Source organism: Thalia democratica, chromosome 5, assembly GCF_965202585.1.
Source record: "Thalia democratica chromosome 5, ktThaDemo2.hap1.1, whole genome shotgun sequence".
NCBI lineage: Eukaryota > Metazoa > Chordata > Thaliacea > Salpida > Salpidae > Thalia > Thalia democratica.
This window is the reverse complement of record NC_139169.1, coordinates 40020379-40092467: the sequence shown is the minus strand read 5'-3', so window position 1 is coordinate 40092467 and position 72089 is coordinate 40020379. Positions and strand designations below refer to the sequence as shown.

The window sequence follows — 72089 nt, the reverse complement described above, 5'->3', positions numbered from 1 at the left end:
AGTTGTTTACAAAATCTTAATTAAATAATAAAATATATACTTAAGATCATTATTTATTCTTTAGTTCGTAAAGTTTGAAATTCTAATGACTTGCAACAAAATATAATAAACTTTTAGTTTCAAGTTTTAAAAAATGACTTAAAATAACAAACTATATATGTAATGTTAATTATTGCAATGTGAATTTGACCAGTTTATTATAACCTCAGTAAACTTAAAATTGTTGCTACAGTAAGTCATTTGATTATAATAGCAAACATTTAAGACATTTTTTTTAATTTTAATAACTTATCATTGATATATAAAATTTATCGTTAAAAACATGTTTCCTCTGAAGACTTTTATAGAAATGAAAGTTTGATAAACTCAAAAAACACAGTACATTTAAAAATTTGATTTAACTTACAATTATGGAAACTTAATCATTAAATCTATAAAATTAAACATTTTCTTAAACAAAACTATTTTTTTACAAAACGGAAAACTGATACTTTTAAAGTTCAAGTATAATATTTACTTATACTAAGACACTTCTGTATACATATTAAGTGCAACAATATACCAATAAGTAGTCTATGATCGCTCAATTGTCGTAAATTTGGTTCTACATTATTTTAAGTTTGTTACCAGATATATTAATGTTCGAAGTTCGTCTCAACTTTTTAAAGCACGTAAATTTGTCAATTAGTAAATTGTTCTTAAAAGTTTATAAACTTCATGTAAGTGTTGTAAACCTATACATACAAGTATTACTAAAACTTTATACTTTTAAGTTATTCTAATTAATTTAAATTTGTAACCAACTTTTATTAGTCTTAAAACTTATACTAATTTCACAGAAAAATAAAGGCACAAAGTTTGAAAGGTTTGTCTAAAAATATTCTGGTATCGATTAAAAGTTGTTTTTTTTAATACAAGTACTAGACTGTGTAAACTACAATGGTTTTTAAAAGTTATAGATATATATTTTTTTTGTTAAAACTTTTAAAGTTCTTTGGTTTTTAAATTAAAAACAAAACTTTACAAACAAAACTTTTGCTTCATAAAAGTTTTAATATACTAGCATATTTTAAAAGTAAAATGAAAAGTAGAAACTGTCTTTTAACCATACTTATCTACTCTAGGTTAGACTAATACAAGAAAAATCCTTTAGGATAAAAAATAATCCCTAGTTAATTATAGATTACAAGAGCGTTTTAAATAGAAATAAACTATTAATAATAAATGAAAAAATGATAGCTAAATTTTAGGTATAACCTTTTTTTTTGCATTTAGATAAACTTATAGAAAACCTTTTAAGATTTTGTATTTAAAAATGCGTGACCTCATTAACATCAAGTAAGTTTTATATTAGTTTAAAATTAGATGTAAACTATACAATAGTTGACCATTTTTTCTATTTTAAATACAAAACGCATTAAGTTATTTTTGAAAACCTCAAAAATTCACAACAAGCTCTCCAAAAAACTATATTGTGCAAGAAATAAACAAGCAATTCAAACTTGACCATTATGAAGTCACAACGAAAGCCGATTACTTAGCGACTATGAATGACGAGAAAGCTCCAAGGTAATTTAGCATCGGTAAAAGGAAAAAAAAAACATCGTTAAATAGCTTGTTAACTGTAATTCGCGAAAAAACAACTTAAAAGAAAACGAAATGACCTGATAGAAATGCTTTTTATTTTTGAACATTTTCCAATGAATAATAAAGCAGTAAGTACAGGTCATTTCAAAGCTATTTAGAATAAAAAGCGTAAGTAATAAGCGCTTGTAAATTATCTATTCGCTTGTCGAAGCAAATGAATTATTCAAGTTGAAATTTTTGATGGGTATCTTGAATTCAACTTGTTTACAGTTGCTACCGTTGAGCATTACTTTTATTAAATCTCTTTTATCTTTTGACAAACTCTTTAAAACTTCACGTGTTAAACTCGTAATGTTTTAAGATTGCTAAATGATTAGTTTGGATGCCCAACAGATAGTTACACTACAGCAATTTGTCATAAAACTTAAAAAGTATAAATATTTTAATAACTTACTAAAGGGCTATAATTTTGTAGGTTGAATAAAGGTTCCAATAATCTTTGTTTTAAAACATTAATCTTACAGACAATGAAAAATTAAAAAAAAAATAATGGATTTTTGTTACATGAAAATTTGCGCTTGCTTATATACAACATTAAATAGAAATTGTTTTAAATTAGAATTTTTATAAGCATAAAACGAAATTAATCTTTTTCTCACCTAAATCTTATATTAGCTTTGTTTTCTTAATCATAACTGTGTATAAATGAATTAATTAAAAGAATATAAGCTTTTTGATATAGTATCACCTTAATTTTTTAATGGAGTTTGTACATAAAGTTATATTTGTTGTCTTTTCACAAATTTTTTTTCAAAAAACTGTTAAAATGAATAAAAACTTATTTTAGGCATTTAAATCACATTGAAAACATCATGCAGCCAATAAAATCTGACACTTAATCATTATCGCTGAAATTAAAGCTTAATAAAACTCTATATAAATCATATTATAACATATACATACAACAATATATTGAAATTAAATCCTCATTAACCTAAGCAACTAGTCATTTTTTAATTATAAAAACGGTTTTAATGTTAAAACGATTCGTCAAAATTCGGATCGAAATAAAAGTATTTGCAATCAAGAAAAGAAAGATAGCAAGAAAAAAAATATAGATTATAAACAAACTTCAAAATTTATATACTGTTTTGGAAAATTCTACTTAAAACTTATAATAAATACAAAATTTACAAATAAAATTTAATATTTAATTACTTAGTTAAATGGTACTTAACTTTTGAAATGAGTTGTATAAAAAAAAGTAAAAGTATAAATATTTTTGAAAAAACTTAAATAAAACATGTACTGTACATCTACATCTCGCGATTCTACGCGCATTATGTCCACAGCAAAAGTGCGTAACTAAAAAAGAGGTAAGTAATATACCTACTATATTTAATTTTTGGCTGTTTTCTTATAATGGATTTGATTAAAACATTTTGTAGACTTTCCCACTGTTTTTGTTTACAAAAATAGTTTTCATTCAAATTGAACATGTATGTGAAAAGTATTTCAATAAAAATTGTTTTTGGTAATGCGAATGTTTTGTTTTACTATGTTCCTTTCCCACCTAAGAATATGCTTGTGTTGCGTGATAGTAGAGAAAAATATGTTTTTTTATACCATGCCAGATAAGATTATTTTTGGCTGGGTAAGGAAAAAATTAGCTAGAAATAAGAGATCTATTAATTTCAAATAAAACTTTGTTCCAAAAGTATTCGGACTAAATTGAAATTTGTGCCTTGTTTGATTTAAATTTTGATAATAAATGGGTGTTAAAACGACTAAAAAATAAAAAAACAAAGCCATAGAGTTCAATAGGTTTATATGATAGGCACAAAATAGAAATGCAAAAATTTTAATTTTATTGAAAACTTATCACCTTCTATACTTATATTAAAAATTATATACAAAAAGTTAAATATATTACTTAGTAAATAGAAACAAAAACAATTCAATATTAAAGATTTTTTAAACCTTTCTTGAGAATTCTAAAACCCGTAACTAAATTGAGTGCGTAACCAAACGAGTGCGTAGATGCGCGAAAAGTGACTGAAGTAGAAAAGAAAAATTGTCAAAAAAATGATCCTCAAAGTTTGTTCAAATTTTAAGGGTTGAAATATCACAGTTGTATTCTAAATATATCATATTTTTGAAAAGCATTGTTACTTAAAACTTACCTTCATTACAGAGTTGATCAACAACTCTAAAATCAACAACACAATTTTAAAAAGTAGTCAATTTTTCAACCACTAACGACGTTTCTCTTAACTTCCAAAATAGGCAATATTGCCCTTTTTATGGCTATACGAGGGAGTTAAATGTGAAGGCGGCAAAAAAGTAAATGGGTATTTAACTAGTAAACGGACGATATTTAATAAATAAGGGGGAATTTTTTTTTTAAGGCTTTTTTTTTATTTTAATGAGTTATTTAGTTTGCACATCATTTTATTATTTGTACTTAATTTTAAAATAAAAACAAAAAAACAATTTCCTTTTGTGATAACTAATAAATTTAGACAATATTGTTCATTACTTTTAAAGTTTTTGGTTTTGTTCAAATCATTTAATTCAAAATGCTAGTTATAACATATTAAAGTCAAATAAGATTTTAATAAAGACTTCAATTGCTTTTAACCTCATTTTATACATGCATGTATAGTTAACACCTGTATATTGCGTACACATACAGAAATATCTCATAAATATAAGTAACACATTTAAATTTACAAAATGGATATTAGAAACTAATTTAGCTGTACATTGCGACATTAGTTTTGCTGCAATTTGTACAGTACATCAATTAAACATTTACTGTTTAACCCTACAAGTGCAACATTAAAAAATTTAAACCCTTACTTTTTAAAACATCTAAAAGAAGTTAGCTACACTAGTTTGAATTTTAAACTCTGTATCAAAGTCCTATAAGTCTTGATTTAAACGGAAAGATGTCCATTTTAATTTTATTTAAAAAACAGTGACGTCAATTCGATAGTGAAGTTATTATATTTTTTAATAGTTTTAGTTTTTAAGTTTAGAATTCATACTTTTTTGACCAAGTTAAAGCTTAAGATTACATAAGAAGACTTTGGTAGTTGAATAACGTATACAAACTTAAAATTGTACTGAAATAAACAGTTCTCTAACGATCAAATACTTAATATTTTAATTAAGTGATATGAAGAAATTACTGACGAATTTTAAACTTTAAAAAATGTTTACTATAAAGCAGAACATTGCACTTTTTTAGTTTTTAGCAACCAATCACATGTCTATAAAATTAACTATATCTTTGAGTATTGTCTAAGACTTAGACAATACTTTAAGCTTATTTGAAATTAGATACCTAGTATCATGCGAAAATAAGTCCTAAGGTATCGAACTTTGACTCTAGATACTAATTTAGTTTTTTTTTTTTCAAGTGTTTATCAGTCAAAATACACAGGTTTCCTTTTTTTTTTTTAAGCAACTTAATTATAATACTAATTGATAACGAAAAACACTTATGAAAAAAAATGTTTTAAAGTTGTAATTTTCAGGAAACGAACTCAAATGACACGTGTGAAATATAATTTCCAAGTAAAATACACGTATTTATTTATTTATCTAATAAAATAAAAACTTAGAGCGTTCTTTTTCAACCTAAATTTGTTTATAATTTTTTGTAAAAATTTTACCTTAGTTGAACAATATATAGAGATCACACAAAATTATAAAAAATCAACACTTTTAAAATTGAAAATTAGGAAAGCCCCTTACATGAAATTTGCGGGTGACAATTGTTTATAATTATCGACATGCTGATCACAGTCACAATTTCCATGGAGACGATCCTTGGTTGTTGGTCTGTAAGTAACAATACCATTTAACAGCTGATATACTCAGGATATTGTGACAATACTGATTTTTTTGTAATTCATAGCAATTAAAAATTATATATTATACTCGTTAACACTTGAGTGCTAATGTATATTAATATTAATTGGTTGATATTTTTTTTCTTTCAGCTAACAGTAAGAAGTTATTTTTAATAATTTAATGCACTTATGTTCTTTTGTATTTAAAAAACAATTCAGCTTATAAAATTACCTGGCAAGTTTTGGTTAGAACTTGTATAAGCAATATTTTTTAGCAGCAATCAAACCTGTTTTTTCGTACACCCCTACGACGCCTTCCTCTTCCTCCGCCTCTGATTTTAGCTCTTCTTCCACTACCAAATATGCCTCTTCCTATTCCTCTGCGTATAGCTCTTCCTCTGCGTCTGACGCTCGCTGTGAACTGTCTTCCTCTGCATCCGCCCGACATCACCGGGTGCTCACTCAACTTTTCAGACATTGCAACAAAGATGACGATTTTTCCGCTGATATGGGCCTGTGGCATATTTATTCTGTACCCGTTCTTATATCTGATATGTTTTTTGTTGTAAGCTATAATTAACATGTTTGTGTTTTTTAAGCTTTTGCTTTATTAAACTGAATGAAACTTTAATTTAGAAAGGATTTCGCTACTATTTTGTTTGATTTGTAAAATAGTTTAGATGAATAAAACTGACGTTGCTGATACAGTTTCAAGAGAGAGATTCATATTTTCTTCGACATCTGCCAATTTTCCTAGGTATGAATCACCGCTTTCGACTTCAACGTAAACCCATTTATCGCAGACTCCTCTCCAAATCTACATTTAAATATTATGTAATTTCAACTACCTATAAAAGCTTCAATTTATTTTTACGATTCGGTTTTCTCAATAACTCATAAACATTATTTAAAGATTTTAAAAGCTAATACTCAAAACACTCTGCATATTAAACACACTTTAAGCTGTAATTCTTTTACAGCAGTAAAGTTTGCACTCTATACTATTAAATAAGCTAAAGCAATACATTCAGTCAACTTTAAACATATATGTTTGCTTTGACTATTTTCTTAAGTAAACGAACTGCATATATTTTAAATGCATGTATTAAATTACTTATTTGAAAATTAAATTATAGCTTGTTGATATTGGTGCAATAAAACGTCGTTAAACTGAATAAATTCAAAAATAATAAATAAAATTTCGATTACAAACTAAAACTATATACACAGTTATTCTAGTTTCAAAAAATTAATTGACAAAGATAAGATAGATGAAGTTATTTTAAAATTTGATACCATTTCAAAATTGCTAAAAGTTATACTCCTGATGTTGTGCAACTAACGATTTTTTTTAGACACGATTCCTAAATAAGCAGCTTGATTTTTACTAGAGCAAAGTGTTAAAAAAATTAACAATAAGTTAGGGTAAGAAATTAAGATTTAAAACTTACGTTAATTGGTAACATATTGGGTGTTCTAGAATCTTCATACAGTTTAAAATGCCAGTTAGATCCCATCTTTGTTATACTAAAGCTATATATATAATTTATTATAAAAAATTGAGTAAATAAAAAATGATAATAATTTTTACTATAAAAAAACAGTAAACTACTTCTAACATTTAGACTATTAAATAACTTTTTATTGCAGAAAAGTTAAATAATTTAATATATCTGAAGTTAAAAGTATATCAACAAAAATAGAGGATACAAGTATTTAATGCTTATATAAATTAATCAAATTTAAACTAAGCTAATGAGGTTAGCAAATAAATTTTCAACTTATTTTACAGTTAAAGTTAAAGGAATGCTACTGCAGTTAAAAGTTTTTGAGAATAGAGTCTACATTAAATTTACTAAAAACACAATAATAAAATGTTTATAAGTTACCATGTTAACTTTAACTTAAAGCTTATACATATAAGTAAAAGCTTATTTTTTCAAAACTACAACTAATTAAATGATAAGTATTGTTAAACAAATAGCTTCAATCGTTATATGGAGTGTATTAAAATACTTTAATTTTTAAAGTATGCCTTAACTTCAAATTTTATGCTTTAAATCAGGGGTTCTCAACCAGGGGTGCTCGCACCCCTTGGGGGTGCGAGGTAGCATTCTAGGGGGTGCGAAATGGCTTTTAATTTTTGAATTATAAATAAGGAGATTTTCACTCTCTGATAAAGTTTATAAAGTTAAAAAGTACTTTTTGTTATTAAAAGAAGTTGGCGCTCATTTTCTGAATAATTAATTTTATTAATACTTCATAGAGCAAGAGCGCTTTTCTAGAAGTAAATTCATTTTACTAATTTCATTTAATAGCTGTTAGTTTAGAATTAACACTTCATTAAAGCTTTCTTAGAGTTTTACACCTGTGAATTTTAATCATCTATTCTTTAAATACTTAAGTTTCTTAAGTGGCCATTAATTGTTTAAAACTGGTTCTAAATTGGTTCTGTTAAGTTTATTACATTTATAATGTAATCGTTTATTAAGCTTCGTTGTGCAGAAAGTGGTGCTTAAAGATTTAACATCAGTAAATTGTAAAGTTCACAGCAATTACTGTATGTTATACCATTTAAGAAAACTTGTTTTTAGCTTTAGTAAAACCAATTTTAATAGATCAGCAAAAGTATTCAATGCATAAACTTTATTTCTATTCATTCCTTTTTTGAACCTAAATAGTTTACCTTTTTCAATCTACTTTTTTTTTATTGATGTTGTAAGCATGCAATTTTTTTTTGTATTTGCTTTTATACATATCTTTTAAATTTTAAAAATCTTAACTCAAACCTTTTTTATTTTGAAAATTCCTAGCTGATAATAGTTTTGAAAATAAAACTTAACATAAGCAAAACTTAGAACAGCTGATGTTTTCTACCTTATAAAAATTAGATAAAACTTGTTCGAATATAGTTTGCTATGTTTTATAAATTTCCAAGTATTTTATTTTTGATAATATAGTACATTATCATAAAAATTAAAATACAAATTATTAATTAATCAAACCAATGATTTTATAATTAAATTATTAATGAATAGTTATAGCATATAGTGTTAGGGGTGCGAAATCAAATTAAGAGACTTTAGGGGTGTGGGCATCAAAAAGGTTGGGAACCACTGCTTTAAATAGATAACATTTAAGATAAGTTAAATTTTAACGTGTTGTTAGAAAACATTGCTTTGCAAATGGTTATGATAAAAACTAAACATTATAACAGACGACATAAGTTTTTAACTGATGTTTCAAGTAATCATTTATTAGTAGTAAATGAATAATAATCAAAAGTTACACACATGACTACTTTTAATTAAATGTGTTAATTTCCATTTTCGTATTTGCTATTGGTCAAACACTGTTCCTAGGAATAAAAACTTACATCACTTTGACTAAAAGACAAACAAAAAAGAGACTAAAATAAAATAAACAAATATTTACTTAAAAAATAAATTTTAAAATATATGCCGAGTTTTATTGTTAAACATAAAAAATTTTTAGATAATTTCTCAAGTGAACTACTTATATCATAAAAAAACTTTTAACAAACTTCATAGCTAAACAGCTAAAATATTCATATAACCAATCAAACCAATCATACTTTTATAATCTAAATTGTTTTTTATTGCGTTAAAAAAAATTGTTTTGGTTATTGATAGACTGTAAAACATGAGTTTGCCAAAATAAGAATAAAAATTATGTTTATAAAACATTTGCATACAGACTACAAAAATTTTTTTATATGTATTAGCAATTTACAATCGTTAAACTTTTAAAATTGAAGTAGTATAAATAGTATAAATTGAAATAGTATATAGAAAATATATAGATTAGTCTAGTTATTTTAGTTAACTACAGCCCGCTGAAAATTTTAAATTGAAAGTTTGGTCGTTTTTCATAAATGGATGTGTAACCCTAGTCTAAAAGAAGTAATGTTTAATTTTTATGAAACCAAGTTTTATGTTTAATAAAAATATCAATTTAATTTTTTTTACTAAAATTCATAGACGTTTTAAATATTTAAATGAATAAACTTTAAACTTGCATTATGTCCTATTAAAATGTCTACCGATTAAAAAGTATTAACAAAATTAATTGTTTATATTACTTAGCAAAAGGTTTATTGTAGAAAGAAAATGGTAACCACAAGTTGGTGCTATTGATAACTAATTTTAAAACGAATGCTGAAAACAATAAAACTTTTACTACGATAGGTAACGTCTAGTTGTGGATAGATAGTTTCAAAAAATTAGTGTTGTAATTATTTTAGCGAACCTTATCATGGTACTACTGTAAACACAACAGCATTATTGTATAAAATACAAGATGTTGTGTAAACCACTGAAATGAAACCTTTTTGTTACTTAAAATATTGTACTTATATGTTTCTAAATAAATCAGTATTCGCTAATAAGCTTGAGTTTCACAAAGAATAGCTTAATAACTGTAATTAAAATTTCATTACCAAATAGCAGATTTTACGTAAGTAAAATAAAATCTTGATTAACAAGTTTTTAACTTGTAAAATGAGTCTAACACTAATATTTTTTTTGTGGTTGCGTGGGTTTTTAAGAAAAAATCAAATGAGCAGAAATTTATTAGGTTGAAAATTTTTATAAGAATTGCGCTTTTTAAATATTCTTATTGTAATCTAAGTGCTTCATAAGTTAAGTTTTGTCAATGGGTTATTACTAAACGATAATTTGCATTGCAGATTTTTATCACTTTACGTAAAAGTAATATTCAAAATCAGTGTTCTTCGGTTGTACTCTTTATATTTTTTGAAAATAAACTCCAGTTAGATTGAGACTCTTATAGAGGTAGACGTCAGCTTACAAAAAATACTCAAGCTTTGTCATCATCTGCTAGTGGGTAAGTGATAAATCGGTTACAATTGATCAGTTTTGATGAAAATAAATGATTTAAGGTCTACCAAAGAAAATGTGGTGCGTTGTTTTACGTGAACGAAATTTGTTAGTTCTAAGGTCAGTTCGCAATTTAACGGTATACCAGGGACGTAGCTAGCTCAAAAAAGTTACGAATCTACAAAAATTTAAACCTATGAAATGACGCGTGATAACGTCCTAGCGGGAACGCAGCTACCTTTAATGTTATTGAATTTAATCTGAAACTCTGCAGTTATGTTAATACATTAAAAATGGAATGTTGAAGTACGAGTGATAAGTGTATACAAAGCAAATTATTTTGCTCCAAACCCCCTATGACTCTTTATGTGTTGCCACTTGTGTAAACCCAGAAAACATTCATTAAAAATAAGTATAAAAAAATCACACAATTTACTCAAAAACGTTTATATTCATTAAATCAAACATTTAACGTAGTCAATAGTAACAACAAGTTATGCAAATTTTTGTAACATAAAATTGTATGTTTTTGATTTTTGAAGCTACAGCTTCCATTAGGATCAATTTTGCATGCAGCTTTTTGTCAAATTAAAAGCTTTAACGCGCTAAATGTTACAATTTTGATGTATTTAATTCATTTAATCTTTAAGACACTAAAAACGTTAGAGAGCACTTACATGTCGAAATTATCTCTCAGGAAGGCATAACTAAGTTTAAATGAATACTTAAAGCTAAGAAAGCAGAGTCTTTTTAAGTTGAAATAAATGCAAGTTTTTTCGCATATAAGTATACGTTTCTGTAGATTTACAGAAACGTACCAAGCCACGTGCCTGCGGTATACTAACAACTCCCACCCGCGCACAATTTCTACCCAAATATTTTTTTTTTGGTTTTATTTGCTTTTGGTTCATTAACTTTTTTCATTTTTTTATTAACTTTTTATAAAAATGTTTTATTACTTTTACCCCTAACCCTTACCCTTGGTTAGTAAACGGTTCTCGGACTTTACCGGGTGGTAATTGTGCGGGTGGGAAGGGATAGTGGGTTGGAACTGAGCGGTTTCTGTAGATATTAATTAGGCCTACGTACACATTTTTTTTTGAAAATATATGTTACTTTTAATGTGGTAAACCGTAATTTTTGTTTATAACTTGAATTGTCCGAATTTGAACAGTGATGCACCCATTTTTGTTTAGTTTTTCACGCTGTTTTAGATATATTTAATATAAAAACAATTGTTTAAAGTTTTTATGTTACTTTTTATACTAGTAATACTATAAAGTTATTTGTCTTAACTAAAAAAAAATGCTCAATTTACTGAAATGTAAAGAGGTTATTCAAATAGAGGTGCGCAAATTATTTTTTTTACAACCCGGTTTCGTTAAACTGCGGTTTACTATTTTATTTTACTTAAAGAGGTGACAATTTTTTAAAATTGAAAAAATTATATATATAACTAGTGATAAAATATTTTACGAATTTAGTTATACATATCCAAAACTAAACTAGTATTTTTTTAGTTTTATTTTTTTGGATGACTTTTTTTTTCTAAAAACACGTAACTTTATACCTTAAAAGAAAGAGGTTTAAATTTTATAACGTAATTATTATTTGAAAATTTTAGTTTTACTTAAATTTTTGATTATATAGGATATGTTTCAATCCCACAACACATCAAATTTAAACACACAGTTATACTTGAAGTGTAAGTTAAATTAAGGTATTCACAAAAAATAAACATATAAACTAAGTTTTAAACAGCGAACAAATAACATTTTTCTACGACTAATATGGTGTAAAAATAAAATAAAAGTCAACTAGAACACAGAAGATTAAATTGATTTCATATCAGCCATATCATCTCTACACCTTTTAAGTTTAAACTAAAGGTTTAGAGAAAACAATACCAATATATCTAGTTGATCTATATTTAAAGTTTAACTTTAAAAGAATAATAAATGTTTTCAAATCTATATTATATTAAGAAATGTTAATAATGTTTATTATAAACCGGTTTTATTTAAACAAAACTAATTGTTTAAAAGTTATTAAATTATCTTAAATCGTTAAAAAGTTATAAACGATCAAATTAAAAGGAATAATTAAATACAGCTATCATGGTTTATTTTAACAAATTTGTTATAAGACATTATAAAATTATTCAAAATTCGGATGGGTATTTTCTGTTTTTATAAAGACAAGTTAAGATTACTAAACACAACTAAAATAACTTAATATTATAAACTTAGAACAAGAGTTTTGTTAAGTATTTAAGTATGATTTATTTAAAAAATAAAAGGTTTTACTAATTCTTTTACAACTAAAATTTTATAACTATTCTACATAAGTTGCAACAACAAGCTAAAACATATCAGTACGGGAGGTCTAACTAAATTTATGATTAAAATAAGGTTTTTTGTTAAAAAGGGCTAAAGTTAGCATGTGGCATAAACAACATTGGTTATGTCAGTTGAAATTTAAAATAACGAAGCAATTAAAGTATTGTTACTTTAAACATCTAAAAAACACATGATTTTCGGTATAGCTGACAAATTAATTGTAAGTATCTAAATTACTTTTAATCGATGTTTTTGAAAGTTTTTATTCTTAAAGACTAACTTAGCTGATAATTCAAATCCAATACTCGTATCTTTTTATATAAAAATCTAAAGCTTGTAAAACTTATGTGTAATTATCTTTAACATAGTTATATAACTACTTTAAACGTCAATAATCAGGTTCAATTTTTTTATAGAAACAGTCAAAGTATAATGCCATATTTAAAGACAACTTTTGTTTAAGAAACTTATATTAAAACAAAACTTATATATGGACAGAAGTTCTATTAGCAATCGTATGACACTCTATTAAATTTGATTTTCATAACGTAAAAAAATTTTACCATAAAAAAAACGTTATAAATTATTTACTTTTTTTTATTACATAACAGTGTAGTAGTAGTATAAAATTCATTAAAATTTCAACCTTCTTGGTTCGAATACAACTGTACTTATATCCCTAGGTATTTAAAGTAGAATTGATACGACATACACAAGGTTAGTTGTATATTTTTAGTAAATTTTTAAATTAACAATTTATAATAGATTAATTATTGCTACTCATAACTTATAATTCATAAAATATTAAACGTACAATTTTTACATGTTTTGATAAATTAACACTTTCAACTTTAGTCAGTAAAATTTATCAATTCTAAAAAAAATTAAAGTTAGAAAAAAAAGTTTTATATAAACTTTTTTTCTAAAAACTTTTACATTATATTGAAAAAAATTCATAAATATTTCAAAGTAATAAACTGGACACATAGTAATGTAAGTAATAATAATGATGACGACAGCTATTTATTACAAAAAATAAAATACTTAACTTAATTTACAATAAATAAGTTCACTACGTTTCTTTTTTTTAATGAATATACTTGTATAGTTACTAAACTTAAATTTTTTTTATAAATATAGCCAAAACAGTGTAATAAGTTACAATTGATTTAATTAAAATCGATTAATTAAGAAAAAGGTAGTTAAGTACATTGTGATTTAGAAAAACAAAACTATAGATAGTTTGCACTAAACGTTTTTGACCAAGTATTAATTTCTCAACATATAAATAAGAAATGATTATGATTGTTGTTAAACTGTTTTATAATGTGAAATTTTTTTCTGTAAATTATATTATTTGTACGAAAAGCCATTATATTTATTAAATAAATCGATTCGACACAGCAGAAAAAATTACAAAGCTCCCATATAAAATGTTTCCCACCAAAATCAAGACATTTACAATTTTGAAAGACTCTAGTATTAAATTAAACAGGGAAAATTGATATTTTCATGGGAAATTACACATACAATTTAGAGTAAGTAAAAAAGTTCGTCTGTATGAAATATTTAATTTATGTTTTTTACTGTACATTCAAACTGTGAAATTGACTTCTAAAATTTTTTGATGTGAAAAAGCGGGACACCTTTCACAGTAATTTCGTGTTTGATTAAAATTAATATATTTTTTCTGTGAACTTCTGAGCTTTAAAGGAACTTTTTAAATTAAGTAAGCTTCTTAGTTTCTAGCAACATTTTAGTTTTATTAAATTTTTTGTTATTTTACTTTTAATAAAAAGTTTCGTATACTATGATTTTTTACAAATTTTTATTAAACGCTCTGTTAAACTATATTTAAGTAACTTAAACGTTTGTATGTTACTAAAAAAACAAATAAGCAATTTAAAATCACTCAATTGACTATTAATTAGCCCTCTTTTTCTTAAAACTTTTATAAACCACTACCATATAAAAAAAAATTGCATATGACAAATCGTAAAACTGTTTGACGTTAAACTTTTTTATTAATAAATTGTAGATTACAGAAGGCGTATCATTATAACAAACACAAAATAAACCATAGTAGATTATGTCAGGAAGTAGCTGTTTTTTTGAAGCAAGCCAGTTCACATTCGTTTATTTTATTTTCTTATTCTACTTAAAACTCGCGTTTCTCACTTATCTACGAACCGCTCACTTGGGCGGTTTAAAAATTTCACCATGTCATTGATTTAGTAAAATACTCAACTTAATAAGTAAACTGTTACCTTTGCGGTTTTTATCATAGTTAGTTATGTTACATTTAATTAATTTTTAAAGTAAGCCGATATATGTGAAATAGTGTAAATAAGCTTATAAAACTCAATTAACTACCATAGTTTTTTAAATTAGCGTTAGTATTTTAGTAAGAAACGACAAACATACATGTCAGTTTTGTAAACTACGTTAGTATTTTGAAGCCGCTTATTTTAACTTATTTTAACTTATAATATCTTGTAATAACCAGACCTTTGAAATAATTTTAATGATTTTTTTTTCTTTATGCCGCTGTCAACTTTTTATACGTATAGCTTTATCTAAAATATTAAATAGTAAACACTTAAGTCAGTTTTAGATAAAGTTTCAAAGCTGTTTCTCTTTTTTGAATAGCTTATAACTTGACTATTTTTTTTATCAATTATACAGTTTTAAAATAAAAGCAGTTTTTGTTTTATCGTTTTTATGTTTTCGTTTTCATTTTTATTATTTAAAACGTTATATAAGTTTTTTTTTCAGTTTTAATTTACTGACTAAATGTATTTTATAGCAATTTTAATGTGTTTTTTTACTTTTGAGTTTGTAGTTAAAAATTTTAAGTTAACAGTTGTACAACGATATTGGTCATGTCGAACGTTAAAGTTATACCGCATATAAAACTAAAATAAAAATATATTTCATCATTCAGTTTTTATCTAAAGCAGGGGTCGGCAAACTGCGGCCCGCGAGCACGTTATTTTTTTGAATGGAATGCGGTCCGCGAAAGAAAGTTTTGCGGCCCGCAAGCATGTAAATGTGGCCCGCTGAGCAAAAATTAATTTTAAGTTAAATTTGCTTGATAAATTTAGTTTTAAGTTCCTGTATAACATTTTAAAACAACTAAAAAACTTAAATGATTTAGCTTAAAAACAAAACAAGTCAGGTTAGCATTCTACCAGGTTTTTTTTTCTCAATTTCATAATAACTTTCTTCTTACAACAGCAAATTATTTTTTGAAAAAAGAGTGTAAAAAGTGCTTTGAGTTAGAAGATAGTTATATAATACCTATTTGGTAAAAACTTAATGCAAATGTTTTCCGTTTAGTACAAAAGTAATGCACAGTAATTAACTAAAATGTCATTTCTTTACAGTTTAGTTTTTTTTTACACGTTTTTTATACGTAAGTTTCTGTCACAGATGTTTTAATTCTTAATGTTATATTCTAGCTTACACAAAAACATTTAAAATAACATAATAACAATAAGAAGAAAAAAGAAGGTTAATTTTATTTTCATTTTGACACCTTTGATTTTTTAGAAGTTTTCTTTGCATTTTAAATTAATTCCTATGCACACCAATGAACAAAGATGCTCATACTTTAATTGATTTTAATTTTTATTTAGTTTATGCATAATTTTATAATGTTATTGTTTCTACATGTAAAATCTAAGTGTTTACAGACACATTTAAAACAATATATTTATATGACATAAATTAAAAAAGCTTTTGTTAGGTATACTTTTTGAATTTTCAAACCATGTTTTTAGGCATTAGTTAATTTTTATGCGTTGCATACTAATATAAATAGTTGCTGTTTTTTCGAACTACTTATTTAATACAAACTATATTGAGAAATGGTAATTTATTAAGTTTGTACATTTCTAAATCAAGTAGTTCAAACTCGATCAAATAAACAGATAAAAGTTGCCACACATTCAGACTGTGACTGTTTAAAGACTTCAAATCTCAGGCCAATTTAGTAATTTTTCAGTTTTTGGCTTGAGTTGCTTTTTGTATGCTAAAATATCAGGCTAGTTTTGGTCACTCGGACTGGCTTTTTTACTTTAAAGAGTGGTAAATTGAATTTATGATGTATTTTTTGTTCAATGTTCTTTGTTGGTTTAAACTAAAATATATTTTTAATCTTAAGTCTTTCAGCTGACATAATTTGAATTATTATTTATACTAATTGTTTACATATAAGTGTGAACAATTAGTGTTGCCAAAGAATCCCGGAAAAGCTTGGAATTTGACAATTTACACTTTAAAAATCTGAAAAAGCCTTGAATTTAAGAATTATCGAAAAAACTAGTAATTTTAAACAACTTTTACATGTAAAGTAATGAAATTTCGATTTGACACAAAAAATCTACCATATAAATATTTTTTTCAAAAACACATTTAAAGTATCCTAACAGTAGTTTTTAAATTTTTCTATATTATTTTGTACAGTTTTACCTTTAACTTAATTATATACTAAAAATAGAAGCAAAACGTTGTACTTTTAAAAACTTTAGTTTAAAAACTAGTGTATTGCAACTTTGCTTTTAAAATGTGATTTCCTTTTGTTGTGCTTTGTACTGGAACTAACCTAGAAGTTCTTCTAAAATGTCAAAATTAGTATAACCACCTGTAATAAAAAGTCTAAAATGAGCAATATTTGTTGTATCAGTTCTCTCTTCTTAACAGATTGATATAAGTCCTAATTTGAATTATGCGACTTTATAATCTCCAGATATTTCTTAAACACGACTTCTTGTTGATATTGAAAAAATGAAAAAATATTTTACTAACCCAAACACAAATTATTTAAATTAGTTTTAAATTCTCAACGGTATCTTTTTTTAGTAATTACTTTTGCTACTTTATAACTTGCTTAAACAATTTTTTCTGGTCAGTCTGAAACATATTATGTGCGTTGTTGAAACTGACTTATGCGTTTTTTTTTTTGTCGTTTTTCGCAATAACTCCAAACTAACATATTAAAGTTCTTATAGCTCGTCTTTTAATTTACATTTGATTATTTTAAATGCAATATTTTTATTGTAGATAAAGAATTGCTATAATGCTCAATAAAAAAATAGGTTTTACTAGTTCATTAATAGTTTAATAATCTTTTATACATTTGTTAAAAATGTTTAAAAACTTAATTGCCCATCCAAGCTGAGTTATAATATTTTTTTATTTATATAACTAACTCACTGTTAATATACTTTGGTATATCTTTTTTTTGTGAAATTTATTTAAACAGGGTTGTCAAACAAACGGGCTAGTTTAAATCTTTTTTAATTTAGACTAGGTTACAGCTGTTTAAGATTTTTTTATAAAACTCAGGTGTATCTGAAACTTTTATCTTAAACTCTTTAAATATATCTTCGAGTTCTCAGAATAGTTTATACGACTGTAGTGTAGTTTACTAATTGTAATTTATTGTCTATTCAAATATTGTGCTTTTTTATAATAATGATATTTTAGTTATGTATTTAAGCTTGATTAACAGAAAGATTTTAGCTATTTTAACTTTTAGTAAACTTTTTATATAATTCAGACATTTTTGCTTTTTTAGTAGCAACCGTGTAAAAGACTAATTAATTACTAATTAAGTATTTTATTAAAGTATTCCAGCATTAATTATGCTAAAAAATTTGATTTAGCTTATCTACAGTATAAATAGGTATTAATTTTATTTAATCAAATAATTACTAAATTTTCTAAAGAGTGTAAACTACTTAAGACGCAAAAACTATTTTATAAAGTTAACTTTTTTTTAAATATGAAAAGGCGGTTCATAGTATAAAAATTGTATAAAAGTGACCTATAAATGTTTTTCAAGCTCGGTTTTTATAGAGAGTTAGGTTGTAAGTCAAATAATATAGGTATTTTATTAAGTTTAAATTATTAAGTATTTAAAAAAGTACATGTTTTATTAAGACTTAAGTATATTAAACAATGTTAATTCTATTACAATAGTAATTTATATATTAAATAGGCATGTTATGTGTAGCTATAAGTCAATTAAAATGATTAAGTGAATAAAAGTAAAACTATCTCTGTGTGACCAAAACTAAAGCCAACAGATTATTCAAATACCACTAAAACTAAAACTGTGGCCCTCGAAGATTTTGAAAACTTGAAATTTGGCCCGCGAGCACCAAATGCCTGCCGACCCCTGATCTAAAGCAACAGTATAATGTGTATAAAAAATACTAAATTGGGAAAATATTTTACATATGAAGCTATCTAAATGTAATATGAAAATTTTTAACAATATCATGATTGAAGTTTGAAATATTTTATTTTTTAAAATTAATAAAAATCTCACAATTTTTCAAGTAAACGTTCTTACTCTAAAGTAGTCTTAGATTTTGAAGATAAAGAAGAATTTTTTGATCCACTAGCCGCATTGTTTGCCACATTTTGTAAGTTCTTTGGCCACTTATTCTCATATAAGCTAGTACTTTTACCATTAGTTGAGTTTTGTTGGGAAGTTTGCCTAGAAAGCACATTTGGTTTCATTTTGACCAAATAAGAACTTTTTTCTTTGACTGCATCGCCATCTCTTTTGCCCAACATCGACTTTTTTCTGATACTGGAGTTTAGCAGTTTAGATGAATTCAATCTTCTTGTAGTTGCATTATTCGGTGGAGATATTTTGCAGTTTGACATTATTTCAGAAAGCTCTTCCATACTGGACGTTCTACTATTAGATTCATTAAAATTTATTTTTGGTTTTGACATTTCTTATAACATTAATCCTAAAAATTGTTTTTCTAAATATTGACTTTAATATTAGTGTTTTTAAGCACAAGGAAACAAAACCTCTGTTTTTATTAAAAAAAATTAATTGATATTATTTTATACTAAATGTTAATTATAAATTTTTTGAATTTAGTACTGTAATATTTTTAGTGTAGCTGCTACCGAATATAATTTTAGTTTATGCTTTATTTGTCGAAGTAATTTCAATTTTACAAAATATCAAATGTTTTAATAAATAATCTTTGAAAACCATTAAAAGCAGTAAAATGTTGTTCTCAAATATGTAAGTGATTCTAAACCTCCAGAAACAATGTGTATTTTTTCTTTAACATCATAAATTATAAATATCTTTAAAATTAATAAATATGTAAAAAAATGTACATATTTCTTATAATATAATTTGTTAGCGTATAACCTACGAGCAAATCTTGTTTTATGAAAAGTTTTCTTTTTCTTTTGATGAAAACTGAAGAGTAACTTAACTTAGCTCTGTTTTATACTTTAAACAAATTTCTTGAAATACTAAGTTTTGTCGAAGATAAATCCTTGCTAAAGTTTTATTTTTGTGAAACAAAAGCTGTAGTTTGAAGATTCACTTACGCCTAACTACTTTGATTATCCAGAATCAGTTTTTTTTTTATAAGTAAATGAATAATACAAAAATTATTTATTATCTTTTAGTAGTTTGTTTAAAAATTTTGTTAGTGATTATAATCAAAGTATAACAGTTATTGGATTATGTAAGTGAAATTAATACGTAAGTAAGTAACAATAAGTACATTAAGGCTGATAAGTTTTTTTTTTTTGCTTATAACCTGCATTTTATAAGCAAAAGTTTATAATCTAATCTAAAATACTAATTAAAAACCACTGTTTCTAGTTAAATTTTAAATACCTTAACTTTAAAGCATTTTTCATAGCTTTAAATTTTGTTAACTAATATTTTATTACTATATATTAGTAATAATAGTACTACTGTTTAAGAAGTCTGTTAAAGGTAATTTGTGATTAGTACTTAAATTGCTTTGCAAAAATAATAGGTAAATTATAAAGTTAAAACTAAGTAATAACCGTTTACGTTATAAAAGGGAGACTTTATAACACTATTTGACTACTTATAATTTCAATAAAACTGTATTAGTGAAGCTTAAAACAAAATTAGTATCATTAAGAAAGTAACCTTTCTTTTAAACTCTTGTGTTTAATATTTGTTTATGTTTTATAACAAGCGAATAAAGTTTTAGAGATATTTATTAATTTTCACTAAAACTTCTGCAACTAAACTATACTTTTAAGAAGAAAATAACCATTCAAATTTTTTTTGAATGTGTTTAGATTATAATGTTTTTATCTATTTATTTTATTCTCAAACATGTAAGTGATTCTAAACCTCCAGAAATAATGTGTATTTTTTTTAACATAGTAAGTTATAAATAACTTTTAAATTAATAAGCTTTAAAAATAAATATACATATTTTTAAATTGTTAGCGTTGAACCTACTAGCAATTTTGTTTTATGAATAAGGCTTAATGTTAAAATTATAATGTCTTTTTTCTATTCATTAAACAAATAATTTTTTAGTAGGAAATGTTTCTTTTAAAAATAGAAACTAGCAAAAACATTGGTCTAGGACAGTGGCATAGCGTGGTATTTTGGTCAGGGGTGCGCAAATTTTTTTTCTCAAAAAATCTCCTAAACTAAAATTTTTGTATTTAGCTATAAAAAGATCTTTTTATAAGTAATATAACTGAAATAAATTCATTAAGTAAAATAAGTTCAAAGTAACTGTTTTGAATACTTATATATTACAAAACTAAACAATTAAAAAAAAGTATAAACTTCATTAGAATTACTTATACTTGCACAATTGTAAACTTACTAAATAAAAATTGTTTTTTTCTACTTACAGTAAACTTTATATCTTTAAAAATGAATATATTCAATAAAACGAAAGTATCTGTTTATTTACGAAAAAATATCAATCTTTTTAATATACAATAAAACAGTGATAACAACACCTCATTGCACATAATTTTAATAAAGTTACACAAAAGTTAAAATAGACCAACTTTATAACTGATATTACAATTTATTACAACTTTGTAAAATAGTTAAAAGTATACGTTTTAGATTTAATTCATCTGATCGTATTTGTTTAGTAAGTGTGAAGTTAGCTTGGTAACGTAATTCAAGAATTTTTTTAAAAATATCCAAACTTTAGATCCAATTAATTTCCTTATGTTAATAGCTAAGTAAAAACTTTTTTTTATTCTAGAAAACGGTCCTTGGTGTTTAACTTTAAAAAAATCTATTGGATTAGGGCTTAACTTTTAGTGTGGGGCCCCTTAGAATTATTTCAATTTTTACTTAGCTCGAATTAAAGAAAATTAAATAAAAATTAATTTTTTTTTTTTTTTTAATATTCATATTTATTAGTGAATAAAATCTGTACAAATTTTATTTTCCAACTGTTAATATTTTGTACCATTTAGCTTTATTCTAGAACTCTTAATTATAGATAATAGTACAAAATATGAGTTTTGTCATCAATTTTTACTTACCTCAAATTGAAAAAAATATTAAATAAAATTTTAATTTTTAAATTTTTATATTTGTATGTGAATAATGTTATACAAATTTTTTCTTTCAACTGATAATATTTTGTTTTATTTGGCCTTATTTCGGAATTAGGAAATCTAGAATAAGGCTAAATAGTACAAAATATTAACAGTTGGAAAAAAAATTGTACAGATTTTAATCACTAATAAATATTAATATTAAAAAAGAACAACTATTTTTTTTTTGATTTTTCTTTTAATTCGAGCTAAGTAAAAATTGATAAAAAAACTCATTTTTTCTAAGGGGCCCCACACTGAAAGTCAAGCCCTAATTCAATGATTTTTTTTTCAATTAAAGACAGAGGACTATTCTTTAGAAAAAAAAAGTTTTTATTTAGCTATTAAGATAAGGAAAATAATTGGATCTAAAGTTTGGAAATTTTTCAAAAATTTTTGAAAAACGTTACCAAGCTAACTTCACACTCGTATTTGTTTAAAATAAAAATCCCAAACAAAGTTTATTTCTCATAGACCGACACGCTTTTTCTTCTATGTTTACAAAAATAAAGATCAGAAAACTAGCAGTAGTCTTAACATTTATTGTAGCATAAAAAAAAACTTGTAAATTGTTTAGTTTTCCTTTAAGCGTTACGTATTTTTGTAAACTTTTTGTAGTAAAAATCTGTCATAAGGTTATACTACTGCGGTGCACTAATTAGTTGCGTACTTTTTGAGTCTAAATTCTTATGAAGTTAATAAAGTTATAAAATTTTTCCTTTTGGTGTTTTTCATCAACATCGGTGCGCAAGCGAAAGTGAATCAGTTTATTTGGTAATTTCCCTAACTTTCCACAAATTGGTATTCAAAATTTCGTTTAACTTTTCGAATACTAGATAAACATAGTTGAAAAAAGGTAAATTAAGCAGAAAAAATTACACAATAAAGGATAAAGATAATATATCCTTATTTTTTACTTCTTTTATTTTTTTGGGTGGCACGCATGCGCCAGTGTCCCGCCCCACGCTACGCCCTACGCCCCTGGTCTAGGATAGAAAATTAAATGCGTAGTCTGAACTAGTTTTTTCAAAAAAGTCAATAACGCAAACTTTAAATAAACGATTAAACGCAGAAGTTATTTATTTTAAGAATAATTAATTTCTACAAGTTTTACGAAATTTCTTAGTAAACTATTTCAGATAACTGTGCTAAAACTTTAGTTAGCTATGTTCAAACCAGCAGTTTCAAACTGATTTGATATTAAAAGCCGTCATCATTATAACTTTAGCTCCGCTCATATAAAAAGTTTACAGTTTTGGATTCATGGTTAGGGTTGTCAGATCCTTAACAATCTATTTTTGCAAAGTTTATAAAAAATTGGTGCAACAACAAACGGAAAAAATATTTACCTATAAAACACATAACTTATAGTAGGGGTCGGCACCTTTTTAATTTGGCGCGCCGGATGTAGAATAATTTAGTCCTTGACGGGCCGGGGCATTTTAATATTTTATTTAATTGACGAAAATTTTTAAATTACCAAGTTTGCAAAAAACTCTAGATTTTATTATAACTAGTATACGTTAAAATCTCCAAAAATTGTACCTGAGTTCTTTTATTTGTTTCTCATTTCAAATCACAGAGTATCTAGTGTAAGATTCTAGATATGTTTTACATTTTCACCGTTCACAGGTCGAACATTACTTTAGTAAACATTAGCGGGCAGGTTAATTCACTCCGCGGGTCATGTCCGGCCCGGAAGCCGTACGTTACCCAACCCTACCTTACAATCTATAATATTAAAAAAACAACAATATAAATAAAAATAAAGCGCTGATAAGTCTTGAGGAATTAGAAATAATTTAAAACAAACTAAATATTGATTAGATAAAGGTTAAATCTTTTTTTTTGTTGTATAATTCAAGCAAAAATTATTTAACATCAAAAAATTGTTAACTATGCTTTACAACAGTAAGTTGTTACAAATTTGTAGACAGATACTATACTATATAAGTAGAAGCTTAATAATGGGTTACCTATTAGTGTAGGGTAGCTGTCAAATTTGCATGAGCGTACAAAATTGCACGTGTGCACAAATTTACACGAAGACACTTTTGCACGAAGAGATAAAATTACAGGAAGATAAAACTGCACGAAGACACTTTTGCACGATGGGTCACTTATTATGTAAGTTTTGAATAAAAGCAAGGAAGCTCGGTATTTGGCTTAAATCTTCTGTAGTATTAAAACGTTTTGCTTTTTTTGTGAACAATTTTCACCAAAATTCAGAAAAGTGTTTTGTTGACTTATAAAAAAATCATTATACTAATGTTCACAGTTTCAAGTTTAAAAAAGTTTATGTTAATTCAATACAAGACGAAAACTTACTTAGGTGTATAGTATTTATTACGTTTAAAAAATTGAAAACAAACGATAAAAAACTATTGCAAGAAAATCAAAGCTATAAACTCTTACAATATTTTTAAATTGTTCACTACATATTTTTATACTCTTCACTAAAAGTATCACAAAAAAAATTATAAATTCTTAAGTTACTCAAGCTAAATAAGGCCTAATACATAATAACTTAAGTTGTTTTTTTTTAAATTTCTCTGAAGTTATTATGTCATTTTTATCAATTAACTTCTGCATTAATATAGTCATATGAGCTTTTTTTAATAAAAGCTTGTAGTTCAGTATAATTGCAACAATTCGTATTTAGTTGCTCGTTCTTTACCAAAAAATTGTTGTCAAAGAATTTTCTAAGATCCTTTTTACTTATTTCCTGCGTTCTAACTTTTTCTTTTATTGTCTTTATAAACTTGTATTTGATAACCTTTTTTGGCAGAACGTTATTAATTACTTTTATAACTTCCTTGTTTATCAAAACTAAGTCATATGAGTTTTCTAAATCTGTGCTAGGGTGAGTTTTAAAAACTTTTTCTAACTTTTTAGTGTGCTCCGTCAAGTCTTCTAACTTCATAAACTGATCCAAACCTTCATGATAGTTTACAAACACCGAATCGACAACTGACTTGTCATCTGAAACGGTTTGGAAGCTGCTGAGTTTAAAGAAAATTTTGTGCTTAACAAGAAAATTTAAAAAATCCTTTTTGACTTGTTCGAACTTTCTTTCGTGTTTTTCTTTAGTGTCAGAGTTGATCAAAATAATTTGGCAAATTATTTCAAGATACTCAACGTAGCTGTGAACTACATCAAGTATAATCCTTTTATAATTATCTAGAAACGTTTTATCTTTTACAAATATCATTACCAAAACTTTTTTAGATCTGTAAGTCATTGGTTAGTTTTACACTCTTACACTAAAATAATAAAATTGATTAGAAAGTTAATGAAACTTTTCCAGTCTATAAAGTTTTACAACAAAAAAAATTGTTATATTTTTTATTGTAAAGTTAAAATTTTAGTGTTTTTTATATCAATAGAAAAGCTTATATTAGTAGAGCTACTCTAATTTAGATGTATTTAACTCTTTTTATTGACTGTGTAAACAAGTTTTATGCAAATAATCGATTTCAAATTTAAAAACAACATAAAGTAGCTTTAAGAACTTGAATTAGTTAGTTAGCTATTTTTTTAAATATTCTTTCATTTTGTTGATTGTTTAATTCTTAAGGTTTAAAAGTTCAGATAAAAAAAGTTAATATTTTAGATCGTAAGAAATTGTAAAAGATATCCGTGGTGTGCGACTCGATAACCGAAAGGTTTTCACGTACACCAGGTCCTAGGACCAACTATTTTGAGCGCTTTTTATCGTTCAAAAAACAATAAATTAATTTACTAACATATTATAACATTAATCGCAACAAAGTACAAACATGGCAAGATATAGTTAAACAAATTGTATCAACTACAGAAAAAATATGTAATGAAGAAATTTAGATATTTTAAAACTTGTAATGAAATACTTATGATTAGTTACTTAATTATGTTTTAAAGTAAAACAGTCAGACAACGTTGACCAATAAGCTAAACTAATTTATGTTTTTATCAGAAATAATTGTATAAACATAAAATTTATATGTAAAACTTATAAACTGATGACTAGTTCATTCAATATAATAAGATACTTATTTAAAACTTCTAAACTTTTTAAATTGCTTTTAACAAAGTAAAGGTAAAAAACTTCATAATATACATCCTAGATAAAAATAATAAAATAGTAATAAGTTTTAGAAATTATTCTTAATATATAATTTAGGCTTTTTAAAACTATAAAAATACAGGTTATATATTTTATCTTATTGTTTTAGTATAACAGTTAGAAAACGTGATAAACTTATCTAACAGTTTAAAAATGTTATAACTAGTGTAGTTAAGTTTTAGTATTTTTTAGTTTATAATAAACTTATACTGCTCGGAATAAGCTTACTAAAAAAATGTAGCTTAGTTTTTAAATTATTCTAAAATTTGAACTTAAAACTATTTTAGTTTTCTTTTTCGTTTACACCAAATATTAAATCAAATTACTATACGTTTTTGTTTGTAATAGTTTTACTTAGTTTTTAAAATTATATCTTTTATTTATAAAAATGCTTTCAGAATTATTAGAATAAAACCAACAACACATATTCTCAATAAAAAAAAAGCGTAAACTTTGACATTGAAAGTAAATAAAAACTTATTAACTACGTAGTAAATACATACAATGAATAACTATTAAAAGCAATCTTTAAAAGAATGTCAAACTCCTTTAGAGGAATCAATTTTTTTAAATGAGAAAACTAATTTTAGTTTAATCCTATCAAAATAAACAAATTTTAGCTGTTTTAAATTTTTATAACTAATTAATTACCTATGTTTTTTATTTTTATCTTTACAATTATTTTCTTTATATGCCATTTAATATCTAAAAAAGTACAATACAGACAGTAAAAAATAAAATTACTTAAAATATTTATAATAAACAATAAACTTCACCACACGACCAACAACAACAACATCCAAGACAACCTATAAGGTTTCGTCCTTATTAGGACTCATCAGGCAGGCATAGTCGCGAGAAACCGCTGTTGAGATCTTACCAAGCGGGCTTAAGTACTGAAGCGACCGTATTTTAGTAAAGTTGAAAAATTTGACATAGCTAAATTATTCACAGCTCAACGTCTCAGACATTGTCAGCTTATTGTATTTGATTAAAGTCTCTGCTCGTTTGATCAGTTTTAAAAGATATTTATTTCGTCTATCAAAAAAAGTTGAAATGCTCGCGCCATTAACTTTGTAAAAAACTTAGTAAGATTGTAAAAAAAAAACGACCTAAACTATATAGAAAAAAAAAATTAAAACTTCTTCTAAACTTAAAAAATAATTTTTTTAACAGTTATTTTAAAGTAGTGATCAAACGGATCAACTATTTAGGATCCGACCAGATACGGATCTAGTTTTTTAAATTAAGATCCGGATCTATTTTCTAATCTAAGATCTGGCCAGATTTAGTTACAATAGAGAACAAACTTATAAAATGTATTTAGTATAAAACCATTAATTAGTAAAAACTGTTTTATACAAATATTTTGTTAAATTAAACAGTTTTGTTGTCTAAATCAGGGCTTCCAAATCAGTCTTTTTTTCAAATGGCCCCCTTTAATGAAGTTAAAAAAGCAATGGGCCCCTACAACAAGATTACTCAAACAACTTCCATTGAAAGCACATAAGATTTTTTTTGGCTCTTCATCAACAACTCCAGAATATCTAGAGTCAGTTTCAAGTTATAACCCCCCCTCCCTTTGGCCCTTGTTTGGGAAACCCTGGTCTAATTGTTTTATTTGGAAAAAGAACGTTAAAAAAAATCTACTTTACGAAATTATATAATTAAATGTTAAAATTCAAGCTACTTATACGACAAAACTTGAATTTTGAACCTTGTATGACGTAAAATAAAAATAAGTTAAATTGCTTTAAAAACTAACAAATATTTTTGATTAGGAGTTGATTAATCACAATAGTTAAATTTTGGTCTGTGCAAAACTTCTACTGTAAATTAAATTAAGTGTTAATAACAAAATGTCTGAAAAATCTAGAGATTATATATTTTTTTAATTCCTTAATTTTATACTTAAAAAAAAAAAAAAAAATTTCTAAAAATTTGTCACACTGACATAAAATTGTTAAGAAACTACAAATTATCCCATGAGTTCTGTTCTGTATTCTAGTTTTTTTTTTTAACTAATATAAAATACTTAATTTTAGAAGGTTTTTTTACTTATTTTTCAAATTCCAGGTTTCCAGGTTATTTGGCCACCTTGTATGAAAAAAAGTAAAAGTAACAGTATGTTCAGCATAATTTTAAAATATGGTTGCTTTATAAAATTTTTAAACTGTCCTGAAAGACTAAAAAACATACTTTAAAACATAAAACTAGACTGAGTTATCTTGATTTTTTTATATCCTCAAACAATATTCCTCTTTCTACATACTTATACCTTATAAATATATTTATTAAAAAAAACAAATTATGTAAATTCGGCTAATTTTGATATTTATTAAACTTATGTTGTGATAATTTGTCAAAGTGTTAAAAGAGATAGCCACAGGGACAAAAAATAATTAAGTTTTATAAACAAGTCTTTCAAAAAACTTAGTTATATACAACAAAATAAGTAATAACAAAATATTTGTACTGGTTGATTTTATTCTCAATTAATATCTAAAAAAACAGTTGTGAAGTTTAAAGAAGTCTTAAAACTATCTTGATTTTTTATAAAAAATTTAATTTGCATTAGTTAGTATATATAAAATGTTTATTTAGGCACTAGTGTCCTGAACTATCTAAAATAAAAACAAAAAGTCCAGAGTTATCCTGAGTGTACTTAGCACACTGAGTTTGTAGCTGTCATTCTTGTTTTATAAAAAATACTAAAAAAATATACTTTATTTGTATTTGTATACAATAATTAATTCATATACAATAATATAGATACAATAATAAATAAATATACAATAATTAATTCATATATAATAATTTATATATATATATACAAAAATTAAATGAGTTTAAACAATCACCTTATTTTATAAATTATTCTACATATATATATAGAATCAAGTATTTAAAATATTAGGTTACTATAACGTTAAGAGGCAGCAGTTGTTTAACAAAATTTCAGTCTTTTCACAGAAATATTTTATACTATTGTATACTAGTTTATATCTAAAGTCTAAACCAAGGCTGAAAGGAGATTTATTTTGTAAAATGAAAAATGAAAAAAATTTTTGTCAAACAATTGCTGCCTCTTAAAGTTATAGTAACCAAATGTTGTATGAGCTGCTGTATCTGTAGAGTTTTATGTTATTTAGTATATTCAAATGAGAATAAAATAGTTGAATTAAAACTGTATAGACTTTTAACAAGTTTAAACGCATTAAAATTTAAATAAATATTTTGTATTAAAAGAAGAAATATTTTAAATTTATAAAATGAACTGGACTACAGTGTCACTAGAAGATTCTATTTTGAGAAAAACTTAAACTTAGCATTTAACTATTTTCCTCTAATGGATGTATGTACCACTGTACCAGTATGTTAACAACAAATGATTAAATTTACTTAACTTTATTTAGACTAGTTTATATATATTAAATACTCAAAAAATATTAATCTAAGTTTATAAAACTTAAAGAAGCTGATCTCGGAAAACAAAGTCGTTCCAAACTAACAAGATCCGGGTCCGGTCGGACCCGGCTCTTTTTTTAACTTAGGATTAAATCTTTGATCCGGTAGATCACTATTTTAAAGTAACGTCCTATGATTTAAAAAAAAAAAAAAAAATATTTGTGTTAAGTTTTTATTTTTATTTTTTATAAGCATACTTGCCGGATTTTAACCACCTTAAAGTTGCACGTAATCAATATACCTGTATTGTATATGCATGTGAAAATCAAAATGTTCTAGTGATTTTGCTTGTAAATATAAAGCTTTGGCTGTTAAACTTAAATCTCAGTCGTGACTCGCGACCATAATAGCCACTCATATTTGCCGAGTCAGAAATTTTTTTTCTTTTGTTTATTTATTAAAACTTTTTTTTTTGATTTATTTTTATATGTTTAAAACTTGTATATTGATGAAGTTTTGTAACCATAATCTATTGAAAAACACTATTTCAAAGTATTTTTTTTTGATTTTCTTTTTAGCATAAAGGCAAAAGCTCCAAAAGTCATTAGTTTGTTTTTTCTTTAACATTTTGAATACTGAACACGAATTCATGTTTCTTATGAAAGTAGAAATATATACAATAACTAAATAAAAGTTAAGTGTTATTATATTTATAATTTAAATTAGAAACTGACTAGGAAAAGTTTTTTTTTAATCTAAAATAATATTTATTTTATCATAATCTTTTCAGTATGTTAACTTAATTTAGATTCTAAAGTTATTTCAAATTTAATATGACATTCTAATTTAAATTCTTAAATGAACAATAAAGACTCCAACTTATATAGATTATTAAATTTAGCCATCAAAAAGTTGTTTTTGTTTTAGAGAGAATTTTCTAAAAATTTAAGTAGGATAAAGTCATCCACTTTTGTTAAAATAACTTCATTGAGCTACTCAGATTAGAAATATAGTTTAACCACTTTTTTCATAAAATGTAAGCTGTATGCACTACTTTTATTTTTTACTTTATTCATGTAGTTTTTAGTGTAAGCCATTAAAGAAAATGAATCATTTTCATTCACTTAAAATAATTTTTTTCCTAAAACAAGTTTCAATGTGATGATAGGTAAAAATGTAAAAGTTGATAATACAAAATGTATATCTTTTAAGTAATAAATAGTAATTTTAAGCAGGGTTCGTGCGCGTCAGGCTAAGTCAGGCTAAATCAGGCTAAATCAGTTTTTTTGTAAAAAGTTGAAAAACGTCAGGCTAAATCAGTTTTTGTGTTTAAAAATTTGAGAATCTCAGTTTTTGTCAGTTCAAATGCATGACATTTTTTTAATTAAGATCAAATTGAGATGTGAATTTATTTCTAAATAAAGATTTAGTTATTAAAGACAAAATCAGTCAGTATTTGTAAAAATAAGTGCTTAAAGCCTTTTGTTGAATCTCTAAAATAATTTTAAGAATCTTCATTATTTTGTTTTTAGTAGATTATATATGTCATAATTATAAAAATTCATAAAAAAGTACAGTTTTAACATTACAGTTTAGTTCAACAACTTGACTGTTTGTTTGAATTTGTTTACATGAGCTTTGTTTTTCAGAGCTTAGTTGGTTAAACTGTTTTAATTTCTAATATAAAGACTTTATACCAAATACTTTTTAGATTAATACTCTTAGCAGTTTGTTCATATATTTTATTTTCTGTTTATTCAAAGTTATTAGAGATATTCACAAGACTAAAAAATTACTTATGTAATATCATGATTATTTTAATTAGTTATTTTAAAAATTAAGATGCTTTAATGATAACATAAAGTTTTTGAGAGATGTGTTTAATTACATTTTGTTTTTTTTTTTACAGACTTATTCACATTTCTGTTTTAATAAAAGCTTCTGGTCCAGTCATGTAACTTATAATTGACGAATTCAAGTACTAATTGACACGAACCTTGTATATGGGTGATAAGTGGTTGATATAACTAAGCCCCAAAATTTAATAAAGGTATGAATTCATTGAAGCAGAAGTTATAATTACCAGTTAGAAATATTCAAGTTGCTGGGTAAGGGATTGATAGATGTTGAAAAATAATTCATTTAAATTTTTATTTTCTTTAAAAGTAGTTTTGTGAATACTTTTATTGCGTTAATTTGCTAATTAAGACCCCCCGATACCCAAAATGCCTTCTGAAGGTGATTTTTTCTACTTTGAAAAAATGTCAGGCTAAATAGGTCTCTGTCAGGCTAAATGAAAAGGAATTTCGCGCACGAACCCTGTTTAAGTGAATGGAATATTTAGAAATTTAATTTTTGAAACACCAGTTATTATTAAAAATTTTAGTTATATAAACCAGAAGTTTTTATATTTAATGTTTTACAATTATAAGGATATTGATGTAGTTTTAGATGTACTTAGAGATGTATTTTTTATGTTTTATTAGAAGTTTATTGTGATTTAATTGGTTTTTACTTATATTAACTTTTATCGTAAATGCTGGTCATTGTTGGTTATGATGGTTTGGTTTTTATGACATTGGTCAGGATTAGGTGGAATAAACTTTGTACTTTATTATAGATTATTGACACGGTGCCTAGGGATTTGAGCTTCATTTTCATGATTTTCCTAAACTTTTTTTACTAAAATGTTGAGATTAATCTAATGACTCTAATGCCTTAAATTTAATATTTTAAGGTAACTTTTTGTTATTTTTATTTATTTTTTGTAAAATTTAGTGTTGAACATATTAAAGAAGGTCTACACACATTTATTAGCACCATATTTCCATTTTGATATTTTTTACGTTAGAAACTGAATGCTTGAAATATTCAAGTCTACTGACTTTTACATCAACTTAGTGATGTTTATAATTTTTCCTTGAAATTTGTCATTTTGTATAAAAAAATAAAGTTGATCAACTTCAAAGATGTTTATGACAATACTTGAATATGAAAATGAAAAAAAGTTCATTAAAAATATAATAATTTTAAAGAATATTTTCAGTGTAAATTGATAATTGTTGATATAATGAAAATAGATTAAATTATATCATTATTTAACCAAATGAGTCTGAATGAGAGCTTGAAATGTTTAAGGGCATCAGGTTGGGTGGAAAATGTATTTTACAGAATTTAATATTGATTCTTAAATAAAAAATTAAGGTATATACTAAAAGTTAGTTTTGAAAGAATCTTAATATTTTAATTAATTTTGAGATATAGATATTTTGTAAGAAGTTTGGGATACAAGCATATTGTTCAAAATTTTTCAATACCTATATTCTCAGCTTAAAAAATTTTTTTTTAATAATTTTCTACATTTTTTGAGCTAGAGACCTTAAATTTTTAGGAAATATTCCATATATTCAGAATTACCAAAAAACCTTGAAACCTGGAAAAAACTTGAATTTGAAAATTTAGGCTAAAAGACCTGAAATTTGAGAAATTAAAAAAAAAACCTCAAAAAACCTGGAATTTTTAACATGATTAGTAGTGAAGTTTTGATTTGTCTCAAAAAATCTATCATATAGATAAAAAATTTTGTCATTATTAAAAATTCATTAAAAAACACATTTAAAGTAACTTTAGAGTATCTTTTCAATGTTTTTATATTATTAATTTTTTAACACAGTTTCTCACCTTAAACTTAACTTGAAACTGAAAATAGGCCCATAAATGTGTACTTTTAAAAACCTTGAGAATATTTGAAAACCTGGACAAAATTTGTCAAAAACATTTGTCAACCCTGTATATATGGAATATTTCCTAAAAATTTAAGGTCTCTAGCTCAAAAAATGTAGAAAATTATTAAAAAAAGTATATAGTTATATAGTTTAGAAAACATTAACTGCTAAAATTTAAAAACCTTAAGTTTTTTTTTAAATGTTGTTTTTGAATTAAAAAAGTTGTTTGAAATTTTTTTATTTTTAATAATTATAAAAGGTAGGGATTTAAATATTACTTATAGACTTGCTGTGAAAATTTGAAGAATCTTGGTTAAAAAGTAAAGGAGAAGATATATTTTTGGTAAAATAGTTTTCTGTGATTTTGGTCACACCTTCCATTAAGAGCTTGTTGAGCTGCTTTATTTTAATTGCTTTATCCCAAAGTTTGTGAATTTGAATTTTGTTAAACAGTTTAAAGTGTCTAGTAGCTAAGATAAAACTCTATAAAAAGAGATCAACTAATAAAATACAAGGTGGACCATCCCCTTGATAAGATAAAAAAAGAATATCTAAAAAATATGGAGCTCTAACATAAGTGGGTATCTGATTAATAAATACCTAAGTGTTAATCACTAAAAGAACTTTTTGAATAACACAAATTAAAATTTAGTTGGTTGATTTTTGCATATCATTTATCATTGTAGATGTGAAAAAAAATAGTAATGTTTTTCGTTTAAAAGATTATTTTCTGATATTAGTTAATATATTTTTTGTGCATGCTAATTTTTTTCAAAGTTCCTGACTGAGTTTACTGAAAAAATGTGTTAACATTAAATTATTAATTATAATTAATGGTTTTAAACATTATACTATAAGTAGTATCAAAACCATTAAGTTGAGTTCTTATAACTACATCTGTTTGTTGCTGGGCACCTAGTTATGTTGTTATAAAAGGCTTGTCCATTAATTGGACATTTTTTAGTAAAACTAAGTATTATTCTAAAAATATGCTTAAAGTTACATACTTTGTAAACAGTAAAAAATTTGTTAAGTTATTGGAAACCAAAATGTATGATAATTCTAAGGAAGCAAAAGGATTTAATAATTCAAAAAGACTTGTAAGAATTGGTGGGGAGATTGATTTAGCATTAAAAAACTTTAATGAGGTGAGTTTGATTTGCCTGGCTTATAATTACTTTAATTTTTAACAGTTTAAAAAATAAACTACTTTTACAATTTAGAAAGTTAAATATTAAATAAATTTTTCAAATATTGAACTCTTTATTAGATATTTATGTGTCATTTAAAATACAACTTAGTATTAGTATAAATTAGTATTAACTTTTTTGATAAGCAAATGTTATCACTTTTATAGCCCTACAAACAAAATCATAATAAAAATTTACAGTTTATTTAAACTTAGGAATTTGTTATAAAATAATAATAGTAATTAAAAAAATATTTTCTTGACAACTTTGATAGTTTTTTGCTTTAAAGTAATAAAGTATTAGCGTAATAATTGTATTAGCGGGACATTGTAAACTTGAAAGTTGAAGTTATCAATATTTTATAAAACGTGTAAAATACCATATTTTTATTAGTAGTTTTTTTATTTTTTCTCTGTGTTCCTTAAAAAATAATGACAAAAGTTTGATGAGTCCTTTATTTTTTTTCTAAAAAGTTACTCTTTTTGAAAAACTTGTTTGATTAATACTAATTGTTTTTTAAAACACTTCAGTTTTAAAACATATTTTAATGTGTTTTTTTCAATAGCACGTTGTTAAAAAAAAAAACTGTCTTTAGTATAATATTATATTTTAATATACATTAAAGCACTAATAAGTGGACATAATAAGAAACTGCTAGAAAAACCACAAATAGAACCGAAGCTATGCAACTGCAGAAACAGAGAGCAATGTCCAGTAATGAATAAATGTAAATTAGAAAATGTAATATACGAAGCAATCGTCTCATCTGAGAAAAATAAGAGAATGTCATATATTGGATCCACCCGAAGAGCATTCAAAAACAGATTGTACGAACATAGAGTATCATTCCCAAAACCAAACAAGAAGAAACCCGCCAACTGTACACAACTCGCCAACTACATGTGGAAATTATATGAAAAAGGCGAGAAACCCACTATTGAATGGAAAATTCTCCGACAGACAAAAAGCAGATTTAAACCAAACTTCATGTGCTCGATATGTAACCTTGAAAGACTGTTTATAGCAAATGCTAACCAGAGAAAAATACTTAATAAAAGAAATGAATTAGTCACGCAATGCCCTCATTACCCTAAGGAATACTTTTAGTTTATTTTTTATCGCATTAACTTAGTTTATTTAGTTTATTTCATTCTATTTAATTATATTGTTACTTTGTATTTATGTTTGTATTGTGTAAAGATTTTGTTTTAAAGTTACAACATTCCCGTAAAAAGACCATTTCTGTTTTCTAAAAATCCCCTACAAATCTTAGTATTTACATTTTTTCAAAATCCTAATATATTAAATGCTTAGTAAATAAATAAATTTTCTAAATATATAAAATCTATAGTTAATAAATTATTTAAACTAAACTTACCTATATTTCATTTTAATTTAACTTAACTTTAAAATTTAACTTTTGTAAACCACATATTATTTAAAACTCATATTTCAAATGTAAATATTATTTTCATTTATGTGTGTATTTTTATTTATTTTCCAATTCATCGCCCTGTATACTTTTGTTTTCAGCTTTTTTTAGCGTCTGATGAACTGCTCTGCAGGGAAACGGCGTAACGCAATAAAAGTTTAACAATAAGTTTATATAATATTATATTTTTACATAATGACATAAACATTGAATTAGTTTAAATTAAAGTCACTAGTATTTAAAAATTGCTAAAGTCAATCAAACAAATAAATAGAATTTTCAAAACCGCTAAATGCTTAAAAAAGGCTAGTTGGTACTGCTAAAACAGTAAATTGTTGTTTATTTAATGTATGTTTATAAAAAATACATAAATAAGATGGTATATCAAGTTAAACTAGTAATTCTATACAGAATAAAACAGACAAATACCAAAATTTAGTTCAAGGAATTCAATCAGAATACGATTCTGAAAAGGTTAGGTTAAGTTATTAACAAGAATAAAGTTTTATCAGTTTTAAAGTTGTTATCAATAAATTCAAGGCTTGTTTAAAAATTATGTAATTTTATTAAAAATTGACCGTAATTTATTTTAGTTTTTATATAAGGTTATTATTTTTAAAGTTTTAGTTTTTGTGTTTATAAATTTTATTGATTTACAATATAAATCTAATTTTAATATAACAGATACTAGTGCAAACTTAAGATTTATAGTGTTTATGTTTAAAAAGTATACTTACAAAAACATTTTTTTCAGTCTGACCAACTTATTCTTCACCTGGAAGATGCTAAAAATGTCTCAAACCTCCTGGAGAAAAAGCATAAAGATTTAGTTGCAGCCCTGATTAAAAGTAAATTTTTCTCAAAGTTTTTTTTTTCAAAGAAATTGCAATGTCTAACAAATATAATGATTTAAAACATTTCAGTTCCGCTCATAAAGCACAATGAGGAATTGTGGAAAAGGTACAAAGGTTTTGTCATGACATTGGTGGCAAGCTCGCCTGTTCATTTGTTTAATGTCATCAAGCAGCTCTTTGGCAAGTTTACTAAAGGTAGGTTTGTTCAAAGTTTCTGAAACCTTCTAATTTTATCATAAGAGTTTATGTACGCATCAAGAAGAAGCTTGTTTTTTTATATTCACATTTTAAATATCCATGTATGTAAAAACTTAAAATTAAATCAGTTTTAATATTTTGCAGTCAATTGATAACATTGTTAAGTTAAACTTAATAGTATCTAACTCTAAAAAGTTTCCTAGCACCAATTTAAAATATTTACTCCACTTTCTTATATTAATCAAAAAACCTGTTTAAAATGAGATAAAATTTAAGTTTCTACCTAATTTTCAGTTTCAACTTTTTTGTTGCTTTTACTTCGAATTCAGCCTGTATGATTAGAATTAACATTTTTGTTATATGTTACTAATTTGATCAGTTAGAATATAGATTTTTTTATTTAAAACACACACAAAATAAAATTAAGACTCAGTCAACTCAGTCTGATTTAAAGTAACTTAGACTAGATTTTTGTTACCCAGACTGGATTTTTGCTTTGATTGGCAACCTTGACATTTATTTTATTTTTTTAATTAGTGTAATATATGGAAAACGGTTGTATACTTGACAAAATTACTTATTTTAAACTTTTATTTGAATTTGTTCTTAAAATAAAATAAATTTTTTAATTAGTGTAATATATGGAAAACGGTTGTATACTTGACAAAATTACTTATTTTAAACTTTTATTTGAATTTGTTCTTAAAATAAAATAAAAAGTTTAATTATTTTTATACATAAAAAAAGTTTCTGAAAAAGCAAGAAGTCTATCAAAGTCTTAGAATGATCTTTTAAACCCAGGCTGGCTCAGGCTAAATATTTTTTATCAATTTAGCTGTTGTTAAGTTTGCACAATGTTAAATAAGTAGTTCATCTTGAAGTATTTGAAACTATTTGCTCATATATAATTTGAAATCAATATTTTTTTTGAAATCAGTGTTTATATTTATTAGAATATCCTGAATTACAAGATGATGTAGATGCTGAAGATATGGAACTTGTTTTACAAAATCACCAGAGAGTTTGCTCATTTCTCCATGAAGTATTAGCTGAAATATCCAGAACTTTTCCAGAGTAAATTTAATAAAGTTTTCAAATAATTGTTAATGTCATGGGAGGATAAAGGTGTTTTTTACAAAAATTAAAGTTGGCTCTCGTTTTAAAACTTATATCTATTAGTCAGATTTTTTAACCATACAAAAAAAAATATTGTTTTTTGAGATTTAGTCACTTTTGTGAAAAGTTTCCAATAAAAACTCCAAAATTAGAATGCTCAGTAAAAAATTATCTTCTCTTCTATTTTTCAACCTATGTTTTCAGAAAATATTTCTTGCATTACAAGAAAAACGTATAATACAACAATTAGAAAAACAAAAGTTTTATTTCATTTGAAGCAAAGACAATAGTATTAATATATTTTTTTATGAAAAAAATTATAGTTTATTTAAAAACTAAAAAAATATTATAGTTCAGTAGGATTGCATATTATTAATTTAAGATTGAAATTGCAAAAATTGAGAAAAGTTGAGAAAAAACTTTAAAAGAATAGATATTTTTGATGAAATAGTATTTTTGCGTTTTTAACTTTGCCCTTAAGGACCGTATTGAAGTCTCTGGCTTTATCTTCTTATATCTCAAAAATTAGTTTTTAATTACAGACTAGGTATAAGACAACTGTTGTAGATCTTTAAACTAAGATCAACATGTAAAAAATACCTTACCCCTATGCCTTTAAGAATTATTTCTTAAGAAGAATTAAACTACTTTTAGCAGTGTTTGCTTTTAATAATAAAAAAAAGATTGAAACTACAATGTATTTAAATTTAGTTTTAATTTCCATGTCAAGTATTTAAATGCTCACAAGAACTAGATTGTTTTATTTGTCCTGAAATTTTTTTTTATAATTTGTATTGTTGAATTGTCAATGATATCAGTTTGTGTTGTACAACAGAATTTAAATCATTTTAACAATATTTTAAGTACAAAATATATTTATTTATAATGATCTTGTTTCAAAATGTTAGTTTTGTTTTCGTTTTACAGATCACTTAAGATGATGGAAAAAGCAGTAGATGATTGTTTTCCACGTTTCAAATCAGATTTGTGTTCCACCTTACATTTGGTAATTTAATTTTAGAAACTATAAATACAATATAATTTAAGTTATTAATGACTTTTTATTCTAATTAGTTTTATTTTTGTTACAATAAATTCTTTTTGCAGAAGCACTATACAGAAAATATTCTACAAGTCGTCCAGTATCAGTTCAAACTTAGAGAAAAAGTATTAGAAGCAATTGTTGAGAAAATGTGTACGCTTGATGTAAGTTTTAATTTAAACACAAAATTATTTTTTGAGTAGATAACTTATACTTTTAAGAGTTTTTTAATAAATTAACTTTTCTTTTGTACTTTTATTTAAAAATAACACAAGTTTAAATATAAAAACTAGGTATAAAGCTGTACCTAGTAAATTTAACTACTTAGTAATACAATTTTGTTATAATCAAATTTTATGATGTTTTTTTTGATAATTAACTCAAATTTCAATACTCTAATACTTTTAATATAATTGTTAATTATAGGTTGTAAGAAAATAATAAAAACTAGTATTACTAAATAGTTAATTTGAAAAACTAAAATTAAGAATTCTAATTTTTTTTTATTTAGTCAATTTCACCGAAGCTCGAAATCGAAAAATGTGAAGAAGTTGGTAGTGACGATGAAGAAGAAGAAGAAGTGAGATTATTTATTCTTTTCATTTCGAACAAATAATTAATTTTAAATTTTAACTTTATAAGAGAACATCTGATGTTTTATTTGTAGCTGAATTCTATCACTTTTGATTGTATAGTCAATAAAGTTTTCAAAGCTAGCCTTGCTTAAAAATGTTCTTGTACCTCACTATAATCTGATTGTTTTAGGAAGAATATGCTGACAATATGAAACATCAAGCAGCGAATACTTTAGATGTCCTCATGGAGCTCTGTTTCATTTTCTTTTACCAAACTTGCCATGATGAAGAAGGTAGTAGTTTGTATGATATCGGTCTATTAAATATATAAAATATTTGTGAAGCAAATGCTTAAATACCTTTAACGGAGCGTTGTGAATAAATATTACCTCTCAAAATACAAATTAGCATTTTGGTTTAAGTGTTTTGAAACATCTTAGAGAAAACTTGTTATCATACTACTAAAATTTGATAAAGATGTATATCTTGCAATTTATTAACTGTAAAGTTATAAAGAATTAGAAAAATTAGACAGAAAGTAATATTTATTCGTTAAACTCTATAAATTTTTTGTCAAGTAAACATGTTGTATGATATTATTAAATATAGTTTACTTTGTGCTTTTGTTGAAGTTGTTTTTAAATTTTTGATGTTAATTTCTTAAATAATAAGTAAAAAAAAACCATTCATGGTAAATTTAGTTGTAAGAAAGGTGGAAAATCATTTAAAGATTGTGTATATATAATGTTTTTTTTCTGCCTAAAAATATTTATAAGTCTATGTTATGTTTTTTGTAGATATGTTACTCTATACTTAATAGTACTGACTTTTTCTCAGGCTAGCTTAGGAGAGATTAGAATATAACTAATATAACATTTATTTATTTTAACCTTTTTTGGGTCAAACATTTAACTTCTTAAACATTTTAATTAAATTGTATCGTTTTTTATTTATTACCACTAATTAATTTTTGTTTAGAAAACTTCTAACAGGGTGACCACTATACCTGAAATCTTAGAAAAACCTGGAGTTGGACATTTTGGATAAAAAAACCTGAAAACCTGGAATTTGAGAAATTTTGAAAAAAAAAGGAACTTTAAACTTTTTTTACATGTTAAGTAGTGAAATCTCTCTTCACACAAAAAATATATCATATATATATATGTTTTTGTCATCATCAATATTTTTTTTATTATAAATCAAATTTAAAGTAGCTTTACAGTATTTTTTAATTTGTTATACTATTTAACACAGTTTTTTACCCTAAACTCAATTTTAAACTAAAAATAGACCAAAAACAAGTACTTTTGAAAACCTAGAATAAATTTCTCAAAAACATTAGGCCACCCTGATAATAATTATAACGTATCGTTTAAATAGTTTAATTCTATCAAAAAGCACCATTTTTAACTTAAGATTAATTTACTACTAAAAAGAGTGTATTTTCAAAAACCTTGGAGAAATTCTGAAAAACCTAGAAAAAAATTATTAAAACCTGGAGAAAATTTTATAAAAACCAGTGACCACTTTACAGTGTATAAAATAATTTTTAATGCTGTAAATCTGTTATGAATTTTTTATACCTCAAATAAAGTTTTTATAAAAAAAATTCTTTGTGAGTTGTTTTAAATTATGTATAACTATTATTGTTGAACTTCAGATTACTTGTATTAAAGCTATTTACATTTAGATACAAGTATTTAAAAATTTATAGTAGATTTATTCAAAAATATGATTTAATAATTTTAAGCATTTTTAAAGTCTTAAAAGGAAAGTACCCATAAAATTCTAGATCAGGGTTTCCCAAAGTGGGCCATGACAGATACTTAGGTGTCCACGAGCAGCAAAGGGGTAAAAAGGGGGGGGGGGGGGGGCATGAGCGGTAAAGGAGCCACGTGGGGCCATGAAGTCATAGTTTGAAACTTACACTATATATTCTCGAGTTGCAGATGAAGAGCAAAAAAAATAAAGGTCTTAGGTGTTTTTGATGGTAGTTTTAATGTAATCTTCGTGAAGGGGACAATGCCTTTTTTAATTTCTTTAAAGGGGGCCATTTGCAAAAAAGTTTGAGAAACCCTGTTCTAGATTACAAAGTGAATTTGTTGGAAACTTTTATTTATGCCTTGATTTACTATTATATTTGTTAAATTTCAGGAAAATTGATTTCTGGAAAAGCTAATAAGTTGTTTGGAGAAGTTATCAAAATATTTTTCTCAAAAATTTTGCATCTGCACAATTGTCACCATGTACAATTTCTTATGTTTTATCTATGCAGCTTTGATAAGGTTAGTTTTAAGTTTTTTTGAATAACCATACTGAACTTTATATAAGTTCGTTCTAAGTAAATCTACCGATGTAAAAGTTTAGATCGAGGTGATCAAATTAAGTTTTTATGTTTTGTCAAACTATTTTTTTTAGGTATGAATAAAATGAAAGTTAAAAAATCACTTTTTAGCGTTTTTTATAATTTGTTTTCAATTTTTTTTTTTGAATTTCATAAAACCGTATAAAACCTTTAAAAATGTATAGTATAACGGAAAACATGTAAACAAAACTTAATTTTCTCAAAATACTGCAAATATTTTAAAAGTCTTAATTTCAAATATTTTTTTTCAGAAATTTGTGCTAATTTTTATGAGCAAACTGTGGAAAAAACTGATTGATTTCAACACTACCAGCAACATGAGAGGAAACTGTGCCTGCTACATTTCCAGTTTTCTCAGCAGAGCGAGATTTGTTGATACAGAGTTTGTTTCAAGCTTTTTATTTAGTTAATTATTTTAATTATTTATTTTTAAACAACGTTGGTTTTTACTAGTACTATCTTTTTATTGATATCAAGTATAAATTTGCGATAGCAATGTTAATTTGCAAACTTCTACAGCTGGCGTTATATAGGGTAAGTATAAACGAAATCATTACTATCATAGTTTTTTAATACAGTACAGTCAAGATGTATTTGGAACTGATGAGTAAAGAAGCAATGAAGAAGTTAGCAGACTACCATTCAAATGATCTCAGCTCAACCGTAGTAAACAGGCAAAAGTACAAAAGTTTTTATTTGTTGTGTCAGTCTCTTTTCTACACTGTGCTATTTCGCCTACAATCTCTTACTTCAGACGGTATGTTTTATGGTGTAAATGCAAAAATGGTTTTATTTTCACTTAGTTCTATATTAAAAAACAACAACATCTTGCATATATATTTTTCGCGTTTTATCTTTTTTAACTAAATTAAAATCACGAACTTTGAACAATTTTCTTTGCATTAGACTAAATTTTTGTGTTACAGAATTTGAATTAAATTTTTTTCTTTTAAGAATTTTTAGCCTGATTTTAAAATGTTACAAAAACCAAGGGTAGTAACATTTATATTGAACAGTTAAAACTAGTTTGACAGTTCTTATTTTACCAGTTTATTTTTTCCTTGCACAGGTACAAAGTTTTTGAGAAGCCTGCCAATGAACCAACTGATATTTTCAAACTTGAACCCGCTGAAAAGCTGCTTTTCAGATTTGGCTGATCTGTTTAGTCATCATATGAAGTAAGTCTTCCCAGTCATTACTATTTTTTCAGTGAAGCCAAGTATGAAATCCCGTCAATAACTATATATCTATAAAAATTTAACATCAACAGTAAGAAATGATTTTTGAATATTTTCCTAGAATTTTTTTTCTTGTTTATGTATTTTTTTACACCCTTGCAATTTTAAGGTTGTCATTCCTTCTAACTCAGACTGTACAGAATTCTCAAACCAGTTAAACCTAGTGGTCTACATTTTGTTAAAAATATGAATATATAAATCACACCGTTGGAAACTAATGATAAAATTAACAGCAAATAAATTTTCATTAGTTCTAGTTTACAAATAGACTGTTTATAAATATGTAAACTATTTGCACAAACTCTCCTCATCAACGGCACCCCTTCTATTCAACTGTACTGCTATTCTAATTGTAATAAAAAGCTGTTTCATAAATTAATATATCAGTTTATAGGTTCATTTGGTTTGTTATAATCTCTTCTTTATATATGCCAGCTTTTTGTATTCAAGGATAACTTTAGCTTTATAGACTGACAAGCTTCTTAAGTATCCTTCATACATTTTTTATAAAAAACTGTTTGACTTGAAGTAACTTTGAAGTTTTCTTGTTATTTCCATAAAAACATAGGTGTTAATATTTTTAGGGAGCATCAGATTGTTTATGTAGAACCTACTGTGCAGCAAAATAAGCGTGAAAGAATTCCAGTAGAAGGTCAGAGCAATGATTTTTCTAATCCATTGAGAAGTATTTTTCCGTTTGACGATTACATACTTAAAAGGTACCTAGATTTATCACTTATATTTTAGAAAAATCATAAAAATTTTTAAATATTAAATCAGTATTTCTTTTTAATTCAAAGACTAGTTTTAATTCAATTAAATGATAAATATTGTGCTTCTTTCAGGAACTATGCTTTTTTTTAAATTTTGAATTAGTTTTACGCAGTTTCTAAATACAAAATTTAAGTATTTTGAACTTATAATTACTACTTAATTGAATTTATTTTGATTTCGCATTTTATATTGTATTTCAATCTCAGTATATGATTATATAGTAATCTGCTACATGTTTATATCTGTTTTTAGTACTTGTTTATGATTCTATTATTTATCTTTGAATTATTTTAAAATTTATCATTACTACTTTGTCCTTCTATTAGTAAAAAAAAATACAACATACTTTCATTTAATATTTTAAAAAAGTTTCTTACTTTGATTTAATACGTTTTTAAACATAGTTCAAATCTTACCAACTTAGCTTAATTTTAAATAATCTTTCAGATTTCAAATAAAACTATCTGTAAACTTTAATTTTAAGCATTTACTTCTGCTCCATCATTACAAAAGTTTTATTTTTACAACTTAACAATATTTGCCCAGGTAAACACAGTAACAATAGTTAATAAATTCAATAAATAATGCTTTTATTTCTGATAATTTTTATACAAAATTAGATACATTTTCCTAAACAAGATTTGTGATTAGACAATGATACTTTTTTTTAGAAACATTTGATTTTAAATTGAAAATGCATCAGTTGTTTTTGTCATCATTTAGACTGTTGGTAAATCCTTTTTTTGACAAAAAAATTTTGCAGTTGTATTTACCTGGTTTTATCATGATTTACATTTGTCAACTTCATACAAAAGTCATGTTTTAATGTCTTATTACAATTTTTTTTGTCTACTATTTATTGTCTTGAGATACTCTAAGCTACTATGAAATCAAAATTAAGTGAGTCATAATATACAATAACATACTGTTAGGTCGAAAAAGTACGTGGAAGGTTATTGGTTAGAATGGTGGGCTGCAGAAGACGATAATAAAAAAGAAGAAAATGAAGAAGTTTGATTATATATAATTGTGTTGTTATAATTAAGTTAGAAAGAAATAACTAAATGATAAGTAAATAAATATATTTTTATGTTTTCATTAGCGTTTTTGTATTAAATGCTGAAGCTTTAAAACCAATAAGATAATTTTCCCAATTAAGGCCATAGGGGGGGTCCGACTTTTTTTTTTACAAAAAATAACTTTGGATTTTATATGAAAGCTTTAAATACAAACTACAAGCCTGTTTTTATAGAATTCAAAAATATAATTTAAATTTTGAGATATTTTATTTTTTGTAAAAAGTTTCCGATACAAACGTACGGACCGCAAATTTTTTGGGGTCAATTTTCTCGGAAATTTAAAAATTCACTAAAAACCTATCTCCTCCTTCATTTTTTGACCTAGAGACTTCAAATTTTCAGGAAATGTTCCTTTTAATATTTTGAAGAATCTGAATGTTGGAATTTTTGAATTTTTGAAAAATAAAAATTTTATCCACAAAAAACTAAAAAAAAGGGTAGTTTTTTGACAATGATTTTTTTTTACTCAAAATTAAAAAAATTCCTACAATAGATCTCTTTAAAGTTTAATGATACACATTCTGTAAAAATTTGAGAAAGATTACTCAAAAAATGAAGGAGGAGATAGATTTTTAGTGAAATAGTCTTTTTTCGCATTTTTAGTTTTCGCCTTCCATAAGGAACCTATAGAACGCCCTTTCTTTGATCGCTTATATCTCAAAAGTTACTTTGAGTTTTTTTAAGCGGTTAAAAGTGTCTGATAGCTCAGATTAAATTCTACAAAATAAGATCAAGTTGTAAAAAACAAAGTGGACCCCCCCTATGGCCTTAACGTGTATGTGATCTGAAATATAAGCTCCCACATTTTTTTACAAATTGAATATCTTGAAATAATAAATTTTGCAGTGATATACTTTTTAAACGATGTGTTTAACGAAAGCTTATTTTTACTTTAAACAAGAGTCGTCATTAAAAAGGTTCAAAAAGATTGCAAATCTAAACATATTGTGTACGTTTTACTTTATAGATCATAATAAAAATTTTTGACTTAATGATTAAGAGAATAATCAATTCAAATTTTTAAATTTTATTAACAAAACAATTTACAAACAAAACAAAAATCTTAATCAAATAGATTCGATTTTATATTCAACTGATTGTTTTGTTTGATTTATTTTCAACGATTAAAATACTGTTTTGTTAATAAAATTCAAAAATTTGAGTTGGACCTAAACATATTGCCTAATATTGGTTTTAAATATATAAATTTTAATTGCTATTAAACTTACAATTAGGACGAACATATGGAGGTGACAATGGCTGGAGATGAAACTTGTATAAATTTCAGTCAACTAAACGAAGACATGACCTTTTTTGAATAAACAAAAAGCATTTTTGTTATTATTGCAAGTTTATTGTCAGTACGATGGACCCAGGCATCAAAACTTAGGCCACTTAATCTGAAAGACACATAACGAAGAGATGAAAAATAAAGATAACACAAAAAGTTCATTTTGTTTAAAACATAAACATAATGTAATTTAAACCTTGTTCTTTTGTTTATTTTTAAAATTCACTGCACTTTCCACGGTTCGTGCTCTATTGTTTTTTAGGGAGATTGTTATTTTAGCTAACACTTTTTTCATGCTTAGGGAATCGCCTTTTAAAATTTTGCATTTTTCTTAAATAACCTTCAATATTTGAAACTTTTGTTTAGTGCAAATTTCATTTATTTTTGATTTTGTTTGTATGTAAACTTGTTACTACACGACAGTAATTTATAACTATTTTAAACTACAAACTTGTCTCATAATTTTACAATTCTGATTTCTTGGTCAATATTTAGAAGCTTTTTAGAATAATTATTGTTTGTTTAAATTAGATAATTATTTTTAACATTATTTGATTTCTATATTGACTTTAACAGTTTCTAGTAAATTTTCTAAACGGTGTTTAATATTTTTATATAGCTTTTAACTAGTGCATAAAGTTTTTTCAGTTTAGCGTTATAATGATATATCCACTATTTAAGTTGAAACTATTTTGTTATGGTATTTTGCTCTTCAAATGGTACAATTCACTCTAGAATTTTTTAAAGTGCTCGAATTTTGATTAAATACAGTTGCATGTATAGCCGTATTAATGAGTTAGACGAGATAATAAAAAAATAAAAAACTCTTCAGCAATTTTTTTTGTGCGTAAAAGTATTTAAAATAAAAAACTAAGAATTTATATCTAGCAAAAATTTTAATGTTTAACAAATGTTCTTCAAATTAAGAAATAAAAATTAAACAAAACGTCAGTTCTTTTATATTAAAACTCGTTTTTGTACCAGTAATTGTTTAACATTTTAAGATTTATTTCACATTTAGGTTTAAATAAAGCTAAAAAGATATTATAATCTGTGGTATTAAAGTTATATATGGTTTTAACAAAAACTTAACGAAATAGTATACATTGCATAAACATATATTTCCACAATTGAGATCTTAGCTAACCGTTTTAATATTTAATTGGCTTCAAACTTTTGAATAAATAACATTTCAAGTTTATTTATTATTGTATAATAGTTATATATAAAATATTATATATAATAAAAGAATATATTATATAAAGTGTTATTTGTTTATAAATTTTATATTTAGCACTGAGAAATAGTAAAATATATATCATACGAGATTTATACTGTAAAATAGATAATTAGTTGAGCAAAAGTTACAAACCACCATTTTAAAACGTGATTTCTTCATGTTTCAACATGTTTTCTTCTATATTTACTAAATTTACTGGACTAAGATATAAACTTTTGTTCCTTCAAGTTTTTTATAACACTTGAACTTTTCAGTGCTTTTAGTCAACTCATCCTGTAATTTGGGTGTCAATAAAATGAACTTGTTTTTGTCAATTTTATTAAACGTTGTATACGTATCTTTTTTCTGTTTATATATCAGACTTTTTTATTTTTACTTAATAGATAAACAATCAAGTTTCTTTATCCAATAAACTTCATCAATTTTTGTCAGGGAGTGATACAACTAAAACGATACTTAATAAATCATATTTATTACAAAACCTACATGTATCAGTTAATTAAACATAACTAAAATCAACAAAAGAAAATTTTCACAGAATATTATTTACTAAATAAAGCTACAGTGTAATTGAATTCTTTCTTCTTGCACAATTTAGGTTTGTTTAAATGTTTTATACAGCGTTCTCACTTACCTACAAGTTTGTAACATTATGAAAAATCCCTAGAAAAAATTGAAAAATATGTGGAAATCCTTTTAAATTACGTTTTTGCTTGGTGATTGGAATTTTTCTGATAATGTAACCAATGTTTTTTTTTGTTTTATAATTTTTATTTGTATAACATTTTATTTGAGTTATGTTCACTTCTTTTCAGGGTGCAAAACAATAAGTGCATTTTTTATTTTTAACATCAATTCTCAGTTTGATTTTATGAGTGGTAAAGTACTAAAGTATTTACCTTTTTTTATGATTGAAAGTGTACATTTCTCCATGATAATTGTTTAGTGACGTAATTACTTAAGGCTTAACTTACTAAGGCTAGTTGTTTTTGCCTGAAAAGTGTCAACCCTGTTTTAAGTATACATTTTTCTTTATTAGTATGAGTTTTAGAATTTATACAAACAGTTGATACTATAGAAAAGTATTAAAATGACAACATTATATGTTTCACCACATTCGTTTTTAAAACACTTTTTAGCAGTTTAGGAACTTTCGTTTACTTTATATATTTTAAGAACAAATTAAAGCTATAAACAATTAAAAAGATAAGTGTTAGATTTTTTAAAGTAGCTACAACAAGTATCAGAAAATCTGTGTCGACAAACTGAAGAGACAGTAAGTTCAATTCTTTGTTGCTGAGATAGATGTTATTAGGAAATATGTTTATTTGTTAGATGTTGTTAAAATTAGTTTTTATTTTATCTTAAATTTTAGTTTAAATAGAATTGCCACAAACTCATGGGAACTCGGGGAATTTTCAAATTATAGAAAATCTCAGAGGAACCTCGGGAGTTTTGATCTTTTTTTAAACTCCGGGCAGTTGTGATTTTTTCTAAAAATTTCAGGGATGTTTTAAGGTTTTCAAAAAACCTCAGGGAAATTTTTTTCTAGATCTAGAACGAGATTTCATTAATCAAGTTTCAATATTTCGTTAAAAAAATTAGTTTTATTTATTTTGAAGTGCTTATTTCGAAATTTTTTAGCCTTGCGGCTAGTTATTCAATATTCTTAGAATTAACATTGTAGTTGTTGATAAAAAAAAACATTTTAGGCAGCTTTTATTTTGACACACTGGACATCCCAAGCAAGTATAAAGATTTAGGAAGAGTCCTTTAGGCTGTGTTTGTGCTTCACAATGAACATTGTGCTTTAGGATGTGTTGAACGGGGCTTAGCTAAAATAAGGAACTAATATCAATTTATATGGGAGAGATGGCAATAAGGTCCCAAAGAATGATCAAAGATCATCTATATGCAAACAATCTAAAACCAAGCACAATGAAACTAAATTCTGCCTTGTTACAATTTGTAAAACCTTCTAGGGCCCAATATTTGGCATATTATGAACAACACCGCTTCGTTAAAGATGTTCCGAATAAAATTGATGCTTTGAGCAACTTAGGAGAACAAAAAAGTAAACTAATAATCTGATTTCGAAGCAAAAAAAAAAGTTATTAAAATGGGGAAGACCTGCTAAGGATAAATTTACTGATAAACTTCAATATGAAATTAAAACTATTAATTCAAAAATTCTTACTTAATATTATTGCTTACCTTATAATATTGAGATATTTTAATTAGACAATAGACCATTTATTAGGTAATGTGAAATTATATTTAGACCAAAACTATGTTTTTAGTTATTTAAAATAGAATGTGTATGAACATCTTAAACCCATTAAAAATATAAACGTTTAAGTTTTAAATTATGTTATATCAATTGTTAGGTATTACGTTGTACTTTGATATGAGGTATTTCTTTAGTTAGTTCTTTAAAAAAAAATTTCAGGTTTTTTTTACAGTAATGTTAAGCTTTTAAACTTTGTTTATTGCATTCAAAACAGTTGCTAGGAAAGACATACATTGCAGTTATTTTACATACATATTGCATTTAAGTGAGTACCTCATGTGAAAGTTATTATTATAGAATAATTAAAGTTTTCTTATTAAAATGTCCAAATATTTAACTACTTTCTATTATGTACAAAGTTAACTAACAAGTTTACACAAAGTTATGCACAAATTTTATTTTTTAATCTCAATTGTTTTAACTTTATAACATCGAATTTTTAAAGACAGATTTATTTTTTCATAAGTTTAGTAAGCATCTAATGAGGAAGCATACACATACAACCTTCCTTCTATCACTAATGAAGAAAAATGAGCATGAGGTATTAGAAATTTGCGCCAGAAGCAAAAGAAAAGTTTAAGGTTACTCAGGGAAGTTTCTAGTCACTCAGGGAAGATTTTTTGACTCAATAAGTGGCAACCCTGTTAAAGTTGTATCAGGCCATGCATAATCAAAAGGATATTGTAGTTGTTGTCAAAGTATTGTTAATTTATTATTTTTAGTGTACTTATCTACTATAATTTTATTCAGAACTAAAAAAACTGAAGTGTTTTTAATTTGCTATATAAAACAAATTGGGCCTTTTAAAATCTATTTAAATGCTTCTTACTTCTTAACTATTATATTGATCTACTAGAATACCACTCATGCACGTAGTATAATACTGTCTATAGCATAACGTTTTCATTATATGCTATAGAGTATAGGATATATAAAATAGACATAAATTTGTGAAAAATCAAGTTCTTTAATAAATGTAATCTTAATAACTTTGATGATAAAAGTATACTAATATTAACATATAAATTGATACCTTAATAAAGTTAAAGAACAGTATGAACAGTAGCTTAATATAGTTCTTCTCTAACACTATCTACCAAACAAATTTTTTTGATAACTTTCCCTATAAATTTCATTTATTTTATTGATTTCTTTTTATTTTTTTTTAAACTTTACTGGGAACCCTGTTTAGTATACAGTGTTGTTGAGTTTGGTTAACTCTAAAATATTTAAACATTTTCTCAAACAACTAAAAGTATAAATTTCGAAACTATTTCCACAAACAGGATTGTTGACCAGCTGTTCAGCCATAGACGATCTTTTCAAAGCATTTCTGACTGCTAACCTCTTTATGTATTTTATATCATCAATGTAGATAACACACTTTGATACATGTTCTTAGATTCTTGTTTTCAGATGTCTAAAAGTTTGTTCAATGTAGCTACTTATGCAGTAGTATTTAAGTCTGAAGAATTTTTTTTTCTTCTAGTGTCATTGGATCGTTTCCCAAACGATAAATGGAAGTGAACAGATTCTAGATCTTAAAAGTGAAAAGATTCTAGAATTCATTTTGAAACATGTTCTGCTTGTTTTATCTACTATCTTTCTCTAAACAAATTTAGAATATTCTCCTATATACGGTCGTTTCAGTAACACTGGGCATTTTTCCAAACTAAAATGTTTAGCTTTATTTGGCTCAATTGATTGTGACTTTAATACTCTATTCACTAGCGTTTTAGTGTACTTATTGAGTTCGAAAATTGCTTTCATATTGTATGTTTCGTCAGTTAAAATCTCTAGTTAGCAAATTTTATAAACTCCACTAAATAACGTCTAAATAGAGATAATTTTTTGTAAAAGTGGATTTTATTTAGACTTTTGTTTGAATTATCCATTTCTCTATTTGACTAAACATCTTATAAAACTAACTGATTGTTTGCTTGCATACTTTAGTGAGTTTTATGAAATTGTGTGCTTTGTTTAGCTGTTCAAAAAAGTAGAATGTTCCTCCTTATTGTTTTTTATTTCGAAACAGTCATTCATATATCTCAGATATTTTGTGGTTGGGTAATTTTTATGAATCTAGCTATTGTTTTGTGTTAAATATATCCCGTTAGGGTGTAAGAAAAAATGGAAACTAAAGGTGAAATATCGAGACTTCGTCAGTTTGACAAACATTGTGTTAGTAAAACTGAATTCTTTTGTTGCAACTTCATAGTTTGTATAAAACTTTCTCTTCTAAGTACCGGTTTGTCAATAAGGTATAATTGTTTAACATTAATCTCAACTTTGTCGTTTAAGGAAACTTTAGTTATACAACATTTGACATCAAAAGGTGACGCAAAAGTATTTTCTGTTTTTAGTATTTTAATTTAGTCTACAAAGGTAAAGGAGTCTTTTACAATGTAGCGGGAAAACTATTGTAAAACTGATTCCATCAGAAAGTTTAAATATTTTGCTTTTTTATTTTAAGGAGACCTTATCAATAACATAATTGTTCTAAGGGGTACATCAGGCTTAGGCAATTTGAGAAGCCCATATAAACTGAGCTTGACTGATCCAATAGGTTTGAATGAGTCGAAGTTTTTCAAAAAATTATTTTATAATACTTATAAATAGGTAAAATGGTTCAACAGTTGCAAAATAAGCAATCGTTTTGAACACGCGCCGTAATTGTTTATGAGCAAGTTTATTTTTAAACATAACATGATACTTTTGATTGAGCATCTTTTATGTAATCTAAACTTTATTTACTGAATAACGTAGACAGTAGCTAATAGTATAAACGGTAAAAAATTTTAGATGACTAGTTTATTAAAAAAAATCACGTACAAAAAAGGTTGAAATGATTTACAAATTTTACTACTTAAGACTAAAATAATCTAAAATGACCTGATGAGTGTTAAAAGTTACAAGCGAAAGCAAAAATAGAAAACTTATTAGCTAGAGTAAAATAGTTTTTAATGAAATACTTTAACTATGAAGTAGTTTTACTATAATTTACCAAGTTATTACGGAATATAAACTGAATAACTAGACTTTTTAACATTATAAAATCGATCTAATGATTAAGAAAAAAACTTTTTCTCGTCAACCGTATTAGTTACACAGATTAACAACATAAAAAAAAAAGTAATTTTTTAAATCATTTAAAACTTTTTGTTCATGAATGTTCCAAAAAATAACAACAAGAACTGAAAGTCTCTATGACAGGAGTTAAATACAAAATAATAGAAGTTTTTCAAGTTTACTTGCTTTAACATAGCAATATTTATAAAAAATGATAGCTAAAGTAACGTTGTTTAGCTTTTTTTAAATAAAAGTTTAAATTTCTATAACTTAAATCGATATTCAAAACAAGCATCTAGTTTAAAAAAACTAAATTTTAATTTTTTCCTACTTAAAACAAAACATTTTAAAAGTAAGTCATTAAAATCTACCATATACTATGCTAGTTGTTTCTAAATAAAAAAATTGTCTATGGAATTTAAAATAGAAACACACTTTCAACGATAAAGATATACTTATAATTTTAGTCATATTTCTTTAACCATTAAATTTCTTATAATAATTAAATTTGAACTTTTTTGTAAAAAAATGTATTTTAAAAGAGCTACTGAAAAAGTAAAACTAGTTTTCTATTTTTTTTAAAGAAGGTATAAACTTAAAAGTGTTAAGGCTTTTTTTTATAAGTTAGACAGTAAAAAGTCAAAAAAAGTTTAGAAAGGTTATAGAAAGTTTATTGACTGTCGTATATTAATGTTATAACACGTACTTTGGCAATAATAGTCCAAGTAATTGGACAACTAGTAGTCGAAGTAATTGGCCTAAAAGTTGGCTCACAGTAGGTCTATTCATAATTTAGAAACTATTTGTAGTTATTGTTTTGATAACACATGTAATAGTTATTTGTTCGAGACTACATTAAGACAAAGAAGTTTTTTTTCGATTTTGTTAATTTAAAATTAATTAAAACTAATAAAAATAACTTTATATGAAATTAAAAGGTTTTTATATTAAATTAAAAGCTCATGATTTTCAAATACTAATCAAACTGTTTGTTATTCATTTTTGCAATATATATATATATAAAACATGTTGAAGATTGTCAGAAAGCTTGTTAAGTGATTATTTAAACTTAAAAAGAATAATCTTTGAGAACACACAATTTCGTTGTTTTATGTCGCATGAAAACTAAAGTTTTTGGAAAAAGTTTCTCAGACTCTTAGCTTTTCGCAATTTTTTAAAACTGGCCGAGATCAACTAAATTTAGGAGGTACATCTACAAACGTAAGACAACTCAAGAAAGCGTCTAGTCTTTTATAGATTTGCGAAAAAGGTTGATATATTATATTAAGCTAAACGGTCCCTGATAGCAAAAATTGTGATAGAAAAAAAACACACTTTTTTTCATGTAACTATTCATAATTTTCAAAACAAACCAAGCTTATCGAGTAGAAAATCTAACAGCGTATAGGATTAAATAAATTTACCTATAAAAAAAAAACTATCAACAATATGTTCACGCAAGTAGGGTTTCAAAACTTGTACATAAATCGTAAAACCAGAATAAAAATTGTAAGCATGAGACGAGTATTAATAAACATCAACAAAAAAATAAAAACCTGAGGAACAAAATTACTTTTGCTTAAATAAAAGCCTTAACCACAATTGTACAGAATTATGTTAATTTCAATATAGAAAAAAGTTGATGGGCTTATCAGGGTTGCCACTCTTTCGGTCAAAGAATCTTCCCTTAGTGACTAGAAACTTCCCTGAGTGACCTTAAACTTCCCTGAATTTCCCTGAGATTTTTTCAAATCCTTAAAGATTTTATTATTTATTAAAAAGTTACAACGTTATTCAAATAATATTGAAGAACTAGCCGCAAGGCTAAAAATTTTTTAAATAAGCACTTAGAAATAAATAAAATTAACTTTTTTTTTTAATGTTAAAACTGGATAAACTAAATCTCATTCTAGATTTAGAAAAAAAATTCCTTAAGGTTTTTTAGAAAATCTTAAAATTTCCCTGAAATTTTTAGGAAAAACTTAAACTTCCCTGAGTTAAAAAAAAGAATCAAAGTTCCCTGAAATTTTCTATAACTTAAAAATTCCCTGAGTTCCCTGAGTGTGTGGCAACCCTGGCTTATGCCGAATCGTGACAAAACACTTACAAAAGGGTTGTAGAAATCTTGAAATATAAAAAAAAAGTTTTTTTTGCTTTTTTATTTTATTATTAATGTTTTTATTTTCCAGTGTTTTTAAACAATATTTTGTATTTAATTTAAATTGTTTTAGTCTTGCATAAATCTTTCATCAATTAATTTTATAGGTTAATTCTAAACGTCATGATCAATTGAAAAATAATACTAAATAATATTATTTTATCTTATTTTATAAACAGGGTTGCTACTCTTTTTGTTAAAATAGTGTCCTGTCTTGAGTAATCTTAAACTGTCTCAAGTCATTCCGTGTTTTTCAAAATAATAATTTTTATTTATTTAGTCATTAATAATCAAGTTCTTAAACAAGTTGGTAACAAATTACTAAAATCTAGAAGAAAACTGGCTTGAAACTTTCAGAAATTTTAAAATTATCCTGAGACAAAACAATTCTGAGTCATCCTGAGTTTAAAAAGCAAATTAAGAATATTTAGAGTTATACTGAGACTTTAAAAAATAACAAAATATACTGATTTATCCAGAATATGTGGCAACCATGTACAAAACAAATCGAAGCTTATAAAAAATTACTAAAAAGTTTAAAAACACTGTTTTTTTATGTTTAAACTTTGAGTTTTTACAAATTTTACAAAAAGTTGAGCCCTTTTAAACTCGGTTCTGAGCATCCTTCTTCAATTTGTTCAAATAAAAAACTCTAGTTGTTTTTAATATAAACGCTTAATGTTCAAGAATGATATACTTCAAAAAAAACTAAATAAAATAAACAAATGTATCTTTTATTAAAAATTGGTTAAAAACTAGGCAACAAAAGGAAAATCAAGTGTGTTTCAAACATTATTAGACCTTACAAAGAAAACCAAATTTGTTTTTTCGTGAAATTGCAAACTCAAAGAAAGTGGAACCTTGCTTTAGTAATGAAGATAATGAAGTTTAGCATCAAACTTTAAGTTAATTTCAACAAACTTAAATTTTGAACTGTAAGTTAAAGCATATAAAAATGTCTTTAATAAATCCAAGAACTATTTTTTTAGATCTTTAATAGGAACAGTTTTTTTACTTATTGTTATTTTTTGATACAACAAAATTTAAATAAGTGCTAAACTGCTTACAAGCAAAAAACATAAAACAGTTTTGAACTTATAAAAACTTCTTGTTGATAACTTGAAAATTGTTTATATTTTTTTTATAAGCTTTTATTGGAAAAGTATATTTTAGAAGCTTTCACTAGGTATTTTAAAACTTTTAACTGTTTTTATTTAATATTAGTATCATGTTTTTATAACTAAGAAAATAATTTTAAGTAAAATTAATTCACACGTTAGTCATTCAAAAGATATTTTGTAATCAAATTATTTTACAAGAATCTATGAGTGGTTTTATATTAGAACCTTGTAAGTTATTTTTACATTTTTGTACGACGCATATTATTTGAAAAATAGCGACAAGTACATTTAAAATAAGATTTTTGAGGTAATTATAAAAAATCACTTTGATTTCTAGTAACGCACAAGTTGCAGAAAAATAAAAGTAAAGAATACTACCTCTTGGTAAATTAAGTAAATAAGTAAGAACTTTACTAAAGTTATACTTTTGTTTTAACTCAACTCTATAGCAAACTTAAAAAATTATAAAATAAGAGCGTTAAAATAGTTGCAAGTATTAAGGCTTTTGTCTTAAAAATAAAAAAAATGCACTTTAGTATGATACTAAAAAACTATGAATTTAAAACTAACCACTTTTTATAAATTTTATAAACAAATTAGTATAATAAAATAAAAGAAAAACAAAAAAGGCTAGTTGAAGTATATTTTTTACCTAATTTAACAAAACAGCTAAATTGCACTTTAATGAATTTGATTACGTTAAAAGTTGATTCAATATTGCTACAAAATAATTTTACATGATTATAAACAAAATTAAGTATTTTGCACCAGTTCAAAAAAACATTAAGTTCCAATTAGTAATAAAATATAAATACAAACGTGATATTGAAAGTACAATTAATTTTTCACAAAAGTACTAAATATCTATGTAAAAGTTTTATATAAACAAAACACTTGGCAACAATAAATATAACCGAAATATATTTTCGAATATAAAACAACAAGTTCTCACAAAAACTTCACGGCAACCTTGTACGCGGAGTAAGCTCCCACGGAACAGATCAAAGCTCCCATGAAGTAAGTCTCGTTCATCATCTTCCTGTAGAACTGATCTTCCACGCAAGCATCGCTCAAAATGGTCGCTCCCTTGTTCTTGTGCGGGAAGGGAACATCCGGCACGGGCAGGTTGAGCAACTCGCACAGAGGCTCCCACCCTTCTTCGAAGTCTATGAACAAGGTCCTTTCTTTTGGTGCGTTCTGAATGAATAGAATTTATATCAATGAAGGTCATGTTACGTTTAAACATTACACAAGGCTTTTAATTAGTTTCTACTTAAAGTAAACTTTCCCAACTTTATATTCTACCGAATAATTAGGATCTTTTAACCAAGCTAAAGTAAATTTAAAAAGTCAAAATACAACAAAATTGTGTACTTTATGAAATTGTATCATTATAAAGTCTTAGCTAAGTTTTTTTGGTAACAAATCAGCTGAAAACATTCATAGAACAACAATTATGCTAAATTTACCTAGTATAAATAAGTTTACAAAGTTTTTTAGTCAGAATTAAAGCTTGATAAAACTATAACACATATAGAAGCAAAGTTTAATTTACTACTGTTTAATTCTTACCAGAAATATAAATACCAACCTTAACAAAATGTGTGTTGTGTCTGTTGTAAGCTTTCTTCATTGCTGTTTCATTACAAGGAGTACTTCCAAAGAACGGATGGTAAAAATCAGTATGAAATGTCGCCCAAACTTTAAAGGTAAAGAAGTTTAAGCTATTTAAAATTATTAATATTAACTTTATTAGTCTATAAAATCCTAGGTCTTTTTATTAAATAGTCTTGTAGTTATTATGCATAATATTTGTGACTGATATTTAAGATTATCTAAACTTCTGAATACACATTTGGTATAAAGTAATTATAACAAACAACAAAAATTTGTCTAATACACAAAATGAAGATTTTTTTTAATACAAACTTCAACAGTTGTAAAAACTTGAAAATAATACTCGTTTTAATTTAATCCGATCAATAAAAGGATCTCGGCTTTAAGTATCAATTAAAGATAATCGAACCCATTTTTCTGAACCAGCTGTCGAAGAAGAGGGAGGAAGGTGAAAATGAGGACATGCACCTGAAGAAGAACTGATCGTATGCCTGGATCTGCGCCTTCATGCTCTTCCACCATACTTCATCAGACTCCCGTTGTTTAAATACTAACTGGGAAAGTTAGATGAAGTAATGGGTTGATGTTAAAAGAACAAAGAATAAACCTTGATTAAAATTTTTAAAGTTTATTTGATAAGTATTGTTAACATTAAAACAAATAAAGTATTGAAGTAAGCTGTTTTTCAAAAGAATAAATGTATTAAAAAGGTCAAATCAAAGTTTTATTACATTGTATGCATTGGAATTTTGTTTAATATTATAACTAAAAAAATAAACATGTACACACTAATGTCATACTGTTTTCTAAAATGTAAATTTAAAAAAAAATTGCGATCACAAAGATTAAAAACATGAATTTACAAGTTTAAAAATGTGTTAAAACTTAATACTGCTAAAAAACTTTTAGACATGTTAACTTAGATAACATATTTCAGCAAAAACAATTCTATCATGTTCATACTGACCTACGTTTTCAATAATAAATGTACAAGTATAAATGAAACAATCTATTTCTACTGCAAAAGCAGCTTGAATTAATACTTTGCATCTTGAAAGAGAAAATTTAAAAAGCACAGTTAGTAATAAAACTACAAACAACTTTATAAAATCAACCAGGCTGTTAAATCACACAAACCTTGCAATTAGGGAAGGCATCAGCGATTTCTTCCCAGAAAAAGTAGGAGGGGATGTCGGTCACCGCGTCTACATTTTCGAACATGCGGCGAAAGTCCTCCCTGCATCCCCCCTCGTTGAATATTTTCAACCAATCATCGCCCAGGTACAGGTAGTTCTCCACCCCGTCGTAAACCTCCAACCCCAGTATCCTGAACGCTTCCCGCATCGTTTTCGTGCCGCATTTTGAGAAGCCCGCGTAAGCCACTTTCATGGTGTTTTGTGTAAAAATAAAACTGAAAGTTTGTAAGTTGTTATGAATAAGTTGCCATTAGGGTATTACTATTTGATTTCTAGCACACTGGTTTTAAATAGTAATAGCGCACTTAAAAAAATAGTCGACATTTAGTACAAATTTATACAAACTGCATATCGACACTTTCTTCTCTTTTTTTGTATAATATATAACTAGACTGAAGTAATTAACTTGAAATTATAAAAACTGTTCGTAAATAATCCTTAATTTACTTAAGCTTTTCTCAAACTTTTTTTACCTGGTGCAAATAACATTTGATGATAAATAAAGTATTTGTGCAAAGAGGTATTACTGTAATTATCTCTTATATATTTTATGTTGTTTTGTAGAATGTTAACACAATGTTAGGTTGGTTTTTATTTTACTAAAAATATTTGTAGTTAAAATACATTGTTTTAAAAGTACATATGAATTTTCTTTTGGATTTAATTTCTTACTACATTAACTGCATAAATTTAAATTTTTCTCTATTGACTTCGACTTAAAATATTTTCAACTAACCAAGTAAAGTTTGTCGCCGTATATAAAATATTTATTTTTAGTATAAGCAAAACCACTATGTTGATTATGTTGAACATGTTTATGTCAACAATATGTAAGGTTTAAAAAAACGTAAAAGATACTATGCAAAATATAAAGGTAATCAGACTACCAAGTAAAATCAACGTATTTAGAAAACTAATTTACCTTTTTACATCGAAATTGTTTTTAATTGCAATCAGGTTTGAAAATTAAAGTCATATATATACTTTTTGTTTAAAAAAACTAGAAGAAAAAGCTATAAGCTAACTAAAGCTTATATGATTATAACAGTGTTTAGATACAGTGAAAAGCTATTAGTTTATATGATTTTAAAAAACTAAAGTGTAAAACTAAAATAGAAAAACAAAAAGAGCAGATAAAATTTTGTACTTAAAAAAATATAATAACGTTTAAAATTTTAAGAAACTGCCAACAGTGAACCTAAATTTTACTACTTGAGCAATTTCAAGTTAATCATTAAACAAAATTGCAGCAAGTCTCAAGTGGCATGTTTACTAAAGTTGCAGCAATGACCTCTTGCGTTTAATTAAACTATTTTAAAACACTTTGTTAGTAGATACAACTTTAAGTTCAGCGACATAAATCTAAACAGTTTATCAATCATTATTAATTCTTAAAAAAATATTGTTAGCTTAAAGACTTAAATCAAAATTTTCTACATTAATCATGCTTAAAAAATATGTAAATCGTTTAAAATTGAAAAAAACACGCAAATATCACTTTAATTTTCCAAGGTTTTTAAAACTTTGTAAATATTCATATGATGTTATAACAAAAGTTTAACAACTTTAGTAATGATATATTTTTTTTATTTTTGTCGTTGGACCGCTTGGAAATGCTTGTTAAACTACTAGTTAAAAAACGAAGTACTAAAAAACTGAAAAACAAATAAATTACATTTAAAAAAAATAAAATTTTGAAGTTGTAAACAATATTTTTTAACTATATGATAGTTTCAAAAGTTGCTGTACTTATTATACTTTATTTACCTTGTAAAGTACTTTGTTTATCTTTGTTTTAATGTCGTTTTTTTAAAGAACAATTTCTTTTTGTTTATAAGTATAAAATTTATTATTTTTCTAAATATACTGTATTTATTTTCTTTTATTTAAGTTGAGGTTTACTGATAAACATATACTTAGAGGTAAAGCTTTAATAAGCATCGTGTAAGTTTAAGTTACTTAAGTGAATATTTTTGTCTTAGAACATGTTTTCAATACCCAAAAATTTATGCTCTTTTTCTACAAAAAAACTTTATTTTAGAAAGTTTCATAATTGTATTTTGTACAGTGAAAAAAGTCTTTAAGTATAAATAATTTTTTAAATCACAGATTTAAAACTGTACAAGTCAAAACAGAGTAGTTAAATTTAGTTTTTTATAAATATCAAAGTGTGGGAAAACAGTTAACACAACTGTTTACAATTTTTATTAAATTGTTTAATCTTTTGTTGCTTCTAGTTTATAGGAAAGTTTTTCAGTTATAAACTTTAATTTAAAGGTTCTGACAACTAAAATTATATGTCCGACTGTTAACTAAATGATTGAATACTTTATTAAACAAACTTACATCAAGTATCAACAGTTAAAAGATAATTTTTTTTAAACAAACAGAAAAACATGTATAAATACATATACAGCTAATCTTTTAATTTTACTTTCATTACTCCTTTAAGTAATTTGCAAAAAAAATTGAAACACGTTAAACAATGGTCAAAATATACAAAGCTCTACAAATTTAAAGAATAAATTGGCTACTAAACTATATTATACAAAATTTATAAAATAAATTACGAAATATTTAGGCTATACAATTAATACTAATTAATTGTTTTTCAAGCAAAAAAAAAATTTTTAATGCTCTTTGTATCAATACACATTAATAAAAAACATAGAAATAAAAAGTTGAGAAGAAACGTTTTAAAATTTATTAAACAAATTAAACCATCTTTATTTATTTAGAGTTCTTAGAGTAAATCTTAAAAACTTTTTTAAACATGAAAGTAAAAGTCTATTATAAAATAAGGCTCCAATACTAACACACAACTTTCATAACATGAATTGCATATGTAAAAACATTATAGCATAATAACTATAAGAAATACAAAAGAAAATCACTTCAGATAACTGATTTAATGGTTTGATAACTTTTTATCATGCCTTTTTTATCTTTAAATTTTAACATATCAACAAACGTTTTATAAACATAAATAGAATATATTTTTTGAAATATTTTGAAAAAACAAAAGTTAAGTGTAGTATGTATTTAAATGGTGATGCAACTATACTAAGTGAAAAGTTATATGTCATTAAAAGAAGAACATTTATTTAGTATATTATGAAAAGGTAAAAAATGAACACATTAAAGTTAAACGTTAAATAAATTTACCATACTTATACAACTAAAACTACAATTTGTTACTCATGACAAAGTTTAAAAAAAATTGTTTGTTTAATAAAATAATTTATCAGTATTGTTTCTAAGTTTTTGACCCCAATTAGTTGCTTTGAAGTTCGTCAGGCGATTTATTCTTTTGTTTATTTTTTGATGCCACAAACATAGAAGAATTAGATCCATAGTTTTCTACAAGTTTTACATCTTTTAAGCCTTTAAGATTTTTCGGGTCAATCAGTCCTCCTTCACTAATGTGATTAATCTAATAAAAAAAAAGTTACTTAAGTTGTATTGAATAAAAACATTGAAGTGAACAAAATTGTCTTGTTAAGCTGTTTTTCCAAGTAGAAATTGAAATCTCAATTGAAAGACTATATGTTATGTGTAAAAGGCTAAGTTACTTTATGGCTAAAACCAAGTTTGTCAAAATAAACGGTTGTTAAGTACATCTACATTCTGTAAATATAAACTTTTTTCTTTAATCTTGACGTCAACGTTCACTATAAAAAGAAGATAGCTAAAAATTTATAATATTTAAATGTATAAAGATGTAAGTAAGATTTCATTGTCAAAAAAGAATGTGCTAAGTTTTAAAGTTACACTACGGTAGTGAAATTTTAGTTCTATATAGTTTTTGATTAAGTTTAAAATAAACTTTAAATACACTTTTATAAAAAGTATTTTCTCAAGAGTACTGAAAGTCAGACTCACGAGAAAGGTACAAATACAAAAATACTTATTTTCGCATTTATAGATTAACAAATAAATAAGAACTCTAATTGTTATAGCAAAAGTCAAAAGAACATTCAGCATTTATGATAATTAAACTTTTAGGTAGCTGTGTTTATAAAACAGGACCATACCCACATATAGCAAAAAAAAAGTAGTTAACGTAAGTAATAGAGTTTTAAATAACAATAATCATTTTAAAAAATTTGATAATAGTTTTTAAAGGTATTAAAAAATCAGATAAATGTGATTAATGATTTTTTTTAGTAAGATTATATAACGAAGTTTTTATACCTCTGTTATTGGGCTAGGTGGTGGTGTCTTCAAATCCTCATACCCTGATTTTTTCAATTTGTAAATTTCTCGAAGCTGAAGAAGGATTCTGAAATCAAAATGAGACATACTGATGTAAGTGGATATCAAAATATATTTTCATTATGAGTCTACTTTTAGTTTTTTTCTAGTTTTAGAAACTATAAAAATTTTTTAGTAGTTGTTTTACTATTTTAAAAGATAGTTTTATAATCAATAAAATGCGTCAAGTAGTTTTATTTATTTCTAAATTTAACTTTAATAGCACGTATTTATAAATCAAAATTAAAACAATCATGATTTTTGAAATTTTTTAGTTAAACCTTTAACCTTTTACTTTGTAAAAATAGCTTTTTTAAATGTTGAGCTAAAAGTTACAAACCGAAACACCTTGTTTGTAAAATAATAAATGTTATGTACAATAACTACTTTAGTATGTTTTATTTGACAAAGTTGTCTTCTTGATATCAGTGCCCGCTTTGATTTTTTTTATAAATTATTTGTTTATCTCAAAATAACTTTAATTTGATTTATATTAAAGATATTTTCGGAAGTTAGAAGCTCTAAAAACAACATATAGAAAAAATAGCATTAACTGTTTATAAAGTATCTTTGACTAAGCATAAAATATTAGGACTTGTTCGGATTCCAACTGATAAGTTTTTAATTAAAACAATATCTACGCTGTTTAAGTAAGTAGCTAATAAATTAGGTTATTTATCAAAAACATATTTGTTTATTATAATTTTTATTATTATTTAATTAGTTTTTAAAATCATGTAAAACTTCCAACTAAACCGAAAAATTACAAGACGAAAATTTCTATAAGCCCTAACCTTTTTAGAAAACTTGTTAAGTTTAACCATTAAAAAAATATACGTTGCTTAATAAAAAAATAAATATCTTAGTAAGAATACTATATGATAACAGCGTGTATTAAAAACACTTAAAGAAACTATTTCTTTGTATAACAAAAAATAATAATTAAAATCATTTTTATCAGCTAAAGTTGCATAAAACTATTTGAAAGCTGTGATTTTATAGATTACAAAAACAATGATTATACCAAGTTATAAATTTAAACAGAAAAGTCTTTGTACATGCTGACTAACTTGTACATGATGTAGATCATACAAACTGAAATAAAACCGATTCCAAAAACGTATAACGGAATTAACGTCAAAGGTGCCTCATCACCAGCGTACTTTGATTTTGTTTCTGTAATATCCAATTTCATTATAAACGCGAAAAAATAACAATCTGAAAAAAAAAACAATTTTATTTATCAACATTTTAATTTAGTTTATTTAGATTTTAGTCTCATAAGTACGCAATAACTCTAAATGTACTAAACATTTTAACAGATTTTCAAAAGTAAAAGTTAAACTTTAGAATTATATTGTATTTATCAACTCGATAGGAATTCTTTTAAAATATCAAAAAATGTTAAATATTTTAAAATAAGCGAAAATTTGGTACTATTTCTAATAAGATACCACGTTTTCGATGCTTAAGAATGAAAAAAGATGATTTAATTGTAATAATGATAATAATAATAATAATAATAATAATAATAATAATAATAATAAAAATAATAATAATAATAATAATAATAATAATAATAATAATAATAATAATAATAATAATAATAATAATAATAATAATAATAATAATAATAATAATAATAACAATAATAATAATAATAGTAGTATAACTTAATATTTAAACTTTAATATTAGACTACTGAAATTACCATGCAACTACATACCAAAGAAACAATATATTTTCTCGGACTTAGACTTACATAAAAGTATTTCCAAAAAAAAATATTTAGTTAAAAACAAATCTTCAAAAATCATTATTATACTAGTAGAATGATTAAATTTTTAACATAAATGATAAACTTTTTTTATTTATTTTAAGTAATCTACTCCAATATGTAATACTGCACATTTGTTATGTCTGAAAGAAAACAGTCAACAAATATATTCTACTAGTAGAATTTTTTTTTTTTTAATGAGCTAAAATTACAAAACTACTTTATAATAGTTTAATTAAATCATGAATTACAAAGAATTTTAGAAAAAAAGAACTTAAAAAAAAAGTAATGATGATAAAAGTTTTTTCATAAATATTTTTCTGCTGCCTCTTTATTTTTAAAGTTATAACTAAAAAACACTTTTTTAACTATTCTTTATATAAAATGAAAGCTGCAAAGAAAAACAGGTTTTTATTGTTAAATAAGTCACGATTGTACATCAGCAGTGCATGTTATATGCAGCACAGGATATAACTTTATAGGAGAAATTTCAATGCACATGGATTGAAATTAAATGCGTGGGAGACTCTGACTATTTTGGCTTTTTTCGAGTTTTTGATACTTTTTTATATTTAAAATATAAGTACTTTGAATACGTTTGGTTTAAGTATTATTTCATAATATCTTATGTATTTATAGAATTATTTGTTGTGTTATGTAAGCTTAGTGTTAGATAAAGAAAAAAAATACTTTATCAGTGTAAAATTTAATAAAGTTGTACATGTTTTTGTTTCAAATAGGTAAATAAACAGTTATTTACTTAATTTGTAATAAGTTGCTATGAAAACTCTAAATATGATTACTTTAGAATAGTTTGGTTTTAATTATTGTTTTTAAGTACTTACATATCTATAGAATCTGTTGTGATAATGAAAAATATTTTATAAGATATTAAATATCCTTAAAGTAATTTTTTTTAAATGTATAAGCTGTAATTTTTTTTTAACTCATTGATAATTTACATAGAAAAAGTTGATGTGTAATAAATGTTAGTAGATTTTTCACAATATAATATTTTTTTTTGTTTTTAAATTTTATTTCAATGTATTATATTTTATTTACTTGTTTTATACTTATTTTTGTCATTTATTATTTTTTTTAGTGCTTATAAAATGCTATCTTAGAGAATTATTTAATAAAACGATATAGTAAAAATTAAATATGCCAAAAACGAAAACATTAAAGTAAATTTTATACTTTTGTCAGGATTTAGAGCACTTATTTTTTTTCAATACTTACACTATAACAGTTTCCACATTAAGAAATTAATTTTCTTGAAGTTGTACTATTGTTTTTATTAACTATAATAAAGTAAGCTTAAATGTTTTAACTTTGTTTTACTATTTATAATATCAAATATAAACTATCGTAAATATATCTAACACATTAAAATACAATTTAAGTATTTTACAGAACCCGTAGATTCGTTCATACTTTCTGACCAGCGAAATACCATTAGTCAATAAAGTATTGCGTACAATTTTTTTTTTCTGATAAGCTCTGTTTGTTTGAAACTGTAGGATTTAACGCCTTATTATGTAATAACTTAATTTATTTTTCTGTTTCTTCAAACTTGCTTTAAAAACTAGAAAATAGATCAACGTATAATATTTTAGTTAACTTAGTTTTAAAAGTGATGATAGTTGTAAGATATTAACAAACTGACACATAACAATTTTAGTGGTAAAACTATACAAAAAAAATGCATAACAATTTTCACACATGTTTAAACTGTATTACCATATTAATGAGAGTTTGATAAAGTAGTTTCAAAAAATTTTTTTTTTTTTGATTATACTAAAGTTATGAAATTATCACTCTTTAAGTTCTTTTACTCTTATCAAAGTTTTGTTTAACTAATATAATTCTATAAATGTTACCTTACTTCTGATAAATGACAAAAATACTAAGTTTTCAAAATACCGTTTACGCACGTTTAGTTGTCAATACATTTTGTCACTATAATAATCATAGTTCGTAACTTGCAATGAATTTATTTTTTAATTCGTACTTCTTGTGTTGTGTTTTCAATTTTTTTAAAGTGCATAAAAGGTAGTACTTATTTATTGAATATTCATTTCGAGTTTATAAACTCTCAGTGTTAATCTAATAAATCCAGCAGTACTTTTTAAAAGTGAGCCGTTAAATTTTAAGCATGTGTAGAACTCAAACGTTTGTTTATTTTTAATGCGTTAATACATATACAAACAAATTTATTTTCTCAATAAGCTATTGTATTTTTGTACAAAACTTTTTTTTAGTTTGAACTTAGAATGTTTTATTTCAGTATTTAGCTATAACAATTAAAAATAAAATATAAAATTCTTTAACGAATAACTGTATCTTTTAAAAAAATAATTTAGGAAAGTTTAACTTTCTATGAAAATTCAATATAAACTCCAAAAAACTGAATTTAAAAAATTTTTATTTAGAAAATATACATATTTACTAAAACAACTAAATTGAAATAAAATTACGTTACAAAAAACACCCCAAAGCAGTAGACATATTTTAATAAGCAGTTATTGGAAAGTAAGTCATGAAGTTTTTGTGTTTTAATCACTTCAATAATTCTAAACATCTTCTTAATTTTTCAACAACGTAAAGTGCTTTTTAAAGAGTTTAAAATTAACGAAAAAACATTTATACAACTAAGACGAGCTTCTTGAAGTGAGGTTATAAAAAATTTTGTTGTTTAATAGAAGTTGTTAAAATAAAAATAAACATAATTATTATAAAATCAGAAAATTATAATACAAAACTTGTCGCTAAAACATGTTTCTAAAAGTTACAATGCTACAGTAAACAATTCATAACTTCAAATATAGTTTAAAGTTTTTATAGTTTTTATGTTATTAAACTAGTAAACTTAATGCTAAAAACAAGCTTATGTTTTCACAAATATCAAGTTTTTTATAATCTTTGAAAATTTTACACATACAGTTAATAAATACAATGTAAGCAACTATTAGCTTTTTAAACTTTGAACTAAGTATACTTAGATGGATTTTTTTAACGAATACTTTAAAGCAGGGGTCGGCAAGCTGTGGCTAGTGACCTGCTTCACATACTTTATAAGATAGTTAAAAAGTTTTTTTGTGGTAAAAACTTACAATTAAGCATTCAAACTAATAATTAGCAACTATTAGTGCTAAATAACTGTTTATATCACGTTTTTGCTGTAGACCACAACTTTTTTATTGATTACTACAAATACTTTATTATTTTGTTTAATCAATTTAACTAACTTCAGGCTGCAAGCAACTTTTTCTAGGAAAATTGGCCTTTAACTTATTAAAGGCTGCCGACATCTGCTCTAAAGACTAAATATATACCAAGGACTGTCTTGACTTTTAAATATAAGTTACGTTAACTTTTATACTGGGTTTTGCACTTTATATCGAAAATTCAAGTTCACACGCGTATCAACGATTAAGCTTTGTGGAAAGCGGAACCAAAGTTAAGCTAGTTTCTTGAAAAATGATTTTTATTAAATTATAAAAAGTTTTACGTAACTTTATAAGAAAAATCACAGTAAGAAAGAAGCTTTATTAAATTCATCTCACGTAACACTTTATAATTGCTTTTTACAAGCTTAAAAATACTTACAGCATTGTCTCATAAGCGCGAGAAGGGCAAAAAGATTATTTAAAGTAGAGAAGCTTTGGATTATTGAATGAAGTTTGTTTTATACTGAAGCGAACATATTGTTTCTCCTCTGTATATCAATATGTTCGAACTTCAATAGTGTTTGTTAAACAAGCTCTTAGTTTAGATGATAAGTGTAAGTGTAATGTGACTGTCAGACATTTGATTGATAAAAAATTAAATTGTAGTATCAAGTATGTTTAGCTTTAAAAGGAAAAAAAAAAAACAATTACATACATTTTCGCATAACACTAAACAAATATATATTTTTTTTTGTTAAATTTTTTTTTGGAATAAAAAAATATTAATTTTTGGTAAAAAAGTGTTTCATTCTAAATGTTAAATATACAGTTTTGGTGCACATAATTTTCGTGTTTTACCAGCTTAAAAGTCAACTTGTTTTCGTTATTTTTCATGCTTTAGGTATGTCTAGTAGTTCAAGCGTTAAATTTTACGAATAATAAATTAAGTTTTTGTAAACTTTCAAATTATGAACTTAAATTTTACTATTTTGATTTACAAAATAGTGTTGTTAGGTGTTAGTTTGAAAAAATTAGTAGTTAGTTTGAAAAAATAATTTAATTTTATTTATTTTGAGACTTTTTGCGTAAATAGTGATAGTTGGTCAGTCATAATTATTTAACTTATGATAATCTAAACTCAATAAACAAATATAACCTTAACAATAACTGTGTAAACTGTGATAATTTTAGATTTTTACTTGATAAAAAAGCTTTTCGTTTTCGAACGGAAACTTCTTCATTGAGCAATTAAGTATCAAACTAACACATATACTTGTAATACTAAAGTTTTTGTAAGATTTTTGCTTGTTAAAAGTGCTGGTTTTGTTTACGAAAAATAATTTTTCCTTTTGTATAATTAGCAGTTATATTTTAGAAAAACACTTGCTTCATATATAATTTATATTGTTCATTTAGGAATAGTACTTATTTACAAAACAAATTTTAAGCTCTAAATTCAAAAGGCTTATATTACGTAATAAAAGTTTAACCCAGTAAGCTAAAAGGTCTGATAAGCTTTCCTGTTGCTATAAGAGTTTTGGATAGTACCCGTTTTGTGAAAAAAAAAATTAAAGTATTAAATTTCTAACGTTTTTAGGACCTTATAACGCTTTCTAATTAAACTTTGTAATTTATTTTAGTAATTTTTATTTTATTTTTGAATTAACATTTTTTTATAAGAAATTTTGTCTAAAAGAAAGTTTTAAATTTTAATTAGAAATTTGTTTATAGTAAAAAATAAAAATGTCTGAGTTACATTTGAATTTTCTTTTTTGTTATTAAAAACTACAAATTAAGTAAGACTTTAGTTAAATATTTCAAATTGATTTAAATGATTATTTTATCAGTAAATTTTGGAACATCTTAACTATATTAGGATTAAAACTAATAAAAATTAAACTTTGAAAAAAACTAGTAGCAAACAATGCTATTTTTTTATCATTTTAGTCATAATAGCGGTTTATAAGAAAGTTTTTATATCAAACCACGAATGAACAACTAAAAGCGATGTGTTTAAGCAAAAAATTCAAAAAAATTTAAAATTTTGTATAAGTAATTTATTACATTGTCAAAAGTTTTATGCTTACTTTTATACTATTTTTTTTTTGTGATTAAAAAATATTCTACCAAAGAAAAACACATATCAAAAGTTTTAGTCATTCAAAATTTATCTTTAAGTAAAAATGTTATAAATTTATTACTTAATCAACTAAATTATACAAAAGTAAAAACTATTTTTAAAATAATTTAATTACACTTAACATGAAAAAATGACGTTAATATTTATTATAAATTTTTTTAAATCTTTAAAAATAGAAATACTCTAAACAGTAAGCAAATAGTATGTACGCTTATACGTTTTTTATAAATTTATTTTATATTATAAGACTTTTTTGTAGTTTTAATATAAAATTTACTTTTTTAAATTCTAATGATTGGCGTGAATATTTCTAATACACAAATATTTTTTGAAAGAAAAAAATTGTGCTATACCGTTGAAAATATTATTAATTATAAGCAATCGATGTTTTTTTAACTACAATTAAAAGTTGACATAATATTTCATATACTTTTGTTAGATCTAAAATTATCTTATTTAAGCTGTAAATAATATGTTTACAGATTGAGAGTAAACTTTAAAATTATTTAATGAATCTTCTTTATAAAACAATGTATTAATAATAAATTTTATTTGCTTTATTTAATGTACTTTATTATAGTCCTATTTATTTCATGTTTTAACATAGTTAAAACTTCACACTTTTACATTTTATAATAGTATTTGCGTTAAATAAATTAAATTAACGTTTGATTGTTTATTTTACTTTCTCTTAATTAGTAATAAGTTAGAAAATATTGTTTTAATTACTGCAATGTTTTCTCTAATTATTTTTTCTAATATTTAAATATATTTAAATAAATCGTTTTAAATCAAACAAATTTTAAAGCGATAACACAGGTTCGCGTCTAAAGTTCAGAGGAGTAAACTAAAGAAAATATTTACATAAAATTCAAAACTACTCCTTGAGATGTTCTTGCTTTTACTGTAATTTTGAAAAAAAATAAACTAATTTTACAGTTTAATGACTTTAGATCTAAACTTTGAGATAAGGTCAGCCAATGATGTCATTCAATTAGTACTGTAATATTTTGTTAATTTAACATACTTATTATTGAAACGTAAAAATATTAGCCTTTTTGTTGCGTAGACTCAAAATTTTTTCTTTTAAGTTGAAATATCGATTGCTTTCATTTAAAAGCTTTAATACAAAAATCGGTTGTAAAACAAAACATGTATTAGATTATGCCTTACGGTAAAAAAACATATTTTTTCTATAAGTTGATTTTACAGTTATAATTTTTATGCGTGGGTGTTAATAAAAAAGCATGCAGCGTCTAGATTAGAAGTTTTGTTTTATATTCATCGCTTTATAAATTTTTTGAGTGATTTTTACGTTTTCAAGCTGTTTATTTTATTTTTTAGATAAAACATTTATTATTATATAGGCCAATAGCTGTAATTAAAATGTTGTTTATTTGGAGATTTTTTATTTGATTTAGCTTAAAATTTTTTCTCATATACCTTTTACAATGAAATTTTTCCGTAAAAACCAACATGATAATATTTTTATTGATAACTTTTATTGACTATATTATTGTCTATAAAAAAATAAATGTAATGTTTCTTGTTGATATGTATCCACAAATAAAGACATTAAGTTATCAAATTTTTGAACGAGTAAAACCAACTTTTTAAAAAAAACTGAGCT

General features: G+C 24.6%; 2 protein-coding genes across 3 annotated transcripts; one reads left to right on the top strand and one right to left on the bottom strand.

Moving 5' to 3' along the window:
• The first annotated feature begins 31553 nt into the window (after positions 1 to 31553).
• On the top strand, positions 31554 to 47328 carry LOC145835855 (RNA polymerase I-specific transcription initiation factor RRN3-like). Of its 2 annotated transcripts, XM_082943593.1 has the most exons (17): positions 31554 to 31656; positions 34308 to 34421; positions 36307 to 36369; positions 36650 to 36743; positions 36819 to 36944; positions 37901 to 38021; positions 38991 to 39069; positions 39171 to 39269; positions 39617 to 39685; positions 39871 to 39973; positions 41835 to 41965; positions 42297 to 42427; positions 42624 to 42802; positions 43115 to 43223; positions 43868 to 44002; positions 44990 to 45068; positions 46372 to 47328. In XM_082943593.1, exons 2-17 carry the CDS (start codon positions 34323 to 34325, stop codon positions 46456 to 46458), a joined length of 1704 nt encoding a protein of 567 aa, XP_082799719.1. In that variant the 5' UTR covers positions 31554 to 31656; positions 34308 to 34322; the 3' UTR covers positions 46459 to 47328. The 2 variants fall into 2 exon arrangements, with proteins under 2 accessions (XP_082799719.1, XP_082799720.1); XM_082943594.1 differs by lacking the exons at positions 31554 to 31656; positions 44990 to 45068; positions 46372 to 47328 and having other exon boundaries at positions 34298 to 34421; positions 43115 to 43227; positions 43872 to 43930.
• Positions 47329 to 57141: 9813 nt separating this feature from the next.
• On the bottom strand, positions 57142 to 59323 carry LOC145836173 (uncharacterized). Its single transcript, XM_082943985.1, has 4 exons — positions 59060 to 59323; positions 58332 to 58476; positions 57897 to 58006; positions 57142 to 57502 (listed from the first exon to the last, which is right to left on the bottom strand). The coding sequence occupies exons 1-4, from the start codon at positions 59309 to 59311 to the stop codon at positions 57254 to 57256; spliced, it is 756 nt and encodes a 251-aa protein (XP_082800111.1). The 5' UTR covers positions 59312 to 59323; the 3' UTR covers positions 57142 to 57253.
• Between the last annotated feature and the right edge of the window lie 12766 nt (positions 59324 to 72089).

Coding starts and splice junctions, on each gene's coding strand:
- LOC145835855 (XM_082943593.1), top strand. CDS start 34,323: ATGTATGATAATTCTAAGGAAGCAAAAGGATTTAATAATTCAAAAAGA. Junction 44,003..44,989: donor GACGATTACATACTTAAAAG/GTACCTAGATTT, acceptor ACATACTGTTAG/GTCGAAAAAGTACGTGGAAG. Junction 45,069..46,371: donor AAAAAGAAGAAAATGAAGAA/GTTTGATTATAT, acceptor ACTTACAATTAG/GACGAACATATGGAGGTGAC.
- LOC145836173 (XM_082943985.1), bottom strand. CDS start 59,311: ATGAAAGTGGCTTACGCGGGCTTCTCAAAATGCGGCACGAAAACGATG. Junction 58,477..59,059: donor ATGCCTTCCCTAATTGCAAG/GTTTGTGTGATT, acceptor TAACTTTCCCAG/TTAGTATTTAAACAACGGGA. Junction 58,007..58,331: donor CAGCTGGTTCAGAAAAATGG/GTTCGATTATCT, acceptor TTACCTTTAAAG/TTTGGGCGACATTTCATACT.